The sequence below is a fragment of the Cucumis melo genome, chromosome 3 (assembly GCF_025177605.1).
Source record: "Cucumis melo cultivar AY chromosome 3, USDA_Cmelo_AY_1.0, whole genome shotgun sequence".
Lineage (NCBI taxonomy): Eukaryota > Viridiplantae > Streptophyta > Magnoliopsida > Cucurbitales > Cucurbitaceae > Cucumis > Cucumis melo.
Genome location: NC_066859.1, coordinates 16,075,933 through 16,148,021, shown reverse-complemented (window position 1 = coordinate 16,148,021; position 72,089 = coordinate 16,075,933). Strand labels below are relative to the sequence as shown.

The following is a 72,089-nucleotide window of genomic DNA, read 5'->3' as shown; positions in this document are numbered from 1 at the left end:
TTTTTCATATGCAAGCCTGCCAAGGCCAAAATTCTCAATATGTACTATAGGGGGTACATGACTAAGTCCAACCCCCGCCCAAGCCTTGTCGCACTCTTTGCATGTTGAGTTATTTTCCTTGCAATTGACAGTCTTCAATGCTTTCTTTATGACGTTTTCAACTATTTACTTTCTCTCTCCCATTTTATAAAAACATTTTTCCAAGAACGGGAAGGGAGGCTACGTCATACCGCGAGTTTGACCGTGGATTCCGATTTTCGAACGGCTGACTTGCTGATTGAGCTAAGCAAGTGCCGCACAATCGTGTTGAGAAGTTACGATTGTGACACCCAGCACTCACGACAACATCGTTGTTACGGAGTACACTCAACGTCAACAACGGAATCTAACCAGTGTGCAGACGGTAATCTCTAGCCTCAGGCTCAACATCTTAGTCATGTAGTTAATGAAAATTTCATAAATCATCTAAAAATATTAAAACATGCCTACTTATAAATTTTACACAAAGCTCGAACTTTACTCAGCTCTTTCGTGGAAAACTGTAGTTCTTAAAACAAAACTTCTTACTAATTCATGCTTTGCTTAAAACATTGTGGTTTAAATACTTTCCAAACATTTAATATCTACGTGCTAGCATAAATTTATTTAAGAAATCTAGTCTCCAAATGTATACTTGAAAATAGTCATGAAATTCAAATATCTTTCATGGCTTCGTAAATAAACATTTATCGCATTCAATCATAATAACAGTTATGGAAAATATTTCAAAGTTGGTTTTATCACTCACCGTCTTGGGCTAGATCCTTGGTCTATAAGCTCGGTTTAATTCTTCTCGGCCTGCCAACAACCCAAACGAGTATTAGAACTCTAAACATTCTGGTTTTCTAAAGATATACATAACATGTCGCACCAAAGATGACGCTCACGAAAACAAAGCTTAAGAAATAAAATCCTATTTCAATAACTCTCTGAAATTTCCAGATTTATAACATGAACTTCAAATGACTATAACTTTCTCAATACTTAACCAAAATGAGTGTTCTTTATATCAAAATCTTCATTTTGAGATCCTCTAAAACTTACCTGAAGACATGTAAATCTGATTCCCTGTGAATAAACTCAGATAACCCTCGAAACAGAACAACTTCAAGAATCACGCGCACACGACCTCTTTAACTTGTCCCTACAATTTAATTGATTTTTAGTCGTTTTTAGTTCACAGTTTCTTCATGAAAGTTGTAGTAAATTGAAGAATCTTTCCAACCTTACCAAATAGAGATCCTAACTCAACCGGTACACTCTAAAATACAAGAAAAACCAGAGACCTTCTGATTTCGAGCGAAAAACAACTGCCCTATTTTCTTCATCAAAAAGCACCCAATGAATATCCGAAGTTGCTCCAACTTTCTTCATAAAATTTGTTTGAAAATGAGTTAAATTTTAGTAAATGTAAACCTCACCGCTTAATTCCTTTTGAAGAGTTCAAACCGAATTAAAAACCAGTGATGTGCAGAATGAACCAAGATTCAGCCATGGATACACTTTGCTTGAGTTCTCCTTCTCTTCTTCAACCTCAAAATTCTAGTAAAATTCCTCTTCTTCTTCCAAACTCTCTCTTAAGTGCTCTCTACAAATTGAAGAAGGAAAAGAATGGAAGTTGGATGAGAATTTTCTTCAAAATGTTTGGCGGTGAAGGGAAAAGAAGAAGAAAAGAAAATATGAAATTTTCTTCTCTTTTTTTTCTTTTTATCCTTTCTTTTCTTTCTTTTCTTTAATTTACTTAATAAAACCATTTAAAATATAAATATATATATATATATATATAAATATATTTACACTTAATTTCCATTTTCTTTTCTTTTTTTTTCACATTTAAAGAAATTAAACCTTGAAAATATCAGGTTTACAACTTACCTTCCCCTTAGAAAATTTCGTCCTCGAAAATTAGAATGTCCTTAACTGAAAAGTATCGGGTATCTCTTTTTCATCTGATTTTTCAGTTCCCAAGTTGCCTCCTCCACTCCATGATGTCTCCACAAAACCTTTATGAGTGGAATCGTTTTGTTTCTCAAAACTTGTTCCTTTCTGTCGAGAATCTGAACTAGTTCTTCAACATAACTCAAATCTTCTTTTAATTCAACGGGTTGCTCTTGCAACACATGTGATGGATCTGGTATATATTTTCTTAATATGGATACATGGAAAACATCATGTATTCGTGCAAGTTCTATCGGCAACTCAAGTCTATACGCTGCTGGTCCCACTCGCTCCGTTATCTAATATGGCCCAATATATCTAGCATTTAACTAACCTTTTCTCTTGAAACGAATAACACCTCACCATGGAGATAATTTCAAGAAAACTTGATCTCCAACTTGGAATTCTAGGTTTCTTCGTCGTTTATTCACATAAATTTTCTGTCGATCTTGGGCTATCCTCAGATTTTCTCTGATCAACTTAATATTGTTTGTCATAATCTGAACCAACTCAGGACCTACTAACTTTCGCTCTCCCACTTTATTCCAGCACATAGGAGTTCTGCATGGTCTCCCGTATAAGGTCTCATATGGTGTCATACCGATACTAGACTGATAGCTATTATTATAAGAAAACTCCATAAGTGGCAAGTAGGTATCCCAACTTCCTTTAAGTTGAAGGACACATGCTCTCAACATGTCCTCTAAAGTTTGGATGGTCCTCTCGGACTGACCATCTGTTTGGGGATGAAATGATGTACTAAACTTTAGCCCTGTTCCCATTACTTTCTGTAAACTAGGCCAAAATTTAGAAGTAAACCTCGGATCCCTATCTGAAACTATGGACATTGGTACTCCATACTGACTCACAATCTTATCAACATATAATCTAGCTAGCTGGTCTAACGTAGATGTCGCTTTAATCGGTATAAATCATGCCGTCTTGGTGAGTCTGTCTACTATTACCCATACACCATCATATCCAATGGATGTACGAGGTAATCCAAATAGAAAATCCATAGTAATATGCTCCCATTTCCACTCTGTCACTGGCAAAGGATTAAGAAATCCTCCTGGCCTCTGTCTTACTGGTTTAACCTGTTGACAAATCAAACGTCTATCAACATATTTAGCTATCTCTTGCTTCATTCCAGGCCACCAATAAGTCTTCTTTAAAGTTATGTACATCTTGTTGCTACCTAGATGCATAGCATAAGCTACACTGTGAGCTTCTTCTAGAATAGCATTCTTAAGCTCACTGATATTCGGAACACATAATCTTCCATGTTTAATAATGGCTCCATCTGTTCTTAGCTCAAACTCCATCTTTAAGTCTTTCTTGGATTTCTCAAGCTTCTTCTGTAAATTACTGTCTTCTGACTGTCTTCTTACAATCTCAGTTACTAGAGAAGACCGAACCTAAAATTGAGCTAAGAGACTTCCTGAATCCTCTGCAGTTACTACTGCCTTGGAACCTCTTAACTCATTCAACAAAGCTACTCGAATACCACACAAGGCACTCTTCGGAAGTCTTGACTTCCTACTTAATGCATCCGCTACTATGTTAGCCTTACCTGGATGATACTATATAGTACAATCATAATCTTTAATCAGTTCTAGCCATCGCCTTTGTCTCCGATTTAGCTCTTTCTAATCTAAAATATACTTCAGACTTTTATGATCTGTGAAAATATGGCACTTTTCCCCGAACAAATAATGTCTCTAGATTTTTAGTGCTAAAACAACTGCTGCTAGCTCAAGATCATGGGTAGGGTAATTACACTCATGCTCCTTCAACTGCCTTGAAGCATAAACTATTACATTCCCATCTTGCATAAGCACACAACCTAATCCTAGCCTTGAAGCGTCACAATAAATCACATAATCCTTCCCTGTTACAGGAAGTGCCAAAATAGGTGCTGTGACTAGTCTTTTCTTCAATTCCTGAAAACTTTGCTCGCATTTATCTGACCACTCAAACTTAGCATTCTTCCTTGTCAAAGCGGTCAAAGGCAATACCAATCGAGAGAAATCCTCAATAAAACGCCTATAGTATCCTGCCAAACCTAGGAAACTACGTACTTCTGTCACACTAATTGGTCTTTCCCAATTGACAACCGCTTCCACTTTTTGTGGATCGACACTAACTCCTTTTGCTGAAACTACATGCCCCAAAAATATACTTGTTCCAACCAGAACTCACATTTGCTGAACTTAGCGTACAACTGTTTATCACGTAGAGTCTGAAGAACAATCCTCCGATGTTCCTCATGGGATTCTCTGTCAACCGAGTAAACTAATATCTCATCAATGAACACAATCACAAACTGATCTAAATACTGATGGAAGATCCTGTTCATGAGATCCATGAAAACCGCTCTGGTGCATTCATTAAACCGAATGGCATAACTCGAAACTCATAATGCCCATACCTCGTTCTAAATGTTGTCTTAGCAATATCTGATTCTCTAACCTTCAACTGGTGGTATCCTGACCTTAAGTCAATCTTAGAGAACAACGTTGCTCCCCTTAGTTAATCAAATAAGTCATCGATGCATGGTAAAGGATACTTGTTACGTTGTAACCTTGTTTAACTATCTATAGTCAAGACATAATCTGATGGTACCATCTTTCTTTTTCACAAATAGCACTGGTGCTCCCCACGGCGAAACACTAGGCTTGATGTATCCCTTATCAACTAGTTCTTGTAACTGCATCTTCAATTCTTTTAGCTCGCTTGGAGCCATTCTATACGGTGCCTGTGAAATAGGTGTTGTTTCTGGTAATAATTCAATGGTGAACTCAATCTCTCTATCAGGTGGCAAACCTGACAGATCATCTGAAAATACTTCAAGAAACTCTTTCACCACAGGAACATCTTCTGGTTTTAGCTTTTCTCTCTGCACTACTACGATGTGTGCAAGAAACGCTGTGCAACCCTTCCTGAGCAATTTCTCAGCTTTCAAAACTGAGATTAAACTTCTAGAAACGACCTTCCTCGTACCTCTAAAAACCACTTAAGCAAAGCCTGGTTTTCTGAATACCACTTCCTTCCTATGGCAATCCATAGATGCATAGTGAGCAAATAAGAAATCCATTCCCAAAATTCCATCTAACCTCTGTAACTCTAGTGGTAGCAAGTCCACTAGCAGACTGATACCTTCTACTAAAATTTCACAATTACGCAACACCTCATTAACAAGTAAAACGTCACCAACTGGAGTGTATATAGCAAACCCCTCAGATAAAGGCTCTAGCATCCTATTCAGCTTAGTCAGAAATATACTAGAAACAAAGGAATGCGTAGCACCTAGATCAAATAAAACATCTGCAGGTACATTACAAATAAGAATCGTACCAGTAATAACGTCTGGTGCGTCCTCCGCTTCTTGTTGAGTCATAGCATAGACTTTTCCCTGTTGCCTAGGTCTTCCAACAACTCCTTTTTGCCTTGCACCACTGGTGCCCTCTGTTGGAACCACTGAAACTCTCGATTGCTCAACTGTTTTGGACCCAACTCCCTGATCTCTCTGAACTGTCATGTTCAACTGCAGACAATCTTTCTTGAAATGTCCTTGCTTTCCACACTGGTAACATACACCGGCACCTACCAAACACTGACCCCAATGGTTCCTGCCACAACTCGTGCATGGTGTTCGTCTGATTGTACTAGCAACGGACTCCTGACCTGGTTACGATCTTACTGTTGATCTAGTGGGTTGACTAGGTATTCTCTAGCTCTGTCTCTAAAAAACACTACCATAACTCACGTTCCTCGATGCTTGGCCTCCAGAGCGATTCTTAAAGTCTTGACGGCTTGAAATATTTATCCCAGGCGTGAACCTCCGCTTCTCACGGCCTCTAAATCCACTAGTTGTTGAAGTCCCATAACTAAGCTCCACTGCTGATTTCTCTTCTGTTATACTCTGCTCAACACGAAGGGCAGTCTCCACTAACTGAGAGAAATTTGTCCACTTAGCAATGGCTTTAACTGGGGTACGTATTTCAAAACGCAACCCTCTTTCAAACCTTCGTCACCTGTCACTCTCAGAAGCCACAATAAGGTCAACATACCATGAAATCTCGGTATACTTCCTCTCATACACAACCACTGAAAATGATCCTTGTTTCAACCCCAGAAATTCATCCCTCTTGGCTTCGCAGTATGTGCTGGGATAATACTTATCTTCGAATATGCCTCTAAAAGTCTGCCAGTCTAAAGCACGTGCATCATTGCGCCTTGCTAATATAGATTTCCACCATCCTTCAGCCTCTTTTTGCAACAAAAATGTGGCCATCTAACCTTTCGCTCCTCAGGATAATTCATCACATCAAAACACTTTTCAAGCATATTCAACCAGTTCTCTGCATCAGCTGGATCTGTGGAACCCTCAAACACTGTAGCCCCTAACTTCTTCAATCGTTCAATTCTGTATGCCTTTTCTGGATCACTAGGCTCTGCTCTATCTGGCCTTTCTATCTCCTATGCAGTTCTCGCAAACTGCTCATTTCCTGCCCCACCTCGAACTCTTAGGGTACTAGATTCCCCTACAGATGGACCTTGGGTAGGACCTTGCATCCCGTCCTGATTCTGTCGGCGTCGTCTGCCAGTACGTGGTGGCATGACTCCTATAATATGTCAACACATTAGACATACTATAAATACTTAACTCAAATGCATGATAATAAATGTCTACTCACATATTAATAATAATTGGACTCACTTCTACCCTTACCTAGACCATACTCCACTAGTTCCCTTTAAGCTAACTTGACTTTCAATTATTTACTTTCCAGTTTCTTCTTAGAGCTAACCGCTCTACCTTAATTCCCATGGAGCAAACTGCTCTTATACCAAGTTGTCACACCCCCTCTCGGACTACCTGCTACCTTAGACCGAAAGATGGCGTGAAGCTGACGAACAACGCTTTTCTGTACCTGTATCTGTCGACTCTGCTTAAAACTTTCATGTGATGAACTTGCCAATCTAGTATATAAACTATTATACATGCAACAAAACACAACAGATTCTAGGCTAGTCAAACACATACATGAAGTGTACCTCGAAATTTACTGATTTCACGAGTAAACCTAAAGACACCTTAATCAAAATATAACCAACAAAAACTTGCACAACTGCAGCTCCTAAAGCTTATACAAACTGTGGAGTATTAACATACAAGGGTGTATATACATCATAACACAACAGACTCTATGCCAACTCAAAACACGTACTGGCAATCGATAACGGAGCTTCAGCAAACTAAGACAGTCTATCAGGCACCGGGAACTCGATCTCTACCTGGAAAATGGGTAAAATATTTTGGAAAGGGTGAGCTATGAAGCTCAGTGAGTGATTCAGTTTAAAACTATGAATTTAAAGATAAGAGCACGTGAAAACTTTACACATATAAATCTGTTTATACAAGTCGTAAATGTAAACGTGTAGTAGTAAGAATAGCTTCCTCAAATACTCAGCATGTTCGTCATTGAAATCTAGCAAGGCATATAAAGTATATCGAAGCATTTTAACTAACATGACAAATCTACGTTGTGGAGGGTACACCCAGTACAACAACGTTTACAAGCTCTACGATGTAGTGGGGCCCGCTTAGCACTCCCATCGTCTTTGTCGTAGTGGGCCCGCCAGCACTCACGACAACATCGTTGTTACGGAGTACACTCAACGTCAACAACGGAATCTAACCAGTGTGCACATGATAATCTCTAGCCTCAGGCTCAACATCTCAGTCATGTAGTTAATAAAAATTTCATAAATCATCTAAAAATATTAAAACATGCCTACTTATAAATTTTACACAAAGCTCGAACTTTACTCAGCTCTTTCTTGGAAAACTGTAGTTCTTAAAACAAAACTTCTTACTAATTCATGCTTTGCTTAAAACATTGTGGTTTAAATACTTTCCAAACATTTAATATCTACGTGCTAGCACAAATTTATTTAAGAAATCTAGTCTCCAAATGTATACTTGAAAATAGTCATGAAATTCAAATACCTTTCATGGCTTCGTAAATAAACATTTATCGCATTCAATCATAATAACAGTTATGGAAAATATTTCAAAGTTGGTTTTGTCACTCACCGTCTTGGGCTAGATCCTTGGTCTATAAGCTCGATTTAATTCTTCTCGGCCTGCCAACAATCCAACCGAGTATTAGAACTCTAAACATTCTTGTTTTCTAAAGATATACATAACATGTCGCACCAAAGATGACGCTCACGAAAACAAAGCTTAAGTAATAAAATCTTATTTCAACAACTCTCTGAAATTTCTAGATTTCTAACATAAACTTTAATTTACTATAACTTTCTCAATACTTAACTAAAATGAGTGTTCTTTATATCAAAATCTTCATTTTGAGATCCACTAAAACTTATCTGAAGATATGTAAATCTGATTCCCTGTGAATAAACTCCAATATCCCTCGAAATAGAACAACTTTAAGAATCGCGCGCACACGACCTCTTTAACTTGTCCCTATAATTTAACTGATTTTTAGTCGTTTTTGGTTCACGGTTTTTTCATGAAAGTTGTAGTAAATTGAATAAGCTTTCCAGCCATACCAAATAGAGATCCTAAATCCATCGGTACACTCTAAAATATAAGAAAAACCAGAGACCTCCTGATTTCGAGTAAAAACCAAGATTCAGCCAAGGATATACTTTGCTTGAGTTCTCCTTCTCTTCTTCAACCTCAAAATTCTAGTAAAATTCCTCTTCTTCTTCCAAACACTCTCTTAAATATTATCTACAAATTGAACAAGGAAAAGAATGGAAGTTGGATGAGAATTTTTCTTCAAAATGTTTGTCGGTGAAGGGAAGAGAAGAAGAAGAAGAAGAAGAAGAAGAAGAAAATAAAAAAATGAAATTTTCTTCTCTTTTTTTTCTTTTTATCCGTTCTTTTCTTTCTTTTCTTTAATTTACTTAATAAAACCATTTAATATAAATAAATATATATATATATATATATATATATATATATTTACACTTAATTTCTATTTTCTTTTCTTTTCTTTTTCCACATTTAAAGAAATTAAACCAAGAAAATATCGGGTTTACAAAACTGATGTTGGCAATCATTTCATCGCCTCAATCTTGCGTATCTTGGATTTTTTTTCTTCGAATGGAGGCTAATTTTGCAGGTTTTTGGTGGGTTTCAAAAGTTATGGTTAGGTTCTGTAAGATCTCTCCTATCATTGAACGTATTTCTCCTAATTCTCCTTGAATTTCACTTACAAATTTTTCTAGATTGGTCAGTCTAATTGTCATAGCTTTTGAAGAAGAGGAAGCCTCCGCGACCATGAAAAACATTGATCCGAAAAAGAATGCACATTGGATCGTTGCTCTGATATTAATTGACTTGAATCTTTTAATCAAGAATATTAAAATTTTCTTTATCTTTTATTATTCTGTAATGAAGATCTTAAAATACCTATTTATACAAGAGGTTAGTTGGTTATAACTAACCAACATAAAGTAAAATTGTTTACAACTAACCAACAAAAAGTAAAACTAAACAACCTAACAACTAACGAAAGGTTGGTTGAAAATTAAAGACTTAAGCAGAAGTAAAACTGACTGCTTGAAAACTAATCAATTTGTTATAACTTCCTACATCATTCCTCTTCTTCGGTGGCAATATGGAAGTGAAAATTTGTAAAATTGCCAAGTCTTACTAGTGCATCTGGTTTGAAAAGAGGGTTTCAACATTGAAATTTTGGACTTTCGAAATATTCTACAAGTAACAAACGGAACAACAAATGGTTTATCGAGGCTTCATCAAAACTAGCCCAAGATGCTGAACATTGTTTTTTTTTTTTTCAAAAATGGCAAAGAGGTAGAAGGAACCACGAGATTGACAAAATTTAGAGCTTCTTCAGGGTGAATAATCAGATGTGTTACTCGAAATTCCTCAGGATACAAGTCTTTTGTGCATGTCTGCTCAGGGAAGGCAAAACAGGACTTGTTTTCTTTCTTAAACATGTTGAATAGTTTTTTAATGAATCATGATTACATGAAGTGACATTCTTCTCTTCAGCAGACCCCTTGCTTCTATGGAATCAGAAGAAGCATCATTCTCGCCCAGGGCTAAGCTTCTATGGGAATTAGGAGAATCAACATTCTCGCCCCCCCCCCCTTTTTTTTTTTGCTGGAATAGATTCTTCTCTATTTTTAACATTGTTTAGGTTTTTCATGACTCTCTTTGCTCCTCAATCCTTCAGCTTCTAGAGGGTCCTCCGCTTCCCAAGAAGCCAAGACTATTGTGGTTAAATTTGCTCAAAGCTATCCTTTTCGAACTATGGTTTAAAAGAAATTAGAGGGTCTTTCACGATAAAGAAAAGCCATATTCAGAAGTCGTTCTCTCTGCAAAACGAAGTGCAGCAGCTTGGGTCTCCTTAAACAAGGAGTTGGGGGCTTACTCAATTCAGGATATTTATATCAATTGGGTTGCTTTCCTCTCCCAACCAACCCTTAATCTTCGCCCAATATTGGATCTAGTGTCAGTTTTGAAACATGTTTTTTTTTTAAACGGAGATGGATTTTAAAATCAGGGGATGAGTGGAAAACAACTTTTAAAACCAATGAAGGGTTGTTTGAATGGTTAGTTATGCCTTTTGGTCTTTCAAATGCCTCTAGCACCTTTATGCATCTAATGAATCAAATCCTCCAACCTTTTCTGAACCAATTTATTGTGGTATACTTTGATGACATACCCATCTACAACTCCACTATAGAAGACCATATCAAACACGTCCATTTAATTTTTACTGCCTTACAAGAAAATGAGTTGCAAATTAACCTCAAAAGTGTCATTTTCTATGTTATGTCATTCATTTTCTTGGCTTTATCATAAGTTCTAATGGTGTTGTTTTTGATCCAAAAAGATTGATTCTATTAGTTCTTGGCCTCAACCAAAAACTCCAAAAGATATTCAATGTTTTTTAGGCTTAGCTTCCTTTTATAGAAGGTTTATAAGGAATTTTAGCACTATTGTAGTCCCCTTGACAAATTGTTTAAAGAAAGGTAGTTTCCAATGGGGACAAATTGAAGAAGGCAGCTTCTTACAATTGAAAAAGCATTGGCTATCCCCCATCTTTTAAAATTACCTAACTTTGATAAACCATTTGAAGTCATTGTAGATGCATCTGGCTTAGGAATAGAAGTTGTCCTTAGTCAAGAGGGCCACCTTTTAGAATATTTTAGTGAAAAACTAGGTGTCTCCCAACAGAGTTGGAGTACCTACGAACAAGAATTGTATACCCTCGTGCATGTCCTCAAACAATGGGAACTTATCTCCTTGCTAATACTTTTATTTTGCTGAATGATCACTTTTCTTTTAAATTTCTAAATCCTCAGAAAAATATTAGTAGAATGCATGTTCGGTGGCTCCAATTCTTACAACGCTTTGATTTTGTGATTAAGCACACTTCATGTAAGACTAATAAGGTTGCTAATGCCCTTGGCCAAAAGGTATACTCCGTACCAACGTTCAATCTCAAATAATTGCCTTTAATCACCTTCCTACTCCGTACCCTACTGACATTGGTTTTAGAATTATTTGGGAAGTTTACTCTAATCATAAACCTTATAAAGACTACCATATTGTCAATGATTTTTTATTCAAAGAAGATGTTCTGTGTATACCTCACACATCTCTAAGAAAGGTCATAATCAAATAAGTACACTTTAGTAGGTTGACAAGACATTTTAGCCGAGACAAAACTTTGGCTGCAATTTTCTCTAAATTCTTTTGACCACAACTTAATAGGGATGTTGCTAACTTCACTAAAAGATGTTCTATTTTTCAAACCGCTAAAGGTAATTCTCAAAATACAAGTTTGTACACCCCTTTACCTATTCCTTCCACTATTTGGGAAGATTTAGCTAGGGACTTTGTGTTAGGCTTACCAAGAACTCAGAGGGGTCATAAATCGGTTTTTGTAGTTGTAGACCATTTTAGCTAAATGGTTCATTTTATCCCTTGCAAAAAAAAATTGATGCTTTGAATATCGGTCATCTATTTTTTCGAGAAAATGTTAGATTACACGAAATTTCTAAAACAATAGTCTCGGATCGTGATGACAAGTTTTTAAGCCATTTTTGGAGATCCTTATAGAAGAAATTAGACAACAATTTACTGTTTAGTACCACCAACAACCCCAAACTGATTTCCAAACAGAGGTTATTAACTGTTCTCTTAGCAACCTCATTCAATGTCTTAGCCGGGATAAACGTAAACAATGAAACCTAGCGTTGCCTCAAGCTGAATTCACCAATGAAGAATGAACTCACTTTTGGCCTGCACTCCTGCCCATGAGCGTGAGGATCCCATTCAAATAGTTGGGCCCTTGTTTCGATATGTAGTCGGACTGTATGCCCTTGTTCCGATCGTCCATAAACTCATCTATGACCCAACAGAGAAGTCTCCATTTGAGGTTGTATATACTAGTCTCCCTATAGTTACTTTTGATTTAGCTCATCTTTCTTGTGTTATTGATGATAGTATTGAGGCAGAAGCCATGGCTGCTTGCATTTCCAAGTTGTACCAAGAAGTAAATAATCACCTAGACCTCGCTAATGATTCTTACAAAATGGCTACCAACTCTCACAAGCATTTTAAGGAGTATCAAGTGGATAACCTTGTTATGGTATATCTCTGCAAATCACGTCTTCCTGCTGATCATCATTCTAAAATGACTAACGCGCATTGGTCTGTTTCAAATTTTGGAGAGATTTGACCACAATGCTTACGGATTAGATCTTTCAACTACCATGAGGATCAGTTCATCATTCAACATTTCTTATCTTTCTCCTTACCATGCTCCTGAATCTTTCTCTTTGGCTCCCTAATATGCACTCGAGGATGAGTTTTTTGCTAAGAGAGAGTCTGATGTAGAACATCTTAGATTCTTGATGTTTCTTTAAGTTTTTTTATGTTTCTTTAACTGTTTCTTAAATTTCTTGATTTTAGTTTAGGTTTATTATTCTTGTATCTTAAGTTAGTTCAAAATAACTAACTCAAAGATAGTTCACAAAATAACTAACTCATAACTGATTCTTGTTTAGCTTACAGCCTATGAAGCTCCAATGTTCATTAATAAAATCATATTTTGAGGTATTATCATAAAAACTCTCATGCTTTGCATCACATACGTACGTTCATACATATCTCTTTAGCAATCTAGGCATGAAATTTTCACAGTTCTAAAAGTGAGAATTGGCCCCAAAAAAGTTGGAGTGAAGAATGGATTATGGAGACCATTCAAGTTTTGGAGGTACTGACTTAGAGAGATTGGCAAATTCCCTCAAAGGAAGAGAGTTATGATGATCATGTTTTTTTGGTTCTTTATGTTTCTCTAATTTTAAGCTAGCAAATTTGTATGCAAGTATGTTTTTGAGAACGCCATGAACGGCTAAACTCTAGTTTAAGGTGTCGGTGAATTTACTTGTGAATTTAGGCTAATATTTAGTGCTTTCATAGATATATTAGAAGCTTATGCCTAAATTCTATTATTTGACCTTCAACGAATGTTAGACTAAATTTTCAATTTGATAGAATGCATGTTTAATTGTATACCAGTATATTGTTATTAGCTTTTTCATGCAAATAATTAGGAGAATAGTAAAAGTTGTTGATGAACATGTTTTATGCCATGACTCTTAATTTGGTTTCAAGATATTAATTATCATTTAAGATTGCATTGAAAATAGATTGTTTTTTATAGAAAATAACTTGGATCTTAGTTATGAGACATAGGCATAGTATCAATGCAAAATTTGATGATTAATCTAAATAATGAAGTTGGTAATAAAATAAACACACTAGAACACATTTTGCTCCATCTTGTTTCTTTAGTTTACTATTTTTCACAATTTCCCAAGATCGATTTATATTCCTTATCTAAAGTTAATTCAAATTTAAAATAGATAAGCTTAAGTTGCTAATTTGATCCTTGAAGATGATACTCGACCTCTTATGCCAGTTTAATAACACTATAACTTGACCAAGTGCCCTTGCATGCTTGCATCAGTTACATTTTAAAATTTTGATTCTTGATTAAAAGAAATCTGAGTGCTTCATGTGGATCAACCCAACCTACTGATACTACAGTTTTTGTTAGATCTGGAGTATATAATTTAATTTGTGGTTGGAAAGGACTCACCACCCAATTCTTCCTCCATCACAAAGGTATTTAAAATTGTACTAAATATCATATTGCAAACTACCGTACCTTAACCATAGACTATCTAATGGTCATAGAATCTTCGTATCTAGAATAACTAATCTGTTTATTTCAAGAAGTATCAAAGAGACCTGAATTGAGAATTTAGTAGTTATTGAAGAGATAAATGCTCGCGAAGAAAATAACATATGGAGCGCAGTAAATCTTTCACAGATAAGAAGATAATGGAATAATGAATGCTCGCCATAAAGTACAAAGTTGATGGGAAAGTTGAAAGATACAAAACAGATTAGTTGTTGAAGCACACACCTAAGGAATTGATTTTCTAGAAAATTTTACCCCTCATAGTGCGAAAATCAACTCAATTAGAGCGTTTTTTTATCTATTGTTGTTAATTTAGAAAGAACACTTTATCAAACTTGATGTTAAAAATGGTTTTCTTAGTAGTGACATTGAAGAAGAGATACGGATGATGGTAATTTTTCCTCAAAAAAATCTCTCAAGATGCACCCACATTGTTATGAGACCTTAAAGAAGCAACTTATGGTGGTAATTTTTCCTCGAAAGAATCTCTAAAGATATTTATGGTGGTAATTTATAGTTTACGAACTTGGCAACATGATTCCTTTCATGGCAATAAACTCAAGAACTATCAAATAACTAAATAAGCAACTTTTAACTCAAATTGAATGAGATAAACAGAATAAAATACAGTTGAATGAATTCTCATTTTATAATTATAATTATTTCCAAATAATGTTAAAAACTAATTTATTTACACATTCAGAGTTTCATGAAGTGAACCTTTGGCAGTTTGAGCATCCAAAAGCCTCTGCAAAGCAGCGTGACATCTGAAAAGTAAAGGAATAAAGATTCAAGAAGAGCTAGAAAAGTGATGGAAAGTGGACAATAATAAGGGTGAATGTTAGAAGTGTACCTCCAAGGAAGATGATCTAAGAGCATTGAAGGAGAAACACTAATGTCTTTGAAATTCTCTCTGCTTGCAACATAAGCTTTGTAATCATCTGTAACAGCTTGGCACCTCAAGCTGTTCAAGAAAGGTAAAGTGAACCTTCTTTCTTCAGGAACTATATGGATTAAAAGGCCTGGAAGATACATCTCTGAGAAATTCTCAGTTGAGTTTTCGTTTTCAGATCCTTCAACAGCTTCTATAATTTGAGATACCAGATCATCAGAATTGGAGAACTCGTCATGTTCAACTGTGATATCATTTGCTTTGATTTGATTCTTTGCCAGGAGAGAGGATTCTTGGTATTCTTTCTTTATAGCTGCAGTTACGGAAAACTTCTTTTGTAAGGATCATGCACTGCCAATCGGTGAAAGCATTGCCAAATGTATAGCTAGATTTTTTTTTTCTTTTGGATATCCATGAGTGTCCGGGCCAACTTCGACGCACCTCGACTAATCTCACAGGACAACCCATCTACTCTACTACATATGGGCATCAAGGTAACACGTAGCAAATTAATTTCTAAGTAGGTGGCTATCATGTAGTGAACCAATGACTTCTTTAGTTAGTTATTGAGACTAACTCCGTTTTTACTAGTAGACCAACCCATGATGGTTCAAGTGTATAGCAAGATTGATATTCTCAAGTCACAACTTATTTGTTTAATCAATTTCCTTTACAGCTTATTAACAATTTTATCTCCACCATTAGATTTCTTAAATTCTTCCCCCAAGAGAGATGATAGATTACAGTTATGGCTTTTTAAACATAATGCTTGAGACCGAAGCTTTGTTATCACAGGGGAAAACACTACTTACCTCTAGTCTCGTTCTGCTGATAACTTGAGGAGATTCCCTGGTCATCAGCCTCAATTTGCCTAGGATACTTTTCTGATTGAGAATTCATTCTTTCTTTCACATCTCTCTGATAATTACTTAAATAAAGGAATTTGCGAGCAAGCTGGAAAATTGGGGTTGACTTATCCTTGCTATCTTGTGACAGTGCTTTAATTGCAGCTGCACGAAGACGCATAATCGATCCAACTGAAAGTCTAGATGAAAATTCATTGTTGAACACAATACTGCAGAAATTTCAAAGAATGTGGTGTATGGAGTGAAAAAAGCTAAGTAATCTTCATCAATAAATCATCAAGGGAACCGTAGAAGTTTACATTACCTTGTCACGAACTCTGAACAAGCACTTGCTATTATTGAATCGACACATGGAAGTGGCCCATAAGCATAAACATGTAAGCTGGGACACCGGCCGTATAACTGTGTACGACAATATAGGATATTGAAAATGAAATAAATGACTTAAAACTGGCAAATAGACGATATGTAAGAATAACATGGGGGTATGACATTTGTTGTAATAATCAAATGAGACTTTCAGAAATACTGAGAGCATCCAATCAATTTGCAGGTGTTTCACAATAAAGACTAAAGAAAAAAAAGATCCAAAGCAATGTTGTTTGACAGCCGTTGGAGTGAAGGTAGATCCTGTAGTTTCACTCCGAGGCTGTCAAAGTACACATCTCAAACTATGTCAAAATAAACAAAAATAGAGGTGAGCGGCTAAATTAATTCAAACGTGCATCCCAATCAAAAAGTTAAAATAAATGAAGATGCTACCACCAGGCCTTCACTCTCTTTCTCTCTTCTCTATAAGACAAGTCCAATATTGCTGAGGCATTTAAAAAAGAAAAAAAAAAAAAAAAAAAAAAAAAAAAAAACTCCCCAGATTATCAACATTGAAATTAAGGAATATTTGAGGAAAGGTACTGTGAGGACCATAGAAATCACAAGAGTTTTTAGTCCAAGTCTAGAAAATATCTACGAATAGTCTTCAAAATCCTCTAATTCCTTTTTTTCCAGATATCCTAAAATGTCAAAGTCAGGAAAGTCAAACTTAAAATTGCTTCCTTGCTCGGGGAAAATCCACCAAAGCTAAGAAACCCTGTCCAAAATCTATAAGTTGAAGGGAAATTTGCCAGATTAATGAAAATTAATGGAAATTAACCTACCCAAGATAGATCGATCGCATGAAGCAATATGTAAATGAAACTTGTCTGCTACTTAAATCTCCCAATCATTACATGTTGCATTCCTTAATGTTATACGTCACTGCATATGAGTTGTAGCCTATTGGTTAATTTTCAATATCTTCGGTTGACTTTAGTAGTCCTTCCTAGATGATTCGGTTGGAAGTCTTTTACAACAGTCTTCATAATTGAGACACGTTTTTTTCATAAAGTATAACTTTATGCAACAGAAGAAAACGAGGATGACCAGAAACCTTACTTAGAGGTCAAATACTATCGTCCCCTTACTGCTCCCTAAAAAATGGAACATACAAACGGCAGGAAAAAAAAAAGGAACAGAAGTTGTAACATACTCTTAGTCCAAGTAATGCTGCAATAGCTCCTCCTAAGGAATGCCCTACAATGCGAACCTGATAACCATCACATTCGCACCCAGGACCCAGCAATGAAGAGAGAAGACCGCACGGTTCAGATCCTGCCCCTCAATTCACTCAACAATCATTCCAAATTGGTAAATCATAGAGATAATGCGTCATACACCCTTTTGACAATTCTTCTAATGAAAGAACGGGTGTCATCCAAAAATAGTTCACTAAATTACACTGTTTATTACTTGAAATGTTACAACTTTCTTAAGACATAAAAGTCACCAGTATAGAATTATGGTAACAAAATTTTTTTAAAAAATGCATTAAATATTTTACGTCCAACTCAAACATCATATATATTTTTATATATGAATTAAGAAGTAAATTGGAAATTGTCCATTAACTGTTTTAAGTTTGGGATACATTTTGATATAAACATATATTTTTCATACAGAGAATGATTCACATTATGATATAATTGCTATTAATTCATCCACGTGCTATATGACATATGCTCCAAAATATTTCTCCTAAGCTTCAATTATTTACATCACTCCTCAATTTCCCGAAACATCTCAGATTCCCTCCAAGATATTCAATTCAAGATATTTGTTTAAATTATAATGCTTTTATTCTCTTCGTAATATTTTTTTTTGCAATATGTTGGTTATCTTTGGTATTTTGTATTAGTTCTTACATGTTTCTTGCACTTCGAGCATTAGCCTCTTTTCATTATTCCAATGTATAGATTTGTTTCCTTTTCAAAAGAAAAAAATATAATAATAATAATAATAATAATAAATAATAATAATAATAATAATAATAATAATAATAATAATAAATAATAATAATAATAATAATAATAATAATAAATAATAATAATAATAATAATAATAATAAATAATAATAATAATAATAATAATAATAATAATAATAAAAAATAAATAAATAAAAGGACATTGGATGCCCTACAACTAAACAGAGTGAGGGAGTTGACCCCACCATTAAAAAAAGGATAAAAAGAACTAAAAGATGCCCAAAATTTGGAGCAGCAAACCAAAATATCCTGAACCGAAAAAACAATTGAAGAATATAAGATCAAGATTCTAAACATTTTTCATGCACAGAAAACTAATTGTGTATATAGGCAAACATTTTGGGAACAAATTTGGAGAAACTCACTCATTTTGTATGGAAGAAGCTCAATGAGTGTCCATGTAATGTTAATCTATAAAATAGTAGCTAAAGTTGTTTGATATGTACTTTGAAAGAAGCCACTGGCCACCTTTTTCCAACTTCAGCTTTAAAGTTGTTAATATGTTTATGGGTTTTCTAACTGATAGACACCCTCCCATTAAGTTTGTGTATAGTAGAAGAAATAAAAAAAATAATAAAAATATTAGCACGTGTTAAATGTGATAAAGGGAAGTCGGTGTGTAGTTAGTATAAAAGGGGTTAGTTGGTAGGCAGGAAAGGCATCAAAGAATTTCATGTAATGAGTGTAGTTGAATCTCGAGAAGGAGATCAACCTTGAGGCAAGTTCGAATTGATATTTCATCAATTCAATTGTATTTTCTTGTAATATTCAATAAGAAAGATTTCAGCAAAAGTAGAGTTTCATCATTTTGGTATCAGAGCGGCGATTCGGGAGGAATAATGGTGCAGACGCAGATCGAAGAAAGGTTGGAACAAATGGATCAGGAGATTGCCGGAACAAAGAAGGAAATAAGTAAAATGCCGGTTATCGAATCGAGCCTAAGATGATTCCAGTTTAACGTGGACCCAGATTAGCCTGAAAAGTATGTTTAGATCATGGGATGATCAAGATGAGGGATTTCTCATCGAATGTAGATCTGTGGAAGTTATGAATAATGAAGAGGCAGAAATCGCTAATACTGTGGTAATTGAGGGAATGATACCAATCCAGAATGTACTCAAGCAATAGGAAGACATTTTTGAATGACCGGAGACACTTCCTCCAAGGAGAGAGATTGAACACCATATCCACTTAAAAGAGGGAACCGATCCAATTAATGTACGACCATATAGATATGGCTATCATCAGAAGGAAGAAATGGAAAAGTTGGTGGAAGAAATGTTGGTTTCTGGTGTAATACGTCCGAGTAAGAGCCCATTTTCCAGTCCGGTGCTTCTAGTAAAGAAAAAAGATGGAAGTTGGCACTTCTGTGTGGATTATCGTGCGGTGAATAATGCCACCATACCTGATAAGTTTCCAATACAAGTGGTAGAAGAACTATTTGATGAGCTAAATGGTGCGAAGTTGTTTTCAAAAATTGATTTGAAATCTGGTTATCATCAAATAAGAATGGTGGATGAAGATATTCCAAAGACAGCTTTTAGAACGCATGAGGGACATTATAAATTTCTTGTCATACCCTTCGGTTTAACAAATGCGCCAGCCACCTTCCAAGCGCTGATGAATACAATTTTCAAGCCTTATCTAAGAAGATTTGTTCTGGTGTTCTTTCATGATATACTGATTTACAGTAAAGATGTGGAGGAACATGTAAATCATTTGGGAGAAGTTTTTTCTGCACTAAGAAGTCCTGCCTTGTATGCAAACAAGAAGTGTAGCTTTACTCAGGAGAGAATCGAATACTTGGGGCATGTAATATCTGGGGAAGGAGTTGAAGTTGATCCAGAAAAAATCCAATCTATAGCTAAATGGCCGAATCCTACAAATGTGCGAGAGGTAAGGGGATTTCTTGGCCTCATCGGTTATTACAGACGATTAGTACAGCATTATGGTTCTATATCTGCTCCACTAACTCAGCTGCTTAAGAAAGGGGGGTTCAAGTGGACCATTGAGACGGAAGAGTCATTTGAAAAACTAAAGAAGGTGATGATGTCTTTGCCAATGTTGGCTCTTCCACGTTTTGATCAACCTTTCGAAACAGAAACAGATGCCTCCGACTATGGAATTGGAGCCGTTTTAACTCAATCCAAGATACCTATCGCTTTTTATAGCCATACACTAGCAATGCAAGATAGAGCAAGACCAGTCTATGAAAGGGAGTTGATGGTGGTAGTCTTGCCGTTCAACGTTGGCATCCTTATTTGTTGGGTGCCAAGTTCATTGTTAAAACGGATCAGAAATCCTTAAAGTTTTTGTTAGAACAAAAGGTGGTTCAACCGGAATACCAGAAATGGGTGGCTAAATTGCTAGGGTATTCCTTTGAAGTTGTCTATAAACCCGGTTTGGAGAATAAAGCAGCCTATGCCTTATCAAGAATTCCTCCCACGGTACAGTTGTGTGGAATTACTGCACCAATCTTGCTAGATTTGCATATTACTAAAGAGGAGGTTGAAAAGGATGAAAAACTAGAGAAGGTGGAAACTGAATGTAGAACTGAAGATGGAGAGAAGGGTAATAAATTTTCAGTAAAGAATGGTATGCTGCACTATAAGGATCGATTGGTTCTTTCTAAAACTTCATCTTTGATTCCTTCAATGTTGCATACTTTCCATGATTCGGTAGTTGGGGGACATTCTGGTTTTTTAAGGACATATAAAAGATTGGCTGCTGAACTCTATTGGGAGGGCATGAAGATCGATGTAAAGAAACATTGTGAGGAGTGCTTGACTTGCCAACGTAATAAGATATTGGCTTTATCACCGGCTGATTTATTGGTTCCATTGGAAGTCCCACAGCAAGTGTGGAGTGACATATCCATGGACTTCATTGACGGTTTACCAAAGTCTTTGTTGTGGTTGACCGTTTGAGTATGGGCACTTCCTTCCATTGAAACATCCATACACAGAGAAGTCAGTAGCAGAATTGTTTGTTAAGGAGATTCTTTGGTTACATGGATTTCCATCATCCATTGTATCGGACAAGGACAAAATTTTTCTTAGTAATTTTTCGAAGGAAACGTTTAGATTGGCGGGTACAAAGCTAAATAAGAGTACCGCGACCATCCGCAGTCTGATGGCCAAACTGAGGTCGTCAACAGGGGTTTGGAAACTTATTTGCGGTGTTTTTATAGTGAGAAGCCGAAGGAGTGGCTAATGTGGTTGCCATGGGCGGAGTATTGGTACAATACTACGTTCCAGAGAGCCTTAGGCGTATCTCCATTTCAGGTGCTATAGGGCGGAAGCCGCCTCCATTGTTATTCTATGGAGAAGGAAGTACTTCTAACTCTACGCTAGATGAGCAGCTGCGGGAAAGGAATGATGTATTGGCAGCATTGCGGAAGCATCTTATTTTAGCACAGCAGCAGATGAAACAGTATGCTGACCGTAAACAGAGGCATGTGGAATACCATGTGGGCGAATTGGTGTTTCTAAAGATCCGACCTTACAGACAACTTACGATAAGAAGGAAAAGGAATGAAAAGCTCTCCCCAAAGTACTTTGGGCCATATAAAATTGTGGAGAGAATTGGATCGGTCACCTACAAGCTGGAATTGCCAGCCTCTACTTCTATACACCCGGTGTTCCATGTATCTCAGTTGAGGAAAGTGGTGGGAAATCATGAGGAAGTACGGCTGACTATTCAGTTTCTTAATGATCAGCTGGAATGGCGAGCACATCCAGAAGAAATACTTGAATACCAAAAGAATAAGGCGGGTAGCTGGGAAGTGTTGATTGTGTGGAAGGGACTTCCTCATCATGAAGCTTCGTGGGAGGATTATGATGGGATCCGTCAACAATATCCTGACTTTCACCTTGAGGACAAGGTGCCTTTGGAAGGGCAGAGTAATGATAGACACCCTCCCATTAAGTTTGTGTATAATAGAAGAAATAAAAAATAATAAAAATATTAGCACGTGTTAAATGTGATAAAGGGAAGTCGGTGGGTAGTTAGTATAAAAGGGGTTAGTTGGTAGGCAGGAAAGGCATCAAATGAGTGTAGTTGAATCTCAGAAGGAGATCAACCGTGAGGCAAATTCGAATTGATATTTCATCAATTCGATTGTAGTTTCTTGTAATATTCAATAAAAAGATTTCAGCAAAAGTAGAGTTTCATCACTAACCCATTAATTGTATCTTATTTTCCTTCGTATAATTATTTAATTTGCAATTGTAAGGCAGGAAAAAGATCTATAATGTGAATTTTTGTTTTTAAAAGAAAAAATTATCTTTTTTTTTCACTTTATACCTGTTTTTAGTCTCTCTTTGAACTCAAGTTCTCCTTTAAATAGTTGAACCTAACCAATCCTTTCTCGCCTGTTCAAGCGTTTAAGGACTCCCATTCTCATAAGGCTTATTTGGGATTGTGTCGCGTTGGGTAATAGAAATACACTGTACAATAGAAGAATAGGGAGGTTCGAAAGGGACAACGTATCATCTTAGGTTCTATTCTGAAGTTATTTTGCAATCATGGCCGAGCTCAATTTTATACCAATTGGAGGAGACCAAGAGATCCTTTAAATGTAAACCGTAAAGGCATTGGTTAAAATAGAAACATCCACTAGTCTTATTCTACAGTGGCATCAAGCAAGTCTCAAACTTCAATGCCAAAATAAAGAAAGGGAATTTCTAGGTACCACTGACAAAATAAAATGCAGAACACAAAAGGTCAGAACGTTTAATAGTGGTAATAAAAAGAAACATCCAACTTACCATCATGATCTTTACAATTTCCTTCAATTTGCATATATAACTCCCTGGCAGCCTCAACAATCCCGGAATGGGCATGGTGCGGGGAGGACGATATAATCCTCTGCTTCACACTGAGCTGAATATGATCACTACTGCAAACAAGCAAAGGTTGGAAAAGGTTTTAAATTAAAAAAAATATATATATATATGCACCCAGGATAGCGCAAATCCAGGAGAAAAACTTCTAAAAGACATTAGAACGGTGTAAAAGCAACCAATGGGTATGCTAAATCTACATTGAAGACGAAACTAGAAAATACAGAGTTTGCAGTAGAACTATCCAGCAATAAACAATCGATTTATTCTGGCATGTTAAAAACTATGAGACAAACAGTTGAAACCAAGTCTTTAAAAAAAAAAAATGTTTTCATTAAAAAAATGATAGAAACTAATGCTAAAAAAAATACAATAATCTTCCATAGATGAGAGAAACTAAGAAAAACAAATGTGAAAGGACCAAAAGTAAATTTGTTGCAAATTTGCACTCTTTTACGAGGTAAACATCTAATTAGAACTCAGCAAGATTAATCATTCAATTAATGTTTTTGAGAGAGAGAAAGAGAGAGAGAGAGAGAGACTTAATGAGCCCATCCAAATCTTCCTCAGTAAGTGTGTATTCCCTACATAGACCATCTGTTATGAGATCTTCAGGTGTCTCAGTTCCTCTTACAGCAATTACCACACATTTCACATCATGAAGAACCAGAACGAAGTACGCAGCTTCACACTTTGCCTAAATGTAGATGAGGCACCAAATGGTTAGAAAGATAAAGAATCAAGCGATTTTTGTTCAATAATCACAAAGTGATATAAAAATGATTGAAAGAAAAGAAAAATTAAAATTTTGATAACAAACTTCAGTACAGGAATAATGCAAAAATAAAATGATGAGGCAAGCAAAATGCTAGCATCTTAGTTTAATATCCCCGTAGGCCACGGAAGGACCAAAGATATCACTATCAATATTTGCATAGGGAAGGACAAAGCCTTACAATGAATTTTCGTTGTGTTGGGAGCTAGATAATAAGAGCAGGCTTTTGAGGTGTCATGCTGTTACTAGAAATTTAGTATGATGTCAGTTAAGTGGTATAAGGGTAATTGGATAAGATAGGAAGTTACTAGTAGTTATTGTCTAAGGGTGGTTACTATTGTGTAAGTGTGGTTACTAGGGTGGTTGCAACTTGTTATAAATAGAGTGTTAGTGAGAGGAGGGCATTCGGTGGAGTGATCTAGGGCTTGGGTAAGAGTACTCAAGAGGGAGGTTCCAAGTGCCTTGTACCTGGGTTTATCTTGTATTTTCTTATAGTTACATTATAGTAAATCCAGATCTTGTTCTTGTTAGGAAGTATCCTAAGACATGCCGGCCTAAAAACATGTGAATCATTTTTAAGTTTTCTAAAAGTCCATTAAGGCTCTTAGAATTTTGATTTTGTTATTTTTTACTTGTTTCTTTGTTTGTTTTGTTTTGGTGTATTTTGTGGTTGTTTGGTTGGATGTTTTGTTTGGGTTACTTGGGAAGGGGTGAAAATTTGGAGGGCATTTTTTGAAGTTTTTTCAGCCCAAACCACATAATCTTCCTCCTTTAATTCTCTGAAAATCTGCTACTTCTAGGAATATTAATAAGATTCCTTATCACTTCTGAGCTGACTGAGGCTGGTTCAATGGACATTGAGAAAGATTTGTAAGCACCAATAAACAAAAGATAACATCAAGAAGAGTATTCAAATCTAACTTAGTTTTTCTTTATTGAAACAAGAATAGGGTAGATGAGAGTAGACCGCCACTGATGACTAAAGAAAAACAATCTTTAAACCATTGAGAGAAAACTTCCAACAGGAATAGAACAGACGTGAGAGATGAACAATAATCAAGGAGTTTGAGTTAACTAGGAGAGAGAACAAAGGGAAAGCAGAGTCCCCATATCATTAGCTTTTTCTAGTAAAAAGTAATTTATAATTGAACATGTTTTTTTTTATAATGAAACGTAACAAACATATAAATTCTGAAGATGAGGGATCAGTAGGTGAACCTAGACATCTCAACTAGGTTGAGAGCCCATTGCATCTATATCTATATTTGAACTAGGAACAAAGTAGCAATTACCTTGGTTACACCAAGAGATAAAAGTGTTCCGGTTAAAGACAAATATCCTAGATAGAGTAATCTAAATAGAGTAATCTAAAAAAAAAAACTATCTGAGAGCAACAAGAAGAAGCTAACAAGTGAGCTGAACCAAACCGATCTGACCAATCAGTAGCCTCTGTAAATTAAAAGACTCGATGATTTTGTTTTTTTGAAACGGAGACAAACTACTTATTAATAATAACTCAAAGTACAAGAGATATAATGAGCCTAATAAATAAGCCTAGAGAGCAATAAGTGAGGGGAGATCAGAAGGTGCACTCGGTTATCTCAACTAGGTTGACAACCCCTTAACACCAAAATAACGTATCCCAATTAAAGCTAGAAAATAAAATATGCCAAAATACAATGGAGACATAGTCCAGCCTAATACAGAGAGTTGAGACAGAGAAATAAAGAAAATAAAGAAAGGGAAATCGGGCAAACACAGCAGTACAAAGGCTGAGCCTATAGACAAAAGCAAAAGCTGCTACTGTGTAAACCAAGATTCATGATTTTGTTCAACCAAGTTCTTGAAGTTGAGGCTTTGATGGCATTTGACCAAAGTAGTTGGGCCTTGGGAGATAACATTGGCCCGGCCAATAATTGATAAATGTTAAAGATTGTCTGCCCGAACACCCAATGTAAATTGAAGAATGAGAAAAGCTTCCCCCATCATTTGTTCAGAGTATATGCAACCGAAGAACACATGCTGTAGGTCTTCGTCGCTTGGTAAACAAAGTGGGGCAAATGCAGGGGGGGAGAGATAATGTGATTTAAGTTTATGTTATAAAATCTCTGAGCTATTAAGTGACCAAACAACAAAAATCAAACCTGAATGTTTATTCTTTTAGGGCTTTTAGTCTTCCAAAGGGCCTGGAAAATCTCTTTATCTAATGGGGAAGAAGAGTTCAAATGTTTTGATAAGGACTTACTGAAAATTTTCCGGTGGAGACCAATGACCAAAGCCTTGAATCAGTTGCCAGAGATGGTTTTTTACCTTCTGTTATAGTACTAATATTAGTGTTATTTTATTATTGTAAATATCTTTATTATATTGTCCTTTATGGTCTTTTTATGCTCTTACTTAGGTCACTTTTGTACACTTGTATATATACATCTCCTTAGTGAATGGAATAAACAATTCAGATTCTCTCAAACCTAAGAGTTTTACATGGTCTAGAGAACTTAGGCCACGTATGGTAACCATTTTGTTTTTTGTTTCTGTTTTCTAAAATGCCTATAGATACTCCTTCCACCTCCAACTTTCTTTCTTTGATATCTATATTCTATCAATGGTTTAAAGATCCTAGCCAAAATTTGAAAACAAAAGGAAAGAAACTTTCAAAAACCTGCTTTTGTTTTTGGAATTTGACTCATAATTCAATCATTGTATTTAAGAAAGATGCAAATCATTATAAGACATGGAGAGGTAATAGGCTTAATTTTTAAAAACAAAAGCAAGAAACGAAATGGTTACCAAACGGGACCTTAGAAACTAGAGTTTTTGTGAACTTTAGGTTTGAGAGTTTGGAACTTATTTGAGTTTCGTCTAGGGTTTTGTGAACTGTTTGAGTTTATGCATTTGTTTGTCGTTCTCGTCCTCAGTTCGTAAGTTATGTCTGTTTTCATCACGTTTTTTGATACTGCTCATTCCATATGGAAGCCCAGCCACCAATATACAGATTCCTGGTAGTTTGGTGTTCCATGTGTCAACGCGTGAAGCACACATGCCGCTGCTGTCTTCTGCATCCATACCACATGTCGGCGCATGTGCCGCCATTTCCAGGTCGTCTTCCATGGGTGTGATTGGAATCATTTTCTCCATCATTTGGTTTGATTTTGGGTCATTATTCTCTGTTTTGTAGTTGGTTAAAGAAAAACCTCTTTGAAAAATTAGTGTTTTCTTAAATATAGATTTCTTTTAGATTTTAAATTTGTATTTTTGTCTATTTTGAGGTTATGGCTGATAAGAAACCAGTAGGCATGTCCGAGATGATTCCCAGGGTATCAAATCTTACCGAACACAAGTTGAATGGATTGGATTATCATTCATGGAGATCAAATGTTCACCATTTTATTAAGAGCATTAGATGGATGAACATACACTGAAGAGTCATCGACTAATGCTACTAAAAATACTTGGTTGCCGGACAATTCAAGAATGCTTATACAAATCAAGAATTCTATTGACCATGAAATCTTTGAGTTAGTAAACCACAGCAAATTAGTCAAAGATCAATTAGAATAATTGGATTTTTTTCTATGCTACAAGAAAACATCAATAGAGTGTTTGACATTTGTAAGATTCCATATCAACCTGATCAAGGAGGGAAATCTATATTAGGACCTATGTTTCTTTGTTTCCAGCCTATAAGTTTTTGTTTTGTTTTCAGTAGGTTTTGTTATAGATCTCTATATGAGGATCTATGTTTCTAGCACATAAGTTTTTGGTTCCGTTCTTCGTGGGTTTATGTTTCCAACCTAGAAGTTCATGTTTTTGTTCTTCAATTTGATTCGGACATTTTCTTAGCTAACTCAAGTTGTTTGTGATTTATCTTGAGTTTGAGGGAGGGTGTTAAAGGAAAATTAGGGTTTATGGTTTATTAGTATTTTCCATTATTATTTTCCTTTTTTGGCATTTTTCATTTATGTATTTTACTTTAGTTGTTTCTTTAAGGTATATTTATTTCCTATGTAAAAGATCATATGTACTCTCAATTATTCTGAGTATTTAATATATTATTTATTATCAACAATAAATGAAGTTAAACCAAAAAACTCCGCAATAAGTCCTATCACTGCTAAAGTCTGAATAATTTTCAGAAGATGTGAAAGAGAAAGATATGAACAATAAAATAAAATCACCTGGTTAACACGCCCTCTTCGAAGTACTTCAGGCGGTAACTTGACATATTTAAGAAAGGCTGCAGCATGGCCACGCCACCAGTTATCACCATGGAGTACAGGGCGCCTACAAAAGTGGGAAACAAAGCACATAAATTTATTATGGAAACAATAGAGAAAAAATGCTAAAAAATAGAAAGAAACGTAAGCACTCAGAATATCTTCAAATGTATGTTAAAGCAATAATAATAGGTCTACTTAACATACTGCATGGCACAAAATTCTAGATAAAGGAACTACTTGTTACGAGTCCATGGAGTCAATATCCCTTGTCGATAGACCCATGCACAAGGAAATGAGAGTGGGTTTCTTCCAAAATCAAGCAATGGCCCCTGCACAACATGATTAGATTTAATTTTCTCATGACAAAAAAAATGATCAAATGATCATTTGATATACCGTGTAAGCTGCTTCAGCAAATTTATGAAGAACGGCAGCCTCCTCAATTTTATCTATAGGTGCCTCCATGAGCTCTTCAGAAGTGTGTACCAGTTGGCCATGCCTCTGCAATAAAGCAAGACCTAAAGCAACACATTTTGGTGTTATTGAATATTGCATTCATATCAATGGAACTATGAAAACTCCTGGAAAGTTTTTTAGAGAGTGGATACTATAACTTTAATATATAAACATAATTCAATAGCTTAAGTGTTTTTGCCTTTTTCTTCCTCTAATAGATACAACTTTCACTGTAGTATAAAAAAAAAAAAAAAAAAAAAAATACACAAGTCAACCAGGCATCCACAAGGTACCTAAGATAGATTAAAAATGCACACTAATTACAATATTGAGGAATCAAATAATTACAAAAAGAAAATGAAAAAAAATTAATGGAAATGAAAAGGATTTTAAATAAAAAAGAGGTTAATGATAATAAAGATTGAAGCCAAGAGGAAGGTAAAACAACAGTGAGATTCAAACTATTCTTCTAAAAATTGCTCAACTACTTGAAAGTTTTTTTATTATCGACCACACCTCCCCATTTTTTATTTTGGTTTTTGCATGTTTATTGGCAAGCAATAAGTCTGCCTTGTTCTGCCTTATCCTGCAAGCTTATGATCAAGAAAGTGACTCTCTCCTCCCTTCCTTCCTTTCATCCCTAACCACACTCCGGCCCCCTTTTTTCTCCTCCGTCGTTTCTCAGCATTCTTCTCTGGTAAGTTCCCTAGAGCCTGTTTCTTCTTGTTCATCCCTGTTTCAGTAACAGTCTGGTTTTGGTGAAAATGGAAGTAGAAAGTTGCAAAGTAGAAAACGCTCTTTACTGTATTTGGTTCCACAAAGAATACTTCCATATAGAAGATGTGGAAGCTCAGAAGATCTTGTCATTATCAAACACTCAATTTAGATGGTTCTTGAAGATTTGGAGCAATCTGACGTTCAAGGTTATAGGAGATCATTTTGGATGTCTAGAAAATATCGCTTCTGAAATGCTTAACCTTCTAAATATTCTGAAGCAAAGATTCAAGTAAAAAGAAACCAATGTGGTTTTGTATCAACTACATTAGAAATAACAGACTTCAACCGAGGGAATTTCTTCTTACACTTGGGTGATTTTGAACAGATTGAGCCTCCTCCATTAACCAAAGGCCATTTATTATTTGAGGATTTTTCAAACCCATTTAACTTGCAGAGATTAAACCAAGCTTTAAAAGATGGAGTTGTTGATGATTCATTCTTCCCAGAGGGGGTGGAATATCTGAGATCAATCCAAAAATTTCCTTCATATACAAGGAATCCTTTTAAAGCTTTGAAACAGGGAGTTCATTAGAATTTAGCCTTGCCGACACCGATTACCTCCCCTGAAGCGACAGTGTTTTTAAATTCAGACTCCAAGGAAAGCAGTGTAAAAATGATTGGATTCGAAGAGCCACACTTAAGGAGGAGCGAGAATAAGAACTTTAGTTTTGACAGGAACAAAAAAGAGGAAGTTGAAGAGACAATTTTAATGAAGAAAGAGAAAATTCTGGCTGTATCTTCTTTTACAGCTGGAATTGGAGTTTTTGGATAGGTCAACCGAACTTGAAAGTCAGAAACATTTTTAGCCTCTAGAAACAAATCTCAATGTCGTATTTCAATACGAGGAAGAGCCAAGAACAGCAAATTTGCCTTCTGCTACTTGTTCTTGTCCCCGGTTTTGCAAAATACCAGATCATTTAAAATCAATAGTTGCTGATTATGGAACTATTCTAATTCATTCTTTGGTAGTTTGATGTATTTCTCATCAATGTGAGACCAACTTCAATCTTTCTTGGATTTCCCTTGGGCAGCAAGTAAATCCTTCGTGCCGATGCTAAAATAGTGGAAGACTTTTTCAAGCTTCCTCTGGATTCTGGACTAATTTGGCTAGGCAGTTTCGAGGCAGCCGGTAGCATCTTCTTGCAAGTTTTTAGTTTCAAATTAGTTCTTTATGAGAAGATTTTGCATTATGCTTTGCATTTAGATTTCTTTGGATATGGTTTTGTTTAGCTTGATCTCTTCTATTTAGAATTTGTTTTTAGCTTTTATTGTAGTTGTAGACTGAATTTTCTCAAATCTCTTGCTCTTAGTATAATACTCTTATACTTTGAGCTTAAGGCTCTTTTATTAATAATAATTGAAGAGGCTTATCTCCATTTCAAAAATCCAAACCTCCCAAAACAATAGCAAAAATAACAATAGGGAAGTTAGGTATAGGAAAATACTTTTTCTTTTTCCTTGAGATTCTCAATCATATGGAAGCTTATAAGAGCCCGAAAAAGACCAATATCTTGATTTGGATAATGTTGAATGCCAATCAAAATACCTCAAAGGTTTTGCAAAAGAAGATCCTAAGAGTTCTTTTTTCTAATTTTTATAGAAACAACTGCTTTCATTGAAAAAAGAATGAAAAAATACACGGGTGCACAAAAAGGAGGACTCCCTCTACAAGAAGGGACTTTGACGATACAAAATCATGTCCATAGAATAATTACAAAATATCTTTGAAATTGAAGCCCAAGGAGAAATCTCAATTAACCCAAAAACTTAAGTTGATGAATAAAGACGAACTTAATTATATATCTTCTAACACTACCCTTCACTCATTGGCTCAAAATATGTGAAAGGCCCAACAAGTTGAAATGAATATTAACACTCCCCTGCCTGAAACCTCTCGACACCACCATTTTATCTTTACATCTCCCATTAATAAGAAACCATAACTCATGTTTCTTAGACAACCCCACATCCATATCCTCCACTTATGCCCCAAACCCTTCTTGTACAAGATGTTATCCAGAAAATCCAATCCACATAATCATAAGATCCAGATACGTAACAAAACCTTTCTTGTCCAAGAGTAACTCATGTTTCTTAGACAACCCCTTATCCGTGTCCTTCAATTCTGAATGCATACCGCAACAAGAATGCCTATCTATCTAAAAGATCCAGATATGTAACAAATTACCTATAGCAAATGCAAAATTACATAGAAGGACAATTAAAAACACATTTAAAATTCAAAACTAAACCTGCTAAAAATTCCAAATGCCCGGTGCCAGTTGAGCGATAAGTAACAAGATCACCCAATAATTGTGCTACTGAGAAGACCTCATCTTCTTCCATGACACTCCTAAAACATGACACCAGGATGTGAAAATGAGGAGTAACAGTGTAAGCATGTAAGAAAAACCCAGAGAGAGAGGGGGAAGGGAGGAGGAAGAGGACGAGACATACAAGTATTTGGAACGTCCCAAACAGCATAATACTTCACGAATTCCATGGTCAAATATCTCACTGTAATGTGCTTTCCATGCATGATCTTGAGTTGAATAAAATGATCTCCACCTTAGAACATCCATACCAGTAAAACACTGAACCAGTGCAACAAAGCACACCAAGATTGTAAATAAAACCAGTAGCTTTCGTTTCAACCATCTATCATGTGAAGCCACTCCTACATCAACATGTATGCAACAGAATTTCTCAGTCACAAACAATCACACATGGAAACCAAAAATAAACAAAGAAAAAAGGAAAAAGGAAAACACATAAGTAATTCTAACCTATCAGATAAACATGGGCACAATCTCAAAACTAATTGGCTATGAGAGGAGTAGTGACTCATATATCTTATAAAGAATGAGCTCACCCCATTTTTTCTATGTGAGATCCTCAACATGACCCCTCAAGATGACGTCTCTTTGGATCCATCATTCTTGAACTGGACCCTTTTTTTTACCGAGTATTCGTTTAGGCTCTAATATCATATTAGATAAACATGAGGTTCCATCTCAAAATCAATGAGTTATAAGAGGAGTAACTCATGTATCGTATAAATAGTGCAAAGTCTCCATTCTTTCAATATGAGATCTCAACTTACCCACTGACTTGGGAGATAATAGAAGTACTCTCCAAGTAGAACTATGATTTAGGATGGAGGAAAAAAAGTAAGAAAGAAACAAGGAGAAAAAGACAAGAAACAGGATGTTGAGCTATGAAGCATGGATGTATCTTGTATCCAATATGGATTCATCTAGATACACCTTGGGTACGTGTCTGATATATGATTTCGCATATCTCCTTTTTTCTCTGATAGACATATATTGTGCAAAGACATGCTCACTCCATTAATTTTATGTTTAGCCCAACCCAAATGAGAATTCCAATAGATTTTTAAAGTTTAAATTAAAGAAAATAAAAGAAAAAAGAACAATCAGTAAAAAAAAAAAAAAAAAAAAAAAACTGAAAATACTGTGATACCATGTTTAGACCTTACCGTATGCCCTCTTCCATTCTTAAGGGGAGATACCTATATTTTTTTTTTAAAGGAAACGGTCTCTTCATTAAGATAATGAAATGAGACAAAAGCTCAAATGTACAATATGGAAACAAAGGGCAAAAGAACAAATGAATCTAAGGATCAGCAAGTGTACTCGAGCATCTCAACTAGGTTGACACCCTCTCTTAGTACCCTCATCATCTCCAACTATCACAACAAAAACTGAAGCTCTGTATAAGAGAAATGTATTTCTTATTTCTTGATTTGGTGAGAAAAATCCTACAAGAGATTTCTTAATCAAAGACCTAGAATTAAGCAATCAATCTAGATGTATATGGAAAAGGAATATAGAAAGTAAATAATCTTAACAATCCCTAATTTACAGCAGCTGGATTTTCTACACTCTCCCTCAAGCTGGATGGTATATGCTCTACTCATTCCGAGCTTGGAAATTAATCCACCGAGGCAGATTCGATGCAATGCCTAAGTCAATATGTCAGCTACTTGTTGGAAGGTACATATCTCAAGTTGATTGTATCCATCTCAATCTTCTCGCTGATGAAGTGACAATCTATGTCGACATGTTTCATTTCATCATGGCATATCAGATTTCTTGCAATGGCTATGGCAGATTTATTATCACAAATTACTTCAATAGTACCTTCGAAGTTGACCTTAAGTTCAGTTATAAGGTGTTTCAGCCAAATTCCTTCACAAATCCCATGGACTAAAGATCGAAACTCCACTTCAGCACTGCTTCGGGTGAAAACTTGTTGCTTCGCCAAGTTACTAAGTTTCCCCATACATAAGAGCAATATCCTAAGGTTGACTTGCGGTCAATAGGAGATCCAACCAATCGGCATCGGTGTAAACTTCTAAAGAACTGTTTTCAGTCTTTTTGAACATGAGGCCCTTTCCAGGATCCTACCACGCCAACGGCAAAGCTGATGTCTAGTTGAGTATGAGTCAAACATATTAGCTTTCCAACTAGTCGTTGATACCTACCTCAATCAACTTGTTCATCTTCGGGATTAAGTCCAAGCTTTGAGTTCTCATTCATAGGAGTATCAGCTGGTTTGCAACCACTCAGCCCTGTTTCTTGTAAGAGGTCTAATGTGTATTTCCGTTAACTGACAGAAATGCCTTTGCTAGATCTTGCCATGTCCATTCCTAGGAAGTATCATAGATGTCCCAAGTCTTTGAATTCAAATTTCTTTAAGAGAAAATGTTATAGTCCACTTATTTCGTCGGGAACATTTCTTGTGTCAACAATATCATTCACATAGACTATTAGCATAGTAATCTTACTTGCTGACAAACGTTTGATGAACATTGTATGATTGGATTGACACTGAGTATAGCCATCTTCATTAAGCACATTCGTAAATTTTCCAAACCTGGCCTAAGGTCTCTGTTATAGACTGTAGAGAGACTTCTGGAGCTTACATACCTTTCCTATATTATATTTGTCCTCAAATCCAGTAGGTATTTCCATGTACACCTCTTCCAATAAACCACCATTTGGAAATGCATTCTTTACCTCAAGCTGAAATAGTAGCCAATCGAGATTTGCTGCAATAGAGAATCTTAAATCATCAATTCACCCAACAACTTAAGCTAGTGATTGAAGGCAAATTTAATTATATATCACTAACACTCCCTCTTAATTGTGGGCTTGAAATATTTGAAAGGCCCAACAAATGGGAATCAATTTTAATTGGGGAGGAAACAACAATGCAAGGGCTAGAACACAAGACCTCTTACTCTGATACCATCTTAAATCACCAATTCACCCAAAAACTTAGTGTCATCGGGTATGTGTTTTGTTGAAAAAATCTATTTACATCCACATGTGTGTTTTCCTAGGGGCAAATTAGTAAGAATCCACGTCTTATTTTTCTCAAGCGCCTATAACCCCTCTAGTGTAATTGCGTTCCGATCAGATCTCTGTAAAGCTTCTTGAACTGTTTTAGGAATTTGTATCTGATATAAAGAAGTCACAAAAGCCTTAAAACAAGGTGACAAATTTTGTAAGATAAATGATACCGTGTGGGATGTTGAGTACATGAGCGAACACCTTTCCTCCTTACAGCAATGGGTCTGTCCAGATCATCTTGCGTCGTATAGTGTACTATTTCTGGCACATTGGAATTCTGGTTCAAATCCTGGCCTTGCTAAACTTCAGTACGTTGTATTTGATTTGTCTCAGGTTGTCTAACTCTTCATGAATAAACTTGCAATCCAGTCTCAAAGGTAATAGGAGGTGACTCAGAGGAGGGGCCATAAGAACTTTCAAGGAATGAGTTTGAAGCAAAGTCCTAGTCCAATTTTGTGGTTCAAGATCGTAGTGCTCCCTCTGAATTGCGGGATAATATGGTTGACTTTCAAAAAATGTGATACCCAAGGTATGAAAGAATAGGTGAGTTGGAGGATGATGACACTTATACCCCTCTCTTGTTTGGTGAGTAGCTGAGAAAAATGCATTTAATAGATTGTGCATCAAGTTTAATCTGGTGTTGAGAATACACATGCGTAAATGCAGTACATCCAAATAGTTTTAGCAGTGTTGGAGACACAAGATGGGAAGTAGGATATAGTGTAAGAAGACTTTGTAAGGGTGTGTTGAACTTGTGAATGCAGAAGGGCAGTCGGTTCATCAGATACGCAGTAGTAAGAACAGCCTCATCTCAAAATGTTTTTAGCACATGTGACATGAGCATGAGAGATTGAGCTACATAAAGAAGATGACAATTTTTTTGTTCGACTACACCGAACTTTGGTGAAAAATACCATGAGATTGAAGCTTTGGTAGAAGAGTAGAGTTGAAGAAGTCACAACCATTGTCGTTTTAAGTATTTGGATATTTACTTGAAACTGAGTTTGGATCATTTTTATGAAAAACTGTTTTTAATTGACTAGCTCCAAACTTATCTTTCATCGGGAATGTCCAACTTAGGTGGGTTTGATCATCAACTAAAAAGAGAATGGGTGTGATCATCAACTAAAAGAAGAAACCATCGTGCCCCATTGATATTTTTTACCCTTGAAGATCCCCAAATATCCCCTTGGATAAGAGAAAAATGTTACGATGGAGAATAAGTGTGAGGTAAAAAATGAGCACATGTGTGTTTGAAGATTTGATAAACTTCACAGCGGAAAGACCGACTCTTTTTATTAGGAAATAGAGCAGGGTACAGACACGCAAAATAGGGAAAGTTGGGATGACCAAGACGATAGTGCAACATCATGATAAGACTATCTTTATTTGAATGGTTTAAAGACTCAGTAACAAAAACAGACTCGTGACTAGACTGAACTACATGTTTACTGTGTTTCGTTGTTGGTGGACTCATTGTTTTAAGAAGGTACAATCCTGCACATAATTCAGTATTGCCAAGCCAATCATCTTCCCTGATCTCAAGTCTTTAAAAATACAAGAGTTCACAAGGAATTTAGTTTCATAATTCAAGTCCTTATTCAACTTACTAACAGATAGCGAATTATACTCCAATTCTGGGACATATAATACTGATTCAAGGGTTATGGATCATGATATTTGAATACTTCCAATCCCAGTTACTTTGCAGGTGTGTATCATCAGCAATTCAAACGGAATGATTACACGTGTAAAAAGACTCATATGTTTTCTTCACAAACTTAAGTTGTTTGTTGTCCTACCACCTTGAGTTTGAGGGAGGATGTTAAAAGGAAATTAGGATTTATAGGGCTTATTCTTATTTAATGTTTTCCACATTTGTATTTTTCCTTTATCAGTACTTTGGTCTCTTATTCACCAACGTAATCAGTTATTAGGTACTTTCAACTTATTCAATATATTATATAAAATTATCAGTAGGGTCAGGCGGGTAGTCTCCTGAGATTAGTCGAGGTGTGTATAAGCTGGCCTAAACACTCATGGACATATAAAAAGAAATACATAAAGACATAAGATATGAAGACAGAGATTTCACCCACCTTACCTAAAGCACAACCACTTGAAGTTTCATCGTGACCAATGTAGTTAGTCATATGGAAGATTAAGTAAACTGCTCCAGCAAATTGCATCATTACAAGGATCAAAGCAAAACGGGTCCACCAAAGCCATCTTTTATACCTCAACTGTTCATCAACCAATATATAATGAAAAACACCAAGTTGCCACAACAGGTTTTGAAATAGAAAACAAAATTTTTCATTGATATAATGAAAGGAGACAAGGCTCAAAAAAGGACAAATGATCAAGGTTGTTAAATAATAAAACGAAACGTGTATCGAAATTGAATTTAGTGTATCGTATCGTAAGTTTTAATCTGGTAGATAAAATATAAACATAAATGTATAAATAGAAAAGCTTAATATAGAAAAATAAATAAATAAATAAATAGTAATACATCTAATCCAAAATATATAAAAAATATAAACCAACTTCAAATTTTAAGAAGTTGTTATTTTAAAAAATAAAAATGAAAATGAAAACACACATGGAACTCATAAAAGAAAGGAAGAAAAGAATGAATATCTCAAAATCACTTGTTTATAACTTATCAAAAGAAAAGTCATATTATTTAAAAAATAAATAAAAGGCAAATGAAAAGACCAATGAGTCATGGGCATGGAGTCCTCGTAGAGATCACTTTTCCCTCTCTCTTCTTGTTGATATAGGATAGAAGAGTCTCTTTATTTCCCATCGTTTTGCAAAATCCTCTCTCAATAAAATAGAAAATCAAAACAAGAAGAACACGGTTTGTTCTTCATCGAGCTTCTTCAACTCCCCCCCCCCCCCCCCTCCCCCCCTCAACAATAACCCTTCTCCAACATGTTGCAACTTGAAAATGGTCATTTTTCCTTGAATCATTGAATCGGAATGTTCCAATTTAGAATGTTTTGCACAATTCAATCTCTTGAATAGTGCAATACCTACGATTAGTGATTCAAACCCTCAGAGTTTCCTTAGTTTTGATTTGTATCATACAATATAAATCGTGAATCGTCTTTTTTTGAAAACACTGCAAATGATTACTGAAGAACACAAATTACGGAAGTGTTGGATTTTCTTCCTCATATTCTTTATAATAATGAAATTGTACTTAGTATATATTATTTTATATCTGTAAATGCTTTCCCTATTAGTATTTGGTTTTTCTTCTATATAAAAAAAGCCTTGTAATTGATTCAATGTATGAAAGAAATAACAGTATTTTCTCCCGAAATTAAGATGATATCAAAGCAGGTGGTTCAGGGAGGTTCATTGTTCAAGTCCTTAAATTGTCTCTCCAATTAATATTCATTTCCACTTGTTGCGTTTTATTCATATATCGAGCCCACAAGTGAGGGGGAGTGTTGAATGATATAGTATTAAATTTGCCTTTACCCACTAGTTTAAACCTTTAGGTCAATTAGTGATTTAAGATGGTAACAGAGACCAGCTAAAATGGGTATTTGGTCCAATCAAAAGAAATTGTAATCCGATCAAGATTGGTGAACCCAAAAGATGCACCATCTTGAGGGACATGTTGAGAATCCCACGTTTAAAAAATCAAGGGGACTAAAACTCTTTATAAGATAGATGACCTACTCCTCCCATTGCCAATTTGTTTTGAAATGGAACCTCATATCATCATATATGATATCATAGCATAAAGTGCATTTGTCTGGGATATACTTCATATCAAAAAGGGTACAAATGTTTTGATCCTCAAAGAAAAAAATGTTCGTGAGTATGGACGTATCTTTTTTGGAAACACAACCATATTTTGCCCAAAATTCTCTTCAAGAGGAGAAGTCAAATTTAGAAGATAATTTTTGGAAAACAATGGCAAGTATAGAAATCTCTTATTCAGGGGGAAAAGTGCGAGAACTCACAAGTCAAATTCCTATGTTAATGTCTTATACCAGAGGAGCAGTCAACCAAAGTAACCAAGACCAAAAAGTTGATTATGCACAAAACCAATTTGAAATTCCAAACAATGATGTTAAAAATCTCTTTATTCTTGATGAAACATCTGGCAATTCCTCTTTTATCTCAAATCTTTCCAAATGTTCAAAATATCTTACCTATTGTTTATGATCTTGACGTTCCTATTGCTATATTAGGAAGGGTATAAGAATTTGTACTAAATATCTCATTGCAAATTATATCTCATAAGAAAATATGTCGAATAGTCATAAAGTCTTCACTTCTAGGATAGACAATTTATTTGTCCCAAGGAATACACAAGAAGCTGTAGATGATGTGTTTGGGAAAAAACCTCTCAATTCTACATCAAGAATAAGCAGAAAAATAACAGAAAAATAAAAAAACCAATAAAGTTGAAAACACAAGAATTTACGTGGAAAACTCCCAAACTGGAGAACCCCGAACAAGAGAAATTCTACTATGTGAAAAATTATTACAATCACACAATATTTTTACTCCCTGTCTCCAAGTACAAAACTACTCACTTCAAAGCTTTTAACTACTCACATCCCTTTTACCTTAGAGAATACAAAAGGGAATTTAAGTCAATATGCAAAAGCTTAAAGTGTATTCCACAGGGACATTTGTAAACAAAGGAAGTGGGCATCTTTTATAAGCTTGGAGCCACCCACCCTCCAACAAAATAACCGATGTGGGATTCTCACATCCCACATCTCGCCAAACGTAACAAATTCCACATTGGCCAGATATTTGAAGAATATAGATCATACATTGTCTTTATCGACAATCATAATTCTCTAACTTAGAGAATTATAAATCACTCCACTATAAAAAGCGTAAACCACTTGTCAAACGTAACAAATTCCACATAGGCCAGATGTTTGAAGAATTTACATCATACATTGTCTTTTATCGACAATCATAATTCTCAACTTAGAGAATTATAAATCACTCCACTATAAAACGAGTAAACCACTTGTCAAACGTAACAAATTCCACGTTGGCCAGATGTTTGAAGAATTTACATCATACATTGTCTTTTATCGACAATCATAATTCTCAACTTAGAGAATTATAAATCACTCCACTATAAAACGAGTAAACCACTTGGAATACCACCTTCCAAAAGCTCATAGTACAAGAAGATTATACAATGAGCAAAAGAAAAATTAGGATTAGCAAACACACCCAAACATCTCAACTAGGTTGACACCCCTTAACGTCCTCATCATATCCAAATGAAACTAAGAAAAAACTTGTGGATTAAGGCTACCATACTGCCTTTACAACATATGATAGCGATACATGTAGGGACAAAATACAAAAGTACGATCCTTTAGGTAATAATACAAAGACCAAAAAAAAGAATCCATTCCTGATAAAGTACAATATGACTCCAAAACCGAAGGACAGAAAATGTAAAATCTGCTGCTATTCTTGGTGAAGGATAAACACCTCCAATTCAGATTAAACTCTTGAACTAAGTAGTCATCAAAATCCTTTGATAGTGTGCACCATAAAGAAGCGTTTTGTAACGCTCTGAGTTTAGAATGAACTCATATCACATCTGAATAAGAGGGATCCTGAGGACATGAAAGTAAGGTTAAAAAAGAGGACAAAGCATGCCGAAAGAATTCGTGTTGATTTAGGAGGACGACTTTTCCTCTGATAAGCCTTTAAGACAAGTAAGAATGATGTTACCAGGTTGCAGGGGATACAAAGGAATGTCCAAGATCCAAATTCCAAATCCGGGTCCGAACCCTGGACCTAAAGCATTACAAGTTTAATCGAGCAAACTCAATATGGTCTTATCCAATGGGACGATTTATTGTGGAAAACTTATTAATCCCTTTGAAACCATAACTCAGACAATAAAGCTTTTACCACGTTGTTCCAAATCGAAAAAGGTCTTTTCTTAAGTGCTGGACCAATCTAAATTTGATAGACATTGCTCCTGCATTCAAAGCCAAAATCCCAAGATAGGTTAAAAAATTTAAACAATCTTAACCAGCATTTCCTTGAACAATCACAATCAAATAGGAGATGTTGTAAATCTTCAAGTTTCTTTAAACATGGGGCATATGTGAGGTGATAGGCAGTGAGAGGGTCATTTTCTCTGCATAACAGCTGCACAATTCAAATTCCCGTAAAGTATAATCCAAATAGTAATATTCACTCTTCGTGGGCTGTTTGATTTCCAAAGACAATTTTCCAGCATCTTTTCAAGTGGTGTGGCTGAAGAAAGGTGATTAACAAGGGATTTTACAAAGAAAGTTCCACATGATTCCAAAGACCACATTCTTTTATCGGAGACAACAGTTAGATTTTTCCTGGACAGCATGGATAAAAGGGCCTGAAAGTTATTTCTGAAAAGAGTGCCTGAAAAATTCCTACCTCTTTCAGCAGTCTTCTAAAAGTTAGAGACCAAGAGGAAGTGGAGAAGTCCTAATGATCAGCAATAGAACCTTCAGGAACACACGCAGTTCTGAACAATCTCAGGAATGTGAGTTTTAGAGGAATTCTATCCATCCACGGATCAGATCAGAAAGCTATTCTTCAGTCATTTTCAATCTTATACATTGCCAAAGCTTCAATCTTGTGCCACTGTCTTGAGATATTGATCGACAGGCATTGAAGGCTGCATAAATCCTTACCACTGGTGTGCAAGTGACTAAGTAAATTTCCCATTGGAAATCGGAGTTTCAAGCAATTTTATTTCCTCAATTAACTTATTGAATTTGCTCATGCCTCCTGTCAATCTGCCTACTGGGGATCGCTCCTGTATGGTTCTTGTGATGTTAAAGTCTCCGCTCAAGCACCAAGCATCAGTACAGTAGGCTGGGAGGGAATGAAGTTCCGGCCAAATGAATCTTCTCTCTTTATAATCTGTCGGTCCGTAAACATTTGTTACCCAGCAAATCTTGTTGCAAATTGTTTTACAAACAAACTAAAACAAATAAGAACTCGGGCAATACAAAAGGTAAAACAACCACAAACAATCACAAAGAACAAGCTAATAAAGTGAAATCCAACAGAAAAATTAAGCTAAGAACCAAAACAAAGAGAAACTGAATACAAAGCATAACAAAATATCTCTCTCATAAGGAAACCATTCGAATCTAGAGACTTGCAAGAAGATGCAACCAGCAACCACCGAAGCTATCATGGCAAAATAGCCCAAAAATCGCATAAAAGATTTCCTTGGACTCTTGAATCATGACTACATCCGGGCTGCAATTTTTGATGAATTTTTTAAGGTTGCACGTTTGGAGGAATCATTCAGACCCCTAGTATTCCAGGAGACAATCTTCATAATAGCTGGGAGAAAAAATGGGATGGCTGCACTTCTAAATTAAGCCAAAATAATTCCACAATCATTGACTAAAGACAACAAATCTTTTGGCAGATCCAAAGGAATTCTATTTGGGGGGAAGCTCTCATCGTTAAACAAAACATTAAGGTCCATCACTTCAATTCCTGAGTCTAATTTAAGGTCAACCTCGCTTGTGGTTTCGGCTGAATCTTCACTACTAACACTGATAGGAGAGGAAATTTCAAGCTGGTTCTTGACAGAAATATCACCTTTGCAGGGGGAACCTTGCAGAAACGATGCCTTTGAGTTAGAGATGGAGGACTTAGAAAAATTGAGACACTTTGATGAAGAAGCAATGTTTACTGACCTATTGAAGCATTCAGGTACCTGAACTTTGGAGCTGTACACTTCCAGAAGATCCAGGTTATTGGTAGAAACACAGTGCTTGATGGGATGGTTCTGAAACGTGTCCAAAGGGGGAATTTTAAGATCACAAACCCCATTTAATTCAGATTTTAGGACAGTCCACACATTGTTGAAGGAGGTTTGCTTGCGGATAAACTGCTTGAGTATTCTTGGGACATGAGAATATTTACTATCTTTAGCACACTTGAAAGGGTTGGAAGGAGAAAAATGACCCCCTGCACTGACAGAATGTGAAGAATCTGGTTCTGAAACGTTCAGAAACGCTTTTTGCAATAAAAATGCTGAGTTGTCATCCGATTTAATTGGGCAAGAATCGTAATTACTCGTAGAGTTATTAAAGTGGGCCTTCCTTTAATTCTCTCATTTAATGACTCACAAAAGGGCTCTTTGACTACTAGAATTTTAAAAACAGAATCATTAAACGTGGACCCCCCGCCTTTGCACCAACTGACTTTCTTGGGTTCGGCAATATTCAAAAAAGGGGCCTGTTCAATTGCCCACTCAATCAATTCATCTTCAACCAAACTGCTGGCCACTATCGTCTTCTCTGGTGCCGGTGGGGACTGTTCAGTTGCCCACTCAAATAATTCATCTTCAGCCTGACTGCCGGCCACTATTGTATTCTCCGACGCCAGTGGGATGGACGGAAAGATATTAATTAAAGGTGCCTTTCTGCTTTCTCTTTCTCTTTCTGGCCCTTCAACTACCTGTTTTTGAAAGGGAAAATCTGACTTGGCATGGCCCCCAAAATCAAATAGACAATTGTTCATTGATTTACAGAACCCAATAAAGATGACTTTTCGAATTCCGGTGCAATTAAGGCAGTTTCCGCCAGATTTCTTGCTTCTTTCGTCTTCTCTGGCGCTGATGAGGGATCCTGAAGGTGTTCCAGAATCGCAAATGGATTTACTGCTATGTGAAGATGTGCGAAAGTTGATTTCGGGACATTCAAAACGGGGAAAAAAAGAGAGGTTTGAACCTTCATCTTGCAAGACCTCCATGATTCTTAACAAGTGAATGGACTTTTTAAAATCACTAACCATAATAGTATCACTTGTAGGAAAGGGAGGATTCAAAAATTCGAAATCACCAAAGTTTAGAAAAATGTTTCCCCTTTTAGGATCAATAATCTCAATTGTGGAAGGTACAAATCCGCAAAGATTATGCTTAACTTGAATCCTAGCTTCACTGCAGTTGGTAAGATTTAAAGTGTCCATGGTAATACTTTCAAGTCCCCCAAAATGATCCCCGATAACCTCGAAGGTTCTCCTGCTCCAGTAATCCAAAGGAGGTTCTTTATTTTGAGCCATCCTCCATAGCCTTTCATGGTGAGCGGCCGACTGTATTTGTGTTTATCCCATTTTTCGAATTTTAGGTAAAAAGAGCCCAACACCTGCCATTTCCCTTCATTACAGATGAGATCCTTTATCGAGCCTTCGTCAAGATTAATGAGAGCATTCTCATCAAATAAAGGGTTAATGACTATCTTTGCTTGGAAGTAGTTTTCTAACATTTTTCGAATTTTCCTCCGATCGTCGAAGGCAAAGAGCTTAGTAATGATCCAGAGGTTTTCAAAATTGGTTGAGATAACTTCAGAATTCCTAATTACCCATTGCTTCTGCTTATCGGTATTCAAATTTGAGGAAGGACAAGGGGAGATCTCTGCTACTTTTGTATCGGCCAGCGCTACACGACTCCTACAATCCCCTTAAGCTTTCTTTGTGACAGACACAATGCACATTTTTTGTTTGACTTTATCTGCATAACTCAGGTTGCTACATAATAATGGGAATGTGCTTCAAGTGGTTTCTAGAAAACCATTTGACATATTCCTCCCTATAACAAAAATTGTCCAGCATATTTAGAAAAGACTCCATCCTTGTTTGTTTTCCCCTGAGCACGCCCTTATATTAGAATGCCCTTCTAATAATGGCCAAAAGTCACACCTTAAAACTCATTCTGCTTTGATTTAAATTTTGAAACTTTCAATCTACCTCTATCTACTTCACCCAGCTTTTGAAAGAACTTGTCCTCTGGCCCTCTTAATAATTCTGAGACCGCCTTCAAAAGCCATTCTAGATGAAATCAAGAGACTGACAAGATTCTACAAGCTTTCACATCTTCAACATGAATCTGATTTCCCTCTTTCCAGGTACATTGATGAGACTCAAGGACTTTGCAGCTGACTACCTCCATATTTGGATGAAAACGCCGGCAGCCAGTAGGAAAGAGGATAGAGCAGAGAGGAGAGAGGAAAGAGGGGAGAGAGAACTTACCTTGTAGTCTTTCCCTTTGTATTTTCATCAATTTCTAGTTTCTTCCTAGTCTCAGCCTGTGTTTATTGCTGGACTTATACAAGTTGTAATATTTATTTGTTTTGTTTTGTTTAGTCTTATTTCTGGGATATGATGTTGAGAGGCCACTAACTAATATAACTCAATATATACTAAGATAGTGGCAAAAACAGAGGCAGCACTCTGTGTTTATATATTTATAATGCTAAGAGATAACAGTCACAAGCTCAAAACAAAGGAAACAACGGCTGGAAAACAAGAAAGAAAAACATACCACACTTCTCCCTATAAGCTAGGGTAGCCCATCAGCCTCAGCAGCCTTTTCTACAATGATAATCTCAAAAAATACCTAGCTACCCCAATCCCCAAAAGATACTATTTATAGGTACCAAAACATTCTTCTGATAGGGCCCACTCTTGCACGTTCCCACGATCCCATTTCTACTTTTCCATTCCCTCCTGGCTGTCATGTGAGTTCCCTTTTTTACCCCTTCTTTTATACATATTAATAATGTGAGGTCTCACAGATGTTTTGGTGCTAAGAGGTGTAAACCTAGTTGAGATATCCGGGTGCACCTTATGATCCTCCTAACTTTTTGCTTCTTTATTATTCTCCTCGTATATATCTCTTGTACTTTGAGATTTTTGCATTAATAAAGAAGTTATGTCTCCTTTTCAAAAAAAAGAAAAAAAAGAGGAAGGAGTTTCTAGAGATAATTGCAAAAGGTAATTCAGAGAAGCATCTGAGAGAATCATGGATTCTAAGGTCTTCAGAACTGATATGATCAATTTATTTCAAACCCCCAAACAACAAGAACATAAGCAGTCTAGTTCTCTCCTAACCAGAAAAAGGAAATCTCCTAGAGGCTCAGATCAATTGTCGATGCTTGTGAAATTAATCTAGTTTGAAAAGGCGACAGCAAGCAAAGAGAGGATATCGGCAGCAACAAAAATCTTATCTTGGAACACTAGAGGACTCATTGATCAATCTAAACAGTTGGCTATCAAACAACTTCTAGAGAACACGAACCCAAACTTGGTGTTAATCCAAGAATCTAAAAGAGAATCCATTGAATTAGATATCATAAAAGCCATTTGGAGCTCAAAAGACATTGGTTGGGACGTTGGGTTTATGAAGAGCCATTTGGCAAATCAGGTGTTTTGTTGACTATGTGGAATGAAAGTAAGCTTACGGTTTTAGAAGTACTAAGAGGGGGATACTCTCTGACAAGAAAATGTAAAACAATTCGCAACAAGATCTGTTGGATAACAAATGTTTATGGACCAACCAATTATAAAGAGAGAAGATTCATCTGGCTGGAACTTCTTTCCCTCTTAACCTACTATACTGATGCTCGGTGCTTAACAGACTTTAAGATCTAGTAAAATGGGAGCTTGTAATTAAACCTTAAAAGGATGAAGTCTCTGACTATGCAGTTTGAAGCTTAGAAACCTGGCTCTTCCCTCCAAATGGAGATGACGATATATGCATGAACCAGATTCCCTTTGGTGCCAAGTCATTCAAAGCATTCATGGGAGCAGCCCCTTTAGCTGGCATACCAATGGTAAGGATTTGTGCAGCCTTCGAAGCCAGTGGATCAATATCTCAAAACAGCGGCACAAGATTGAAGCTTTGGCAGTGTTTAAGGTTCGAAATGGCAGAAGAATAGCTTTCTGGTCTGATCCATGGATGGATTGAATTCCTTTAAAACTCACTTTCCCCAAATTATTCAGAATCATGTGTTTCAGAAGGTTCTATTGCAGATCATTGGACTTGTCCACTTCCTCTTGGTCTCTAACTTTTAGAAGACTGCTAAAAGAGGAGTAATGTTCATCAGATTTTGGTAAGAAAAGACCTTTGATTTGGAACAACATGGTAAAATCCCTATTGTCTGAATTATAGTTTGAAAGGAACCAGTGAGTTTTCCACAATAAATCATCCTATTGGATAGACTGTTTGAGTTTGGTTGATTGAACGCTTCTCTATGGTGCACACTGCCAAAGGATTTTGAAGATTACTCAATTCAGGAGTTTAATCTTAAATTGGCAGGAGTTCATCCTCCCCCTAGTAGCAGATTTTACGTTTTTCTGTCCTTTTTCCAGTTTCGGTGTCATATTGTATTTTATCATGATTGGATTGTTTTCCTTGGTCTGAGTTTTACTACCTAAAGGATGGTACTTTTGTATTTTGGCCGTACAGGTATCACTATTATGTGCTGTAAAGGCGATATGATAGCTTTAATCGACAGGTCTTTTCCTAGTTGCGTTTGGATATGATGAGGACGCTAAGGGGTGTCAACCTAGTTGAGATGTCCAGATGTGTCTGCCGATCTTAATTTTTCTTTCACTCATTGTATAATCCCTTGTACTATAAGCTGCTGTCTCATTTATTTTTAATAAAAGAGACTTGTTTCATCTTGAAAAAAAAGTTAAATATTTGTGCCAAGGAAACACAAAGATTACCATACAAGACAATGGATCGTAGCAGTTGTGAAATTTGATGAATTTGATCCATTCTAAGGTAAACTTTAAGTCACAACAACCACCGAGAAATGATAGCTCCGTTAGTGGGAGAAACAACTTGTTTCCTTAATAACAAAAAACGAGCAGCAGAATTTGAAACCCAAAAAACCAAACCGAGAAGTCAAACCAAACGAGAATTTGAGCCAACAAAAAAATTCAGATTTGTAAACTGAACCGGAGCAAACTTTCTAATCAAACAAAAGAAATCCCATTTCAAATCATGAGAAAGTTGCATGAACAAGAGGAGACACACCAAGCACTGACAGAGACGCAACCGGCGGCTAGGGTTTTATTTAACATCCCGCACTGATACTATCTTAAATCACCAATTGACCCAAAAGCTTGAGCTAGTGGGCAAAGACAAATTTAATCATATATCATTAACACCTTCAAATGGGTCACACTACGTGCACTTCAAATACTCAACCCCATCCATCTTCGATTCACAATAGTAGAAAGCACGTTCTCTTTTAGGCCTTTTGTCCTCCTAAGCCCAACTCTTGCCTAAAATGTGGTTCACTTAGTAACTACAAGGACAACTAATTTGAAAAGTCAGCCAAACCAAAGACAGAAACTTGTGGAGAGGAACGGCTCACATCACCCTCCTTTTCTCATGTGAGATTAGAGCTCTAACCTAAAAACCATTTATACCTTCATCCTTTGCAATGATGAGCATCTACTTCCCGACAACATCAAAATCATTCTTCAGAAAGAAACACGCTCCTCAGTGGATACACCATTATTGATAAAGCACACACGCAGTATAAAGCCACTTGCCCTCCTAACAACTCTATACTAAACCTCCTCTTGTCACTTCTTCCAAAGTATAATTCCATCAACCAGCCATCCAAATCTCCACAAAGAACAACCACCCTACACTCCCTAAAAAGTTAGGCTTTGAGAGAATTAGAATAATCTATTCCATTCACTGAAGAGATGCACACACAAGTGTACAAGAGTTACCTAACTAAGAGTATATGCATATATACATAATATATATACACACACAAGTGTACAAGAGTAACCTAACTAAGAGAATGTAAAATGACAATATAAAAAAGATATTTACAATAGTGTTATAATACTAAAGTTAGCACTACAACACACACCAACCTTTTTAACAAAAGAGGAGCACTTTTATCCATCCTCCCGCAAATACTAATAATCTTCCCTAAAGTATTGAACAATTCAAGAAAAAACCGATAGAACATAGTGTGTTCTATCTATTCATTAAACAACCATATTACAGAAAATAGTACTAAAACCAGTCTTGAAATCACAATACAACACAAGACTAATACAGACAATAACCAAATCCAAAATAAAACATCAAAACAGAAAAGTACTTCACGATAAAGGAAAGAACTTCTTAAGAAACTACAAGTAACCAAACACTTTCTGCATTCCCTGTTCTCCAGGAAACTACAGCCTTCCACTTCCAAAACTAAATAACCACCGCTATCTTTCCTTCCATCACTCCCTTTTAACCTCCCCCCATGTACCTAACTGTGATCCCACCAAGGTGGTTTCCACTTCCTCCACTTCCATCACCCTGTGCACGTGCCATTCCACCTTTCTTCCTTTTGCTATATTGTATCACAATTGGTGGTCTATCAAAAACCACTGCCAAAGTTTAGAAATCTAGTTTTAACTTCTAAATACCTACAAGGATAATAGCCGAATTACCACAGAAGGAGTAAACATTCAAGAACTCTCCAAAATTGATCAATCTTAGGCGATGGAGCACTTGCCCATTCCTTCACCACTAAATGCATCCTGAAACATCAAAGAAAACTCTACTTAATCATCAAAATAGAACTCCACTTCATCCTTCAGCTGAATACTACAATCTCACATCCATATGTCCCCTTCCTTGACTATCTAAAAAACGAAGGTGTTGATGGAGCAAAGGAATTCAAAACGAGCTCAATGGGATGCATTGACACATGTGATAGTACAAAAACTAACTTCTCTTTAAATGTCCTCCTATCCACTGTTTTCCATACGTTTTGAAACAATCAAGGAAGATCTTCCCTTCTACTCTAACACAATGACATAACATTTCCCCAATTTAGACAGACACAAGCTAAACCCAAGTAAGAGCTTCCAGAGACAGCTATGCAGCCAAAAGAAATCCACCACCTTTGAAAGAGAAACAAGGATGAAGAGGCAGCCAAGCTCATGCTAAAGTACTTCATCAAAGACTAGATTTTGATATTCTCCCCTTACATGTTTCCCACTACCACCATGCTCTTCCCTACATGTCTCTTGCAGGATTGAAATTACTCCTCTCAATCATCTCAACAAGGGGAAGTTTTTCCAACTCTCATTGACAAGGGAGGGAGAGAAAGCAAGTTATCCACCTCACTAAAGGACTTATAATTAAACTTCCTCCAACACTAAACACTAATATACACAACATTTTCCTTGAAGTTAAAGCATGTACAATTAGTCCTGCCCAACGTGTTCCTCACAATTAATTTCGTAATAGTATATCAATTGCTACTCAGAACATCAGAATGGAGCTATTCTGAAATTTGGTGATTATAAAACTAACCAAAACAGCTACTGAAAAAAATATTGTGATCATACTTCGTCTCTGAAAAAGAAAAATGTCCCTAAAGCATTCCTACGCCAAATTCACAACACGAAAGATGAAAGTGCAGATAGCGGCCAAATACCCGTCTCTCGCGGCGCATAACGGTGTCAATAACAGCAGCAGTATCACCGGGAGATTCGAGAATAGTTCTAGCCGTAGCCTCCTGAGCAATGCCGCTCTGCACCATGGTGACGATTCTGATGCAAGAAACCAAGGAAACAGCCAGAAACGGAAGAGTGTATCGGCGTTCACAAGAGGGATAAAGAACGAAGATGATAAATCCGCCGAGAAGGGCGATGGCGGCATTGGAAATGCCCAAAACAAACGTGGAGCAGCGAATATTGTCCATCTTCGACGTCCCCATAGCTTCCGTTCTATTTCGAATTGGGCACAATGGCGATTGAAACGTGGGGATGGGTAATCGAATTTGATGGTTCGAATTCAGAGGAAAATCGGAGGGAATCAATGGTTGGTGTAAGGTAGAATTTTCTTGGTCTCTCCGCTCCATTTGTGGAACAACAATGTTTTTCCGATTCCACTTTTCGCGCGCATTTCCGGCGAAAATAGCCACGTTGGTTCAAAAGTATGTAGGGACATTTCCAGATAATTCTCTCAACTAATTTCTAAAACGTTTCTCATTAATCAAGATAAACATACTTTTTCAAAACTCATTCAACTAACTTTTCATCCTAATTCTCGCTCCCGACCAAAAACAGGGATTATCTTAAAATATAAGGAACATTTGAAGCTTTTTAAGGATATAAGAGATGTTTGACACAATAAGTGGATTATAATAATACGTATAATAATTTATGTTATTATAATCCGTATTTAAGGGGTAGATTATTATATTACATGTATTGGGTTTTTCAGTTTTTTTCTTTTCTTTTTTTTTTTTTTTTTGTCATACATATATGATACATCTTTCTTATAGTTTCCTCTTTTGTTTAGGTGATTGTGTTTGAAACTACGTTACACATAAATTCCTACAATTCTTCACGGTTGTACACCTTGCGTAGCCTTTAATTCTTCTATACCTAATTTATTTCATAATTCTCTAAATCCATTAAAACGACCCAACTCTTTATACTAAGCTGAGGTCATTACTAAAAAGAAACAATAATAATAGACGCTTTCTTGAAACGAGGGAAGACTAAATTTTCATTAAAAACAGAATGCTGAAACACTGATACATAAACGCGGAAGCAAAACTGAGTCCCCATATGGCATGTCACGAATCCCATATGGCTTTCTTGAAACGAGGGAAGACTAAATTTTCATTAAAAACAGAATGCTGAAACACTGATACATAAACGCGGAAGCAAAACTGAGTCCCCATATGGCATGTCACGAATCCTTCTCTGTCGCTCGCCAGCTTTCCTCTACCTTTACCTTCGCCTGAAATATTAAACATAGAAAAGTGAGTATAAACATATAGGACCAACTACTAGTCCCGCTAGGTGTCTGTTAACTTCCCATTAGAGTCCTGTAAAGAAGTACCCAAGAACTGGCACGTTCCCGAACACGTGCAACATGTGATCCCGGAGGAACATAACTGGTCTTCAGTGATCCCAAAGGAACACCTAGGACAAACTGGTCTGTAGTGTACCTGGAGAAAACACTAAGACAATTGGGTTGCGAGCGATCCCGTCGAATCACTCGAATCATGTATATGTCAATGTCAGACTGGCGGTCCCGTCAGACTACGCAGTCCTAAAAAGGTGGTGATCCCAAATGACACCCATGCAGGTACGACTTTAATAGACAAAGTTAACAGAACACCCTATCCATAACATATAGCATAACATAACATTATAACACGGCATGAGTATTAATCTTAACGTCCTTAATCATGTGATTAATATATCATGCATCAACATAAACATCAACAGTCGTCAACAACATACTACCAGTCGTTAACATAACATCAGTCATCATCATCAATCATCAATAGCATCAAGTTATGCATTTTAGCTACCATCAATGCATAATCACAATTACATGTGGTCTCTTAAATTCAGTTCGAATATCTAGTAAGAGAATCTCTTACCTTGAGATTTTAGCCAAACAAAGTACTCCTTAGCTGACAGTAAAAATTTTCTAATTAACTTGATCCTAATCATAAAAGAAAAACTCAGTATCTTAATTAATAAAAATTAGCAATTAGCTAACATCCAAAAAAATCTCCTAAATTAATTAACTTTCTAAAAATTGGGGTTGAAACCAATTCAACGGAAAAATCCAAGATTTAAATCTTAAAAAAATTAGTCAATAGAACCTTTAAAAAACCCCAAATAAATCCAGAATTAAATTAATAAAATATTAATTTTATTTTATTGGCTTATCAAGGTTACTCTGAGGTTGAAAAATATTCTTATCCTTGATGGGAAAAATTCATCACTTTAAATCTTCAAGCTAGAGACCAATCTTAAAATCTTACACATTTATAACCATTAATAATAAGAAGAAGAAAGACAACGAAAGAAACCGCAGCGAGGAGGAAGACAATGAAAGAAATTGTAACGAGGAGGCGAAGAAAGACGAAATGATAAACTTGAAATATTTGAAAAATGGTTAATTTTATGAACTTTGTTACACGGACCGTAAATAGTTTGATGTTTTGTTACCCTCATGAAAATTTCTCAACTTATTATGGATGTAAATTCAAATCTCATCATGGCATGTGTGACCAAGATTAAGAGAGAATTCTTTCATAAGAAATTTTCATGTATTTTTTTAATACAACTTAGGTGAGAGATTAACGCCATAAATCTCATTTGCCAATTAAGTCTAATTTAGCAATCGGGTGGTTTTAACTACTCAAGTTCTATTTATTATTTATTGTAATGTGACAAGTAGGAGTTTGAAGCTTTGAATCGTTAATTTGAAAGGAATAATACATCCCAATTATTAAAGTGAGTTATATCATTTAACTACTCCTCGATCAAGAACAAAAAAAAGTTTATTTTTAGTAAAAAGTAATCCTTAAACTTTAAAATATATTTCATGTATGTTCCTCAAGTTTGAAAAGTTTAATTTTACTCTAAATCTTGATAAGATAGAAATTGATATAGAAATTGATATGATAGATTAAAATAGACTTTAAAATTAACATGCACTAATCCAACTAATCCATACCATTATTGTACTAAAATTAGCATGATTATAAATTTTGTAGAAGATAAATTTTGTCATCTACAACATCATTCACAAAAATTGGAAAAAAAAAAAAAAAGAAGTAAAGTTATCATAAAATGTAAAAAAAATGGTGTCGTCTCACACAGTTGAAGCCATATCAATCCAGAATTTGAGATAATGTTTGATACCGACTTCAGTACTTGGAACTCTCCATTTCATCGAAATCATTTTTTCATTTTCTTCTTCAATAGCTTCCTCAGCTTTGGATAAATATGCGCTTTCTTAAAACCCCATTTTCATTCCTTTTTTCCTCTATTTTTTTGGGCCCAAATATGTGAAACCCAGGAATTATTGAACTCAAATTTGAATTAATTTTATCTTCTTCACTAAACACAAATCCCAAATCCATAAATCCTTTCAATTCATCAAATTCTAAATTCTAATTCTGATAAACTCTTACTCGACTCTTTCCTCTTTTTCTTTCTTCTAATTTTATTTTCATTCCCTTCCAATTTCTTCTTATTCATCATTCGCTTTTCCTTCTCCATTCCCCCCAAACTCCGTTACCTTACCCGAAAGAATGGTCTCCAGCTTTTGGTTGGAGTTAACGGTGATTTCAAATGCTAGGAAATCCTTTGAGTTTAGAAGATAATTGCTTTGAGATCTCATCTTCATTATTTGTTTTATAGGACTTTGAAAGCAAGTTTTTAAAAGAGGCTTTCTAGAAAGTAGAAAATAAGGAAAACGGAAACTTTAAATTTGAGTAATCTGACTATAATGAATCTCAAACAACTACACTTCAATACATCATCATGCAAAGAAAAATTCAATACCAGGAGTGAGACGAGACTAATGAACTTGAAGCAAGTTGGCCTTCACCAACCTCGTGGAGGACTCGATCTCTATAGCCACACTTCGGATGTGGTCATGTAAGCTTCCAAAATCTTGAAGTTGAGCTCTGAAATGCTCGAATTGCTTTTCCACCGAAGAAGATGAGGCAAGGGCGTCAGCGTTAGTGCCATCCGTGGTGGAAGAGGTACATCATGAAAGAAGTACGAACCGCAACGGTAAGGTTCTTCTTGACAGTTGATCCGCAGTGGAAGACAAGAAACAACAATGAATTGGAGGCAACGTAAGTAGAGAAGTATGTGAGGGAGGGAGGGATTCAGAGTAGCAGGAGGGGAGTAGTGAACAATGTAGGATTATAATAAACCTAATCCCAATTATCTTAATTCATAGGCCAAATATGGACTGAGTTATAATAACCCACTCCACTCTACTTCTTGGGCCAAACAAGTCTATATTGTTTTGGCTTTTTCGACGAAATTTTGGGCTATATTAACATTGAGATTTTAATAGTTTTAAAAAGTGAAAACAAAAAGGTGCTAGGATTATAATAATAAACTAATCCCAATTATCTTAATTCGTCGCCTTGAGTGATGACATCTTGTATATATTTTTAAATTTTGTTATATTTTGGTTGGTTTTGTTATATTTTAGTTGGTTTTGTTAGATTTGAAAATGTTCCTTTTTTATTGAATATAAAAAAAATTATTAAAATGCATTTTCTTGTCCCTAAGTTTGAAATGTGTAAGCTTCAAATATGGTTTGAAGCAAGCATCTAGGTCCTGGAATGGCTTTGAGCAAAATGTTGATGAGTCTTGTGTTTACAGAAAAAGTCGTCAATTTCATTGTAGCATTCTTAGTTTTGTATGTCGATGATATTCTACTCATTGGAAATGATGTGAGTTATCTTAATGACATCAAGAAATGACTATCTACGCCAATTTCAAATGAAAGATTTGGTAGATGCAGAATATGTTCTCATGATTCAAATTATTCAAAATCGTAAAAACAGAACACTAGTCATGTCTCAACTATCTTATATAGACAAAATATTGTCTAGATATAAGATATAGAATTCCAAAAAGGGTCTGTTGCTGTACAGATATGGAATTCATTTTTTAAGAGAAACAATGTCCCAAGACACCTCAAGAGGTTGAGAATATGAGAAATATTATTTATGTTTCTGCTGTTGGGAGTTTGATGTACACAATGTTATGGACGAGACTTGACATTTTCTACTTAGTGGAGATGGTCAATAGGCATCAACCCAATCTCGGACGTGATCACTGGATACGTGAAGAATATTCTAAAATATCTTAGAAGAACAAAAGAATACTTGCTCGTGCACTACTAAGGGTTCGATCCTTAATGGATACACTAATTCTGATTTCCAAACTGATAGAGATGCTAGAAAGTCTATGTCAGGATCAATATTCGCTCTAAATGGAGGAGAAGTAGTGTGGAGAAGCGTAAAGTAAACTTGTATAGTCGATTCCACAATAATGGAAGCTGAATATGTAACAGCTTGCGAAGCGGTAAAAGAAGCAATATGGCTAAGGAAATTCTTGAAAAATGTAGAAGTTGTTCAAAATATGCATCTATCAATCACTTTATATTGTGACAACGGTGATGCAGTTGCAAATTCAAGAGAACCTAGAAGCCATAAACAAGGAAAGCATGTCAAAAGCAAGTACTAACTTATCAGAGAAATTGTACGACGTCATGGTGACTTTGTAGTGACCCAGATACCTTTGAGCAAAACAAAGCTAATCCTCTTACAAAAGCCCTCATGGCTAAAGTGTTCGAAGACCACCTACAGAGTTTAGGTCTACGATGTTTGTAAACTGGTATAAATATGCAATGTATTAAAGAATATAGGTTTTAGGTCATTGTACAATATGAACAAATACATTACAAAGAGATATACAAAAATGGAAAGAATATAATTGACATTACAAGTTGGGGGAAGACAGAGTTGAGATCTTCATCACTCAACTTCATGCTTTCACTCGTTGACTGATCGAAGAAGATGAAGAAAAACTTTATAGATGGTGGAAAGGCTACTCCTTCCAACCACTCTCTAGGGTTCAGTCCATTCATGTGTGATCTACCCTATATCGGCCTCCTTTTCTTGATGAAGATGGAGTTCTTTATATAGGCAGATTTAGGCGGAAATCTAATCTTCTGAACATGTCAGTGCTGAAAGCTGCTTCCGTGTCAAGTTACATCAACTCCAACTACCACTTTTGTTTTCTAACGAACCTCTTCTCGCCTAATCTTCGTGCGAGTTCCTCTATGATTCGCTAGTTTCTTCTTTTGTTCATAATCATGTGTTAAGACACTAAAAATATGGTGAACCAGGCATAAATGCTTATATAAAGTGTATTTCCGAATATTTATGAATCTACAACATACGTTGCGTGTTTTGATACATTTCTTATGTGTTTTGATCTCATTATTCTATCTAAGAGGCTATAATAACTTGAATTTCTACAAGTCATCAACATTTATAAAAAAAAATTAATATAATCAACCACAAGACTTCACGAAGTAATTATCACAAATCTTCTTTTCGTTTCTCCAAACATAATTTAAATCTTAAATCATTTAAGATATACGAGAAATCACATTTGTTTTATCATTAGTCAAAATCAACTTTTCAATAAAACTGGACAAAAATCAGAAAATCATTCAAAAAATTTCAGCTTGTAGTCATATTTAGGCTCACCACTCAACGAAGTTACTAATATATGGCAAGATATAGCTCACACATGCTCGTGATGTAAAAAACATACAACTATTCTCAACTCGCACATACCTAATACCCGAGTAGCAATAAAACTAAGATAATGTCCATTTCAAAAACCTCACCAAACTTGTTGCTTGTTTATATATATGCATTTAAAACCATGTTATTGTGGATACGAAGTTAAGGCTCTATGTATGGGACTAAACTAGGTGACTTGTCACACCTTGCCCCGCACGCGACCAACCTCGCTATGCAACACAAGACGTAACTTGAGCAATCTTGATACCTCAAGTGAAATACTAGAATGCTCACTTAGTCCTTTAACTTGGCTTTATCTCCTAGTTTATACTTAAATCCTTACTTACTAAGCGATAAAGAAACGTAACACACAAAGCAGCGGAAAAACAACAAACTTCATAACACAATTGGTAATCAAACCACTTCTTTATCACTTAAACCATGTGTTCTACAAATTACACTTTACACACATCCTTAATACAATAATTATAACAATTAAACTTAAACGCCTTGCTTACCTTTCTTGCATAGCAACCCGTTTCACCCTTCCTTACTTGGCCTTGACACTTGAACACTTGGGGAGAGAAAACTTAAAACGTAAGTCAAAGACTTAGTGAGTGATAGCTTTTGAAAACCTTTTCGAGCATACAATAAAATCATTTTTATAAACATGACTTCATTGCCTCATTTCATAAAACAGAAATCACACATTAGTCTTTCATATTCCTTTCGTCAAGAACATGAACCATTTCTACGCATAGTGTATTGTCCCATCCCAAATGCCACTTTGTGCGACCAAGTGGAGGCATACCGCCTAGTAACTCAACGCATATCTCCCTACGAGATAGTACACTAAACGCCTAGTAAGTGAAATAACTTTTTAAATCACAATTTAAGGACGACATTCGAAATAAAATAGGAAAACTTCATTGATAAGAAATTCACAAGGGTACATATGATTCTTAATACATAGATCTTTCAAAAGAAACATAATGGACTCAATTCGACAACTTGACTCTTCTCGCCTAGCTTCTACATGCTATGCAAGCGACAGTGGCTACTACCAAAATGATGTGATTAAGAAGGCACGATAGGCAATTAAGATTGCAAGTTCAACGCTGGATATCATTCGCTACCTGAGCGGTGGGAATAAGACAAACATTTAAAAGGTTAGACAAAATCGTCTAGTGAGTGTGGTCTTTTATCAAATAATTTAGATTATTCACTAGGGGCAGTATAATAACGTGCATTTTGCAACATAATCATTCTTTGATCACGAGTCCTCTTGTGTTACAGGCCTTTTCCCCTACCACATAGTTAATCCACATGACTATTTTCATCCATTTAATTAAGTCTTTGTACCCTCACCTTCGCTCAAGCATTTACCACAATTTTTTCTCAAGTTGCGGCTATGAAGAATAAACTCAACGAGTATAGCAAGTTCTGTTCATTCCTTTACGTGTGAGGCGTCTTCCAGTGCTAGATCACTCAACAAGCAAATGACATCTCATACTAGATCACACAACAAGTATGGGACATCTCATACTAGATGACTCAGCAAGTATGAGACATTTTGTACAAGATCATATAGCATGAATAGGGCATTCTATCCCACATCACATAGCAAGAATAGAGCATCTTATCCCAGATCACACAACAAGGATAAAGAGTCATATCATTGAGGGTACAAGTTGACTTTATTCAAAATACATCATCAAAATTTAATATTTTAGCGTAAAGCCATATAGTATTCGGAAAGCATATTATCATAACATCTTTCTCAATTCAAGGTTATTCAAGAAACACTTCCTTTTCAAAAGTAAAATGTCACACCCCTCTCCCAAACTACCTGCTAACTTAACCCAAAAGACGGCGTCAACTGACATTGCTATCCTCTAACGATATTCGTTGACCCTGTTGAACTATTAGATCTGATAGACTGGCTATTTTCATACATGAAAAGCAATCTATGCACAAAACACAATGAAACCATAATAGACCTGCAAGTACACACGAGTACCAATACTCTGACTCGTCCACTTTGAAACATTTATCTGGATAAAATATTTATAAAGGAGAACATACAAATGTACAAAGTAAACTGATGTGTATGCCTAACTTAAAGTTCGACAACTTCAGACATATACAGTTATACAAACACAATATACAACTCCACCCACGTACTGGAAGTAAATGTGAAACTAGTAGCAGACTGTAGCAAAGTTTCCGGCATCGGGAGCTCAACCTCTACTTGAAAAGTGAGAAAATATTTTAAAGGAAAGCCAATAAGCCCCATGAATGATTGGTTATAAAACTGTTATTTGACAAATATGAGCATGTGATAAATCGATATTAAATAAATAAATACGTAAGAAAAGCGTTAACCATAAATATTTTAAGAGAACAACTTCTTTAAATATTCAAAATGCATATTTATAAAAGCTAAGGTATTTACAACTAACATGACATCATTACATTGTATAGCGCACACCCAGTACAACCAACGTTTATTAGCTCTAAGATGTAGTGGGGCCCATCCAGCACTATCATCGTCTTTGTCATAGTGGAACTCACCCAGCACTCACGACAACTTCGTTATCACGGAGTATACTCAACGTCAACAACGGAAAATAACCTATGTGCATACGATATCCTCTAGCCTCATGCTCAAGATATCAGTCATGTAGTTAATGAAAATTTCATAAATCATCTAAAAATATTAAAACATGCTTGCTTATCTTTATCTTGCACAAAGCTCAAAATTTACTCTGCTCGTTTGTGAAAAGCTATAGTTCTTAAAACAAAACTTGCTAATTCATGCTTTACTTGAAACACTGTGGTTCAAATACTTTCCAAAAATTCAATATACACGTGTCAGCATAAATTTTCATTAAGAAATATAATCTCAAAACTTATACTTGAAAATAGTCATGACATTCAAATAATTTTCATAGCTTCATAGATAAACATGTAAAGCATTAATCATAAATAACAGTTATGGAAAATATTTGAAAAACTAGTTTTGTCACTCACAGTCTTGAGTTAGATCCTTGGTCTGTAAGCTCAGTTTAATTCTTATTGGCTTATCAACAACCAAATCGAGTATTAGAACACTAAATATTTTGGTTTTCTAAAGATAGATTTAACGTATCGCACTAAAGATGATGCTTACGAATTTAAAGTTTAAGAAATAAAACCCTACTCCACACAACTCTCTGCATTTTTTAGATTTTTAGTACAAACTTCAAATGACCGTAACTCCCACAATACTTAACCAAAATGAGTGTTCTTTAAGTCAAAATCTTCATTTTGATGTCCTCTATAATTTATCCTCTATAATTTACATAAAGACATATAAATCAAATTTCTACTCAATAATCTAAGAAATACCTCAAAATAGAACCACTCTAAAATTGTGCACTCTACAGCCCTTCAACTTGTCCCTATAATTTAATACATTTCTAGTCATAATTGGCTCTCAACATCTGCATAACAGTTATAGAAAATTGAATAAGCTTTCCAACCGTATCAAATAGAGATTTTAACTTAATGTTTACACATCGAAACACTTAAAAAACCAGAGGGTGTCTGATTTCACGTGGAAAGCACATGCTCTGTCTTTTCTATCAAATATCACCTAATTAACAACAGAATTGGCTCAAGCTTTCTTCATGAAAATTGTTTAGAAATGAAAATTAGTTTTCAAGAAATTCAAATCTTACCTTTTAGTTCTTCTTGAGTAGATCAAACTGAATTAAAAACCAAAAGTGTGTAGTGTGTGTTAAAATTTGCCATCACTATAAGAAGTGGGGAAACTCCCGACGCATAAAAACATCGACGGAAGTGGTAAAGACGTTGAGAAAGGAATTCTTAATGCAGAAAGAAACGTTAGAAAGATCGTCAAAAAAACACGTGGAGAGACCAATTCCCGACGCATCACCAATAAGACATCGGGAATAATCTTCTCACGACATCGTCTTTATCGATGTCTTTGATGCATCGGCAACAAGTCATCCCCCGACATCCATAGTTTCAGCGTGAGCTAGGCGTTGGAAATAACTACTCCTGACGTTTTTATATCTGACGTTGTTCATGCGTCGGGAATAACTATCCCCGACGTGACATTTGCACCATATTCCCAACGTTTGTACTATGTTGTGAAATATTTTAAATATGTAATTTTTATTTTTTTCCTAAAATATTTTCCAGTAAGATGTATTTCCTGAAATATTCACAATCGCTTTCGATTCAATTAAAGAAAATTCAAAATAAATTAGTAAATTATGAAATACAAACACAAATTCAACAAAAAATTAAATGTTCATAATACAAAAAGGTTTAAAAAATGTAACAACATTCATAATATAAATAAAAAATATTCCTCGTTAATAAAAACGTGCAAAGAAAGCCGTACTTCATAACGTACGTCTCCTAACGAGCTTCTACTTCATTCTACACCGTGGATCCTACAATTATACAAAAGTGGCTAAGTTTAGTACATATATATGCATATCATCACTATATACTGTCATTTCAAAAAATTAAGAATAACGGAGACATATATACGTACCGCAAAGTTAAGGATCATGTAGTGGTCCTTGTTGTGCCCAAATCATGTCTTCTATGAGCTTCCGCATTCGTTCCACTTCTAAAACTAACGCTTCGTGATTTCTTGTATGTTATTCAATTCGTCGCGTAGCTTGATCAAGCTTAGCTGTAATTGAAGCTCTACTGTGGACTGTGGATAAGACATCGTGGAACTACTCGCTGGTCGTCTTGCGAGCCTTGGGCTTGAGTCCCCAACTAAGGCCTTTTGAGTAGCCTGGTCGTCTACCTAACACCATCTCGCATATCTCGTCCCCAGAGAGTGGTTGACTACCCTTTGGGGTAGGCTGGGACTGAAGTTTTAGCATTTGATGCTGCAACAAATTTAGAAACTATCTTAGTAAGTAAAAAATATATTATATATTCAAGCGGACAAATAAGAGTAGAAGTGTTGCTTGGATAACTTACATGTGCATCCTCCACAGCCAGGGACACGAATGTCCCGTCTCGAATGTGTGTTTATCGAAACAAATCCACACGGTCGATCAACTCCCCTCTTTGCTTAGCGAGCTCATGCTATCGTTGTAGAAACGACTTTGACCCTTTGCTATGATTGTAAGGCTGCTTTTGTCTAGCAGCCTTGTTCTTCAGTGATTGCTCCTACATGAAAACAATTATATTGTTTATTTCTTATACATATTAAAAGTTGAAATCACAATTAACCATGACAAAAGGTTCAGTTGCTCACCTGGGAATGCACGGGTCATATAGTCGTCACAAAGGTAGTGTCAATCCTCATCGTCCTACCAATAGGTGTGGTGGGTTGGCACGAGCCTCCTTGAGGTCGCTGTACTTTTTGAAATACCTGTGATAGTCGCCCCGAAACTCTTTAAAGGTGTTGAGCATTTGGTGCTCAATAAACCTATTCATTGCCTGATCATTGAAATCAAGCACAAAAAATTGCTACACATTACAAAAATAACACATTAGCTTGGTTAACTTAAATATGTTTCAAATGAAAACATAAGTATGTAGTGGACTTGCCTGAAGGTCACCCTTGACGACCTCGATGTATTCTCTGCCTACGTCCGCTCACTTAAGACAGCGGACGAAAAATATCTTTCGCCCACATATGCGTATCACCTGGCTGAAGTGAACGACGTGTGGAGAAATAGGTCTCTCTGCACCAGGGGCGATCGTCATCGAAATCTGCCCATTGGCTGCAATGTAGCACTTCAACTCACATCCAACCCTTGTCCATCATTTAAATTCCTAAAACATAAATAGGTTTGATTAGAAACATATTCTTCTCCTCTCACATCCTAAACTTACTCCCCCGAATATACAATCTCTCAAAATTTTCACTAAAGCTAACTTCAAACTACAGAGGCTACCATAACTGCATAGCCAAAACAACCTAATTATTAACCACAAACAACTTCGATCTTCGCATCCTACTCACCCCTTCCAACAACGCCACCTTACAAGCTATCCTACTACCACCCCTTCAAACCCAAATCAATAACAAATTTATTCAAAACTACTAAGAAATAAACTATTAGAATTGAACTAAAGACTACCATAACTGCAGGATAGCCAAAACGAATCTTAACACATATTACAGAATTTTTAACACAATAATAGTCATCGCCTCCCCCTCCCCCTCAAATTTTCAACCCTAATCCCTCAAAGTTACAATTCAACCCCTCCCCCCTTCAAAGTTTTAATTCAACCCCTTTCAAAATTTCAATTCAATCCCCCCCTTCAAAATTTGAATTCAACCCCTCCCTCCTTCAAAATTTCAATTCAACATTTCCCCCTTCAAAATTTCAATTCAACCACCCACCCCCTTCAAATATTCAATTAAACTCCACTCCCCCTCTTCAAATTTAACCTACATTCAAAATTCCAACTTCAAAAACCAAAATCTATTCCTAAACAATATCCTAAAACTAATTCATCATTAAAATCCTAAAACTAATTTTAAAAAATAAGAAGCCTAAACTATTTAAACAAACCTAACCTAAATTAACATTTTTAAGGATTTAGGATTTTAAACTTACCTCAAATAGGGATGTGCAGTGGCAGACGATGTCAGAGGCACGACGGCAGGCTCACGGCGGCGATGGCTGAAAGTTCACTAGTACAAATTTGGATTTTAACGACACTACTAATCAAAACATTGTGTCGTTAAAAATAAAAAGAGGTGGGTGGGAGTAAAATGTGTCGTTAAAAATAAAAAAAATTAGAATTTTTCTTGACACAATTTTCTTGACATAGTTTTGACTTTCTTGACATAATTTTTGTGTTGTTAATCAATGACATAGTTTTTGTGTAATCAAAAAGTTTCCCTAATTAAAAGACACTTGATTCTTAAGATTTTTGAATTCACCTTTCATTTGTACACTTTTTCTCTCGCAAAAAGAAAACCCTCCCAAGTTCCAACCGTCGTAAATTTGAAACTCACCAAAAATAAAAGCAGAGACTCCTAGTTCATTTCTGCAAGAGTGGCCCTCGTAATCGTTGCCAAGAAGCGGTGTATCTCTGGGAAATGCAAAAAATGACGGGTAACTTCGGAACTTTTCATTCTTGTGTTTTTTTATTCATATTATAGGATTGACGAAGTTAATTATTGTGTGTCGTTCTTTGCTTGAGGAGTGACAATAATAGAATGAGGGATTTTGGATTTATCTTGCTTTAAGGATGATATGACTTATAAATTAATGTTGTTTATCTTGCAATAAAATATGAAATTGCTTGTTAGATCACACTTTGTAGTTAGTAAATAAAGTTAGCTGCTCAACCCGCCGAAATCTTACTTTCATTTTGATAGTCGTCTGTATTAATTACTCTGTATGTGTATTGGTATTTATACTCATCTTCTGCACAATATCTCCAATTCAGACTCTACAATTACTTGTTCCTACAATTTATCCAAGTTGTTCTTCAATACTCTTAGACAAGTTTTCTGTTGAACTCATGTTTGTACATGGGTTCCGGGTTTTGTTTTGTCAGCTGTTTTTTCTTCGCTTAACAAATCTAATTCTATCCTCACAAGTACTTTATCAGTCGGAACTTATAATTTGATAAAGTCAAATTGGATTTTAATTAATGGAGGTTTGTGACTAAAAAGAAACGACACACTTTTCTATTTTGATCAGAAGATTATGTATTATTTCCTTAAAAAAAGGAAAAAAAAAAAAGGAATATTTATTAATAGCCTCTCAATTATGGAGGATGTGATTAAGGTTATAATTACAAAAGTTAAAGAAATAAGTGTATGTTTTGTTCTCTCTAAAGAGGGCGCTAGCAGCACTACCCCATAGAATTTTAGCTTTACCTTCAAGGCCTTGACTTATGAGTGCTTCCACCAGCCACTCATTCATCTGATTAGGAAGATAGATGTTGATGCCAAAAGGTGATTGTTGCAGTCCTTATCTTTAAGGCACAAAGGGCATATCGATGGAAACATACGACTCCTAAACTTCTTTTACATTTTTTCATGAGTATTTAGGCTATTCTGGTCAAGACTTCAAAGATTTTAATTGGATACTAAACTTTAGCTTCCTTTTAATAGAAAAACTGATAGGAGCATGCCAAGGATTTTATCACCGTTAATAAAAGTTCTCCCAATTATCTACCCTTGTTTCTTTTTACTATTTGAGGCTGCTTCTTACTTAAAATTCTGAAATTTTTTGTTTAATTTCATTAATATATTTTGATAATTTTGTTGTAGCTTTGTTGGTCCCTAACCACCACCCTATTGTCATCATTATTATCACCTTTTTTTCTTTGCAGCAAGGAATATGAAGACTTCCAATAAATGCCAAGTTAAGATTTAGCATATCCTTACAAAACCTTTCACAACCAATGTCGCTGGCAGGAATGTATTTTGCATTGTAAATAATTTGGACTTTGTATATGTATTTAGCGTTGTAAAAATTTGATGATGGATAAAACACTCATTTTTGCATTTTTATCTTGTTTCTTTTTCCTACTTTGATCAAATGTAAGTTAGTACCTCCAAGCTAATCTTGTCTTTATGAATTTTCTTAAACTTTATAACCTACATTAACTCCTCTTTCTTTGGTTTGATTTTTCTTTGATAAGCTGGTTGTCACTATCCATTTTTCACAATGGTTTCATCAAAATTTTGGTGAAGGTTTGGGAGTGGAAAACCAAGTATGGTGGTACAATTTTAAAGAAACCGTGTTGTTTTGGTGCCTCTTTTGATTGGACTCTTTTTTTTTATTGGACTTGTGAAGAAAACACTTAATATTTTCTACTATAGTTGGAGTTGATATTACATTATGGGCGATACTAGTGCTATGGTCAACCTCAATGTTTTGTTTTAGATTTTAATTTCCTGTGATATTTTGTTTGTTAACTTATGTTTTACAAATGTTGCTATTTTCTTGTCCCTAGTGCTTCACAATGAATGAGAAGAGATCGAGGGTTGTCATAGAGGCTTTTATAGGTATGTGTGACTTATTTATAGGTATATATGTGTGAAGTTAGGTGATTTTGAATTTTGAAGGTAATTAGTAACTACAAGTACTTAATGGCTACATTTGTAAACTATGAGCTCAGATGCCTTAGGAAGTTATGAGTGAGTTGCCACCTTTGATATTTATATCCTATAAATTTTGTTAATTCCATATTTGGTTAATAATTTTGTAGGATTATGGTTGATGTTTGCATGAACTTCTTATCAAGGAAAGAAGAAAAAGAAATTGTTACTGGAAAGTTTGACAGTCTAGTGTCGTTAAAGATTATTTTAGTTACTGGAAAGGATGTTATAAAAAACTTGCTCTGATGTTAAGAATCATTGTTAAGAAAGAAAAAAATGTTTGGAGGGGTTCCTCTACTCCAGCCTTAATTATAAGGTTGTTTACTTTGCTTTGCTTTTTGTTTTGTTAATGTAACTTCTCTTATCAAAGAAAGAAAGAAAGAAAAATGGTGCCTTGTGGTCTAGCAAGATGTTGCCCACAGTTCTTACATGACGAAGTACATCTATATTACTTTAATCGAAGTTTGCATGTACAAATACTTAATGTTGTCTGCATTCACTTTAGTTCACACATTGATTGTTTATTGTGGCCTAAGATTTGTTTCTCGAAAGGATATTATAATTATAGTTTGTATTTGTAGTAGCAGCTTGTTTCATCGTGATCGAATGAGTTTTAAGGCTATTTTCAAGGTAAAAGAACATCTCTTTTGAGCATGAAGAATGTTTTTTACTATGTATTATACGTTAATAAAGATTTGTTTGTACTATGTACTATGTATTATACTATGAAGAAAGTTCATTTTTCTGCTTATTAAGAAGGTGAAATCTGTTTGGCACGAACTTAATAAATATTGACTAAGGTTCATTTTTGGCAAATTTGCAAGTAGTTGAAGAATTCGTGGAGCATGAGATCAATCAAGTCCATTATGCGTTAGTTTGATTAGATTAAGTCACACATACATGTATTGCAGTTAATTTATCTTTTCGATTATGGTAAAACTTTTACCAATAACGTAATTTACATTTTCTATTATCAATATAAAAATCTTTTTAAGCATATGTGTGTAATGTTGAATCATGTATTTTATTTTTCTTACAGTAGTAAAATGTCGAAATAAGTAAATATACGACAGAAAAATATGTGCTGTGAATTGAAAAATAATGACACTAAACAAGTGTTGACTTATAAGCATTGATTAAATAGGAACAGTATCATGATAGCACATTTCTTGACAAGAATTATGTGTAACGGAATATTTAAACATGACATGAAATAAGTGTCGTCAATAATGATTTTTTTTAACATTTTTTATGTTGAGGTATAGATAACGGTGACACATTTAAAGTGTCAATGTAAGGTTATTAATGACAATATATTCGTGTCCAGTGATAGATAACAGTGACACATTTAAAGTGTCAATGTAAGAGTATTGATGACAATATATTGGTGTGAGTTATAGATAACGGTGACATATTTATTGCGTCAATGTAAGAGTATTGATGACAATATATGAGTGTCGAGTAATAGATAACGGTGATATATTTATTGTGTCATGGTAAATGTATTAATAACACAATTTTGATGTCATCTAAGCATATTTAATGACACATTTTACAAAGTTTTGTTAAATAGCCTTTCTTGACAGTGGCTTCAATGATGCGAAAATTGCGTCGTTGAATGTCTTTATAACGCGAATTTTGCATCGTTAAAATCCAAAATTGTACTAGTAGTTTCTCCTCTCTTTGTTTCACCGGTCGAATTAATCTACTCTTCCTCTTTCTCTTTCGTTTCGATTCTGTGTTTCATAAGACTGAAACATCTATTTTATAGGGGAACTTCGGACATAGCACGAAAAGTTCAGGAGCTCCCCTTACTCCCGATGCCATTCCCGACGAATCACTAATGGTGTCGGAATCTCCCATTACTCCCGCCCGCCATTTTCGACAAACTAAAATGGCATCGAGAGCTCCCCTTACTCCTGACACGATATCCCCGACGTTATGCATGATACATTGGGAATCTCTATCTAACTAATTAATGTTAAAAGTTTTCGACTGGGAGTTTCCGATGCGTGCATGGGACATCAGGATAAGTTATTATTCTTGATGCCCTACACTCAGACGTTGAAAATGTTGTCTTCTTTCCCAATGACTCTATCACAGTGTCGAAAAAAGGTCCTTTGCTCGACGCATGAAAAGAGGCTTCGAGATAAGGCGTATTTACTGATGTTGTTTCTTTCGACGCCTCTTTGTGCATCGGAAAAACCTCGATTTCTTGTAGCGCATGGCTGACTATTTCTTTATGTTCTTCTTCATCTCTTTCCACTTAATCCATAACCTTCCCTCTTCATCTTCTTCCTCAGATTCTCTTCAGTTCCTCTCTAAAAAAATTCTGGAAGTTTGGATGAAAATAATGAAGAATTAGCTTTGGCAGTATATTACAAAAGCTTCAAATAAATGCACCTAAATGATTTTGTTGTTTTTTTCCTCTCTATTTCCTTTTCTCATCACTTCTTCTTAATTCACTTCTATAATATTTCCTTTTCCTTTTATCTTTTTTTTTTTAAACAGAACACTTAAATATATAAAAATAATATATAATTAATTTCCATTTTCTTTTTGTTTTTTTTCATTTTTCTCTCTTTTTTCTTTCTTTTATAAAAAAATAATCCAAGAGAATCTCGGGTTTACATAAAACCTCTTACATAAGTGAGTGGGAAGCACACGAAAAATTAAACGATTCATGAACTCAAAGAGATAATCATTAAATTTCAAATATATTTTTAGAAATTCTTTTATGCATTTGACAACATTTACGAAATAGAACCACTCACAATCACAAGTAGCTAGCTTCTGCGTCTGGCCTTCTATTCAATATTTCTGTTCGTACTCACTTGCAAGCCTTTGCCAGAATCCGGCTGATTATGGTTCTCTAAGGCTTAATGATTCTTCAAATTTTCCTTTATAAAGCTTATGGTTGGAAGAACATCTGAAAATGAATAAAATTCCACTATTTGTAGCCCTTTTTTAGGTAGAGTCTGCCCATGTCGGAATGATTACTACTATCGATGGTGGAAAGAGGTCTAATACTAAATCATCACGTGTCTCTATCGTATCCTTATCTGGATGCGAATTGGACGATAATGTCAATTCATCCGTCGACTTTCTTACGTAGGCAATGATGCCATTACTTCCTGGAGAAGTGAACCTATCTCGCAATTGGGGTAGGGGTTCTTTGCTCATTCTTTTACCACATAATGCTCATTCTCGTCGGGACCATCTTCGTTTTGCGTAGCCTTATCACATAAGATAGTCCGCAATCTAGGTCTTACACATAGACTACTGTGGTGTCCTTTTCATTAACAACATCCCTTGGAGAATTTCCTAGTTCATTTCTCACAGCTCAGGCAGCTAAGCTTAATACGCTTCTTTTACGCATTGGTCAGCTTCACTCCATCATGTAATCCTTTTCTATAATGATGCCTTTACTTCTTATGTGCATATAATAGTTAGCTCATTGATAGGAATAAGACTAATAATGGTTTATTCATAACATAGCATATAATCATCACGCATAAAACTTTACTGGAAACAGTAAACAAAATATTTCTTAAGAAATCATTCTTCTCATAAACATTAACGTGTAAAACAACATCACAATAAGCATAAAACTTTAGAAAGGAAGACTTTTGAAAAAAGTTTAACTTTAGAAGACACTCATTGATAGTAGCTTAAACTCTTGGCTCGGGTTTTCTTCCAAATTCTCTTTGACTTCCACGTCGTTTCCTCAATGGTTGAAGGTCTTCTTCTTGACCTCTTTCTTCAACGACCTTCCTCATTCAAGATGGAAACTTCTTCAACTGGTTTGATGTTTTTTGCCAAAAAGAATTGAGAGAACTCCTTCCTTTAAAGTTCCCTTATTAATTAGTTCTTAAATGGAAATCCTAAGATACTTCTTGCTTGCCGTTTTTCTTATATCCTGCATGGCTAACACCTTCTGTTTGCCTAAATTATAAGTATTTGCATAGTAAGAAAAGTGCAACTGTTGATCTTTAGTGGAATGACTAATAATTAATTAATGAATGGAAATTAATTAAATTATATAGTTTAATTAATTAATCTCATATCATTCAAGTTTTAATCTATAGACTATAGGTCTATAAGGTCTTCTTTATAGCTCAATAAGGATAAATGAGAATCAAATTTATTTTGGTTTAATTTGAATTGTTCAAATTGATTAAAGGTAATAAATTGTATATGATATATTCTAAGTTAGTGGAGGGATGGAGTTATTTGATAACTTCTCCCTCAATTTTTCTTAAATGGTTAAGATATAGAGAGATTTATTAATTTAATTTTCACTTCTCTCTTCTGTTTTTTCATGATCTCGCTCTACTTTACAAAACTCTCAAATTTTCCCTTCACCAAATCAATATCATAGAAGCCCACAACTCTCTTTATGAAATCATTGAGAATAACAAGGAAGATTTCGTCGTGTTCTTGGGAGGAATCTACAAAGGTTAGGTTTCTTTTTCTTTTCCTTTCCTCTTTATATTTTTCAACACTCACCTAAGGTTCAACGAAACTTCAAAGAGTTGAAGAAAAGTAGATTGGGACTTGAGTTTCTTTTAAGACTAACCATGATCGAGCATAAGTCATGATGTCGCTCGGCTGAAAAGTATCGACTGTGACACCATGCGTTGCACTAAAAGGTTAAGAGCTTACCAGGCAAAAGCATCACAACATTTTTCAATAATGCAACAATGCTCCTTTCATCATGGCGCACACACCCCTGTGTGCGAGGTTGCATTTCGACAAGCATCAATGAACAATGACACTCGATAGATTTCTATAAATATGTTGCCAAGATTTTAGAGCAATAGAGAATGAATTTTAAAGAGGGAACACAACCATCAACCACTTTTCTCTTCTTTTCACCTAGTAGTTTGAGATTTATTTTCCTTTGGGATTGTAACTCATAGATTCCAGCTTCCCCATCGATTTATCTATGGATCGATGAGGTAAGTTGTATCTAGTTTATGGGAGCAAACCTTTGTAATTTTGTGAGATATTATTGATTAACTTTATCATATTGAATTTATGTTTTCTTTGAATCTTGTGCTTATATAGATGCATGTTATTGAATGGATTGACACTTCTATTCTAGAATGTACGTTTTAGCTAAACAATTTCTGCCTCTCACATTTCCTAGTTGTTTGGCAAAGCTTAAGATCACCTAAGTAGAAAATTGTTAAGATTTGTATGATAGGACTTGTAGTTTTTCGTGGAGCTTAGGTTATGCATATTTTAGCTTAGTTCAAACAAGAATTGGCTAGTTAATTAGTTTTTCTAAAGTAATTAATGCATCGAATCCTTAATTTTTATTCTTTTTGCTTTAGTCTTGTGTGATTGTTTAGAAGATTTGATCATTAATATTTAGAGCGCTTACTTGGTTCGTTATTGATTTGTTGTCTGCTACTAGATAGGCTAATTTTTTTGTCCCATGCAAGTCATTTGTGAATAAATTGATTGAATGTTTGCTTAACCAATAAATTCATTGATCAAAATTACTTAGAAATTCCTTTGCTTTGGTAGCTAGATTTTCTGATTTATAGTTGTAGTTGCATTTCCCTTTATCTTTATGATTCTATCTTCACATTCTTGTAATTATCTCTAGTCATTCCAAACCTCCAATTTATCACGATAACTAGAAAAAATAGCTTCAACAAAACATTGTTTAGCGCTTACATGGAGATAGACTCGGACTTGCCATTGTTGCTATGCTTTAGTGTTATTAGTTGTATAATTCGTTATTATAAATTTTGATTGGGTTCTTTTTGGAATAAAACGGCATTGAAGTATTGTATTGAATGAGTAATTTTGGACAAATATTAATAAAAAAATTACAAAAAAAAATAAAGAAATTTTTCATAAATATAACAAACTGCGAAAATATTTACGGTCTGTATAACAAAGCTTATAAAGTTAGGCAGTTTTTAAATATTATAGGTTTTCCTTTCGTCTTTTTTCTCCTCTTTGCTGCGATTTCTTTCTATCATCTTTCTTCCTTTTCTTTTTTTTTTCCTCTACGATTTCTTTTCATTGTCTTTCTTCTTTTTCTCTTATTTTTTTTACGTCATTTAAATTTGGTTAGTATGATTTCTTTCCATCGTCATTCTTCTTTTTCCTTTTTTTTAAGTCATTTAGATTTGAGTAACAAAATCTGATTTTTTTATATCATCTTTTTTCTTTTTC

The 72,089-nt window shown here is 35.4% G+C and overlaps 1 protein-coding gene across 9 annotated transcripts; it reads right to left on the bottom strand.

Moving 5' to 3' along the window:
• Positions 1 to 14,840: 14,840 nt before the first annotated feature.
• Positions 14,841 to 50,708, bottom strand: LOC103488587 (uncharacterized). 9 transcript variants are annotated; one of them, XM_008447403.3, is made up of 14 exons: positions 50,111 to 50,708; positions 36,937 to 37,075; positions 31,912 to 32,131; positions 31,707 to 31,807; positions 28,618 to 28,739; positions 28,459 to 28,550; positions 28,180 to 28,285; positions 23,769 to 23,923; positions 23,152 to 23,282; positions 17,551 to 17,678; positions 16,330 to 16,427; positions 15,972 to 16,204; positions 15,121 to 15,472; positions 14,841 to 15,034 (listed from the first exon to the last, which is right to left on the bottom strand). In XM_008447403.3, the coding sequence occupies exons 1-14, from the start codon at positions 50,534 to 50,536 to the stop codon at positions 14,959 to 14,961; spliced, it is 2,379 nt and encodes a 792-aa protein (XP_008445625.2). In that variant the 5' UTR covers positions 50,537 to 50,708; the 3' UTR covers positions 14,841 to 14,958. The 9 variants fall into 9 exon arrangements, with proteins under 9 accessions (XP_008445625.2, XP_050938704.1, XP_016900150.2 ...); XM_051082747.1 differs by having other exon boundaries at positions 17,551 to 17,672; XM_017044661.2 differs by having other exon boundaries at positions 15,972 to 16,234; positions 23,152 to 23,279.
• Positions 50,709 to 72,089: the final 21,381 nt, after the last annotated feature.

What these genes read in the sequence shown, in the direction of transcription:
- LOC103488587 (XM_008447400.3), bottom strand. Translation starts at nt 50,536, where the DNA reads ATGGAGCGGAGAGACCAAGAAAATTCTACCTTACACCAACCATTGATT. An exon ending in GCATTTGGAATTTTTAGCAG is followed by an intron (nt 28,740 to 31,706) that starts GTTTAGTTTTGA and finishes GTGTTGCTTTAG; the next exon opens with GTCTTGCTTTATTGCAGAGG. An exon ending in AAATTGTAAAGATCATGATG is followed by an intron (nt 17,679 to 23,151) that starts GTAAGTTGGATG and finishes GAGTGAATTGAG; the next exon opens with GGGCAGGATCTGAACCGTGC.